Source organism: Canis lupus, chromosome 31, assembly GCF_048164855.1.
Source record: "Canis lupus baileyi chromosome 31, mCanLup2.hap1, whole genome shotgun sequence".
Classification (NCBI taxonomy): Eukaryota; Metazoa; Chordata; class Mammalia; order Carnivora; family Canidae; genus Canis; species Canis lupus.
In genome coordinates, this window is record NC_132868.1 from 35,936,845 (window position 1) to 35,998,391 (window position 61,547).

General features: G+C 42.4%; 1 protein-coding gene, 2 long non-coding RNA genes and 1 other non-coding gene across 4 annotated transcripts; 2 read left to right on the forward strand and 2 right to left on the reverse strand.

The window, feature by feature from the left end:
• Positions 1 to 12,958: 12,958 nt before the first annotated feature.
• Positions 12,959 to 25,436, forward strand: LOC140622276 (uncharacterized). The gene is made up of 3 exons (XR_012022044.1): positions 12,959 to 13,758; positions 22,983 to 23,145; positions 25,110 to 25,436. It is a non-coding gene; the product is annotated as an uncharacterized lncRNA (long non-coding RNA).
• Positions 25,437 to 36,297: 10,861 nt separating this feature from the next.
• On the reverse strand, positions 36,298 to 52,522 carry LOC140622277 (uncharacterized). The gene is made up of 4 exons (XR_012022045.1): positions 52,095 to 52,522; positions 49,686 to 49,795; positions 40,843 to 40,912; positions 36,298 to 37,863 (listed from the first exon to the last, which is right to left on the reverse strand). It is a non-coding gene; the product is annotated as an uncharacterized lncRNA (long non-coding RNA).
• A 3,911-nt stretch (positions 52,523 to 56,433) lies between these two features.
• On the reverse strand, positions 56,434 to 58,856 carry ACTRT3 (actin related protein T3). Its single transcript, XM_072807988.1, has 2 exons — positions 58,587 to 58,856; positions 56,434 to 57,554 (listed from the first exon to the last, which is right to left on the reverse strand). Exons 1-2 carry the CDS (start codon positions 58,784 to 58,786, stop codon positions 56,636 to 56,638), a joined length of 1,119 nt encoding a protein of 372 aa, XP_072664089.1. The 5' UTR covers positions 58,787 to 58,856; the 3' UTR covers positions 56,434 to 56,635.
• Positions 58,857 to 60,655: 1,799 nt separating this feature from the next.
• On the forward strand, positions 60,656 to 60,728 carry TRNAV-AAC (transfer RNA valine (anticodon AAC)). The gene has a single exon. It is a non-coding gene; the product is annotated as a tRNA-Val (tRNA).
• Positions 60,729 to 61,547: the final 819 nt, after the last annotated feature.

A 61,547-nucleotide genomic window follows, 5' to 3' on the forward strand; every position in this document is an offset into this window, starting at 1 on the left:
GTATTAGGAGGTATCTGCCAATCCGAGTCTAGGGTATATCTGAGAAGCTGGAGGGTAGTGTTATAGACTCCCCACCCACCTCCCAACCCCTCAGCACTTCCAAGCAATGTTGATCATATTAAAAACATTTTTAATGAGTTCATTGTGCATGTTGTTTCTGCTTCCTCTTGCCTGTTGGCTTTAGTCGAAAGAATCTGGATTGGAAGCTCTGCCAAACACTGTCAACAGATCCAATCACAGTCACGCTGTCATCCGATAGAAATGTAGCTTCACCGGAACTTCTGGGCTCTTGTTCACACATGTGGATTCTAACCAGCAAAGGACTAAGCTGTAGTGACTACAAGTAAATATCTCTGAACTACACTGAGATTGATGACAATGGTAATAAAAACGGTCTTTTCCATGACGAACACTACCAGTAAGTCAACAGTTAAAAAGGGATAGTTTTAAGAGTAACCAATGCATTAACTCTTGTCAATGAGATTTCTTTTGGCAGTAATATATTCTGTGGATTAAGTTAAACCAAATGTTTGTAACAATGGAAATGTAGTCATGTTAACAGTTAGGATTATCGTCCCAGTGAATATTTACTGTAGTTACGTTCAAACTTACCCTTTAATTTACCCTTTTGGACACTGTTTGATCATTTTCATCTCTTTATGATAAATTCCATTTTAGATTAAAACCAACAGAAAGCATCCTTTAACATTTTTAAAGCCATGCAGTTTATTTTCCTTTAAAAAGTTTATGCTTCCCCCCCACCCCCACCCCCACCCCTACAGCACAGAGCTGCTGCTCACTCTGCCTACACAGTGATGGGAATAAGCAGTGAAAGCTCTGCCTGAGAAAGTCTATAATTCTGTGGCCACATTTGACTTTACTCAGTATTCGTAACCTCCAGACCCTGCCATGGCAAACACTATATGGCATTTTCCCTGATTTCTCTTTGATTTCACATCTGTCTTCTGTCATTTGGATATTTTCGTGGCCATCCAGGTAAGAGGCCCTATGTTGACCTTATAACCTGGAAGCTTATCCTCTGGTTCCTGTGCTTGGCTGGAGCCAGTGCAGAAAGGCCCCACCCATTTGACCTCACGTGAAGCTAGCCTTCTTCTGGCTCCTGGGGTGACCTGACAATTCCCGGGTACATAATTCAGCAAGACTAGGAACTAGTGTTGTATGTCACAAACATTCTTTGTTGTTTATAGGACTTCATCAGGGACTGTTCGGTCATGATATTTTGTTGATTGGTATAAAGAAAATTCTTTTTATCTCTTTGGACCGTAAGTAACACCTTATCATGGTTTGGTTAGGTTTTTATATATTTATATTATTTATTTATTTTAGGGAGAGAGAAGGGGGTGCAGAAGGAGAGAATCTCAAGCAGAGGCTGCGCTGAGCGCTGACCTGGGGCTTGATCTCACGATTCTGAGATCATACCTGAGCCGAAACCGAGAGTTAGATGCTTAATCAACTGAGTCACCCAGCTGCCAATCTTGTCATAAAAAATGAGTGTCTATAAAATGAGTGGAAGATGGTGACAGGGAATTTGCATTTGGGGTTGCTTTTCTGTTGTTTTCTTTTATCACTTTTGACTATATACATACAAGGTAACATTTTTACACTGAGAGGGGCGAGGCCCCATGGCTGACTTCAGAGCACCTATGACTCAAATGTTTTGAGAGGGGCCCTCCCAGAGCCTTGCCATGCTGACGAGATCATCCTTCCTCTCCCCAGCTACCACACCACAGCAAGCTCAGAGGCCCCCCCCCCCACCGCCATAACGAAGGTTGTAACAGTGGAAAGGTACCTCTTTTAACAGCTTGGGATTATCATCCCAGTTAATATTTACCGCAGCTACATTCAAATTTACCCCTTGGGACATTGTTTGATCAGGGGAAGAGAAAACTCTTATTCATTCTCAGGTTGCGCTGTGGCCACCATACAACCACCAGTTGTTCAGTGGCCGCACTCCTTCCAGCTAACCACTAGTCCTCAAGCATGAACTGACTGTCCATCTTCCTGTTACTTGGTGGTTCTTTTTTTTTTTTTTTTTTTTTTATTTATTTATGATAGTCACACAGAGAGAAAGAGAGAGAGGCAGAGACACAGGCAGAGGGAGAAGCAGGCTCCATGCACCGGGAGCCCGACGTGGGACTCGATCCCGGGTCTCCAGGATCACGCCCTGGGCCAAAGGCAGGGCGCCAACCGCTGCACCACCCAGGGATCCCTACTTGGTGGTTCTTAACCAAAGTTGCATCTATAACCACTAACAAAGCTTTTAAAAACACATGATGCTAAGGTTCCAATCCAAACTAACTAAATCAGAATCTTTGGAGGTAGGGCATGAACTATGTGTTAATAGCTCTCCAGATGATTTCCACTCACTTACTCAAGTGCTCCCTCCACAATAAGTCTTTGACCTTATAGAGATCTTTGATCCATTGGTCCAATTGCTTTTGCACCATTCATCACTTTCTCGTGTCCCGGTACCCAGATTCCCGTAGTCCATAATTATAATTATGTGCAAATGCTCACCCTCTCCTCACCCTCATCTCCCTCATGAAGTCCCCTAATGCCATTAAACTCGCTGCCACAACTACTTCATGCCTGAGCCAAAGCTCCCTAGGGAAAAACACATAACAGACCACGTTGCTTATTTTAAATTCAAATCCACGATCACAAATCTCAGTAGGGCACACAGCACAGCTCAAAACCCTATTAAGCTTTCAGATTTTCAGTTTGCCACACTACGTCTTCTATTCTCTACCCCAAATCTCCTAAATCCCCCTTCCCCTCCCCACCCTTTTTGGCTGATGGCATAGCCTCAAAATTCATTAGGGAAATACAGGTATTGGAGGGAATTCCTCGTCTTCTTCCCTCCAAATCTACAAAATCACATACATCTATGCTTACACTCTGCACCCCTCTACTGGCTATGGATAAAGAGTTCCTGCTCCTTTCAAGACCAACCCTCTGGTTTTGCTCCTGATCTCTTCTCTTCTTATCTCCTAAGGGACTTCATTCTTCCCTTCATAGGAATGCATTCCCAGTTTCTTTCCACGGTTTACAGATTATACGTCCTCAATCTTAAACAAAATATCCCTGATCTTAAATGAGTATCCTCGATCCTAAAACAAAACAAATCTTCCTTAACTCCGCATCCATCTGGCTATCATACCATATCTCTGTTTCTCTTCATTTTAAAACTTCTTTAAAAGGGTTGTCATTAGTATCTCTCCCCCTCCCCAATACTCCAGTGAAAACACTCTTATCAAGGTCAGCCTCACATTCTAAGCAACCCTTTGGATATCTAAAAAGAACCTCAGTATGTCCACAATTTCTCTTTTCTAAAACCACAAAATAATCTGCTCGGTCTCTAGTCTTCTCATTTCACTCAGTGGCAACATCATCCACTCAGTTCAATCCTCGATTCTTCTCATTCTCTCTTGTCCTATGTACAATTCATCAAAATATTCTGTTGGCTGTTCTCCAAAATGCCTCGGGAACCTACTCGTCTCTCCCCTTCCCACTACTCGGGTCCAGTCATCATCAGTCCTCACGTGGACTCACCCAACAGCTTCCTGTTATCTCCAATCCCCAGTCTCACCCCACAACATCCATTTTCTACACAGCAGCCTGTGTCTTTGAAAAACATAGATGAGATCAGATGAGATCAGTTCATGTCCAACAGCTTCCCATTCCACTTACACTAAATAGGAACTCTTTCCTAAGGCCCATGTAATCCAGCCCCTGCCTAGCTCCTCACACCTCATCTCAGATGGCTCCTCCCACCAACTCTCACCTTTGTTTGCCCTAGCACGGGGAGCCCCTGCACATTCCCGAACATTCTGTATCGCAGAAAGTCTCCAAGACTCCACTTCACTGGTCTGCCTAAAATGCTTGCCTCCCGGATCTTGTATGGTCCAGCTCCATCTTACCATGGCTCAGAAGTTACCTCCTCCCCTTGACCATTCATTCTAAAACAGCCACCATCCTACCTTCACGTTATACAGTGTTCCTTAGTTTGCTTTTCTTTGTGGTGCTTCTTCAACAAATGGGGTTATTTTATCTGATATCTCAAAAGTAAGTAAGTTAGTCTTAAAGACATTCTCCAGGAGTAGAATTTAATAAGGAAAAGCCTTTGGGTAATCTGAAAACAATATCTGGTCGATCTTTAAGGACAATACTGGGTTGCACAGGTGTTATTGGCTTTCTTGAATGTTCTGTTTTCTTTTTTTAAGATTTTATTTATTTATTTATTCTTGAAAGACACAGAGAGAAAGAGGCAGAGACACAGGCAGAGGGGGAAGCAGGCTCCATGCAGCGAGCATGATGAGGAACTTGATCCCATAACCCTGGGATCACGCCCTGAGCCAAAGGCAGACGCTCGACCCCTGAGCCATCCAGGCATCCCTTGAATGTCCTTTGAAGAGGTTTGATATTTGATGACTATAATCACTATTTTGACTCTAGCTCTAAGATCTAGGTTCTCTACGTCTCATGGCCCGAAGAATCTTGGATCGTATATTCTATGTCCCTCCATCTCAGTAGGAAGCCACCAAACAACTTAGGGGACTTCTTTTCTCTTTTCTTGCAAATGGTTAATCTATCAGCATCTATGACTTGGAGTGACTTTAGTGATGATCTAAGGAATCTAGTCCCTGCTTCTAGTAGAGTAAAAGCCTTTGTGTGGTTAATTTAAGACGGGACTATTTTTCCAGTGAACTTTTTAATGAAAGGACATAACTAATTTTGCCTCCTTCTGGGTGATAACACCACTTGTGCTTTCAGAAGCTAATTAGGGGATGCCCATTTTGAATTCTTTGATACCACTGATGAATGAGAAATATACATGAATAATTTTCCTTTTCTGCTAATGCAAGTTAAACAGCGCATGTCATATGGAATAAAGCTCTCTTCCCTGCTATAATAATAGCTTGGGGTTTTTTTCTTTCTTTCTTCAGAAATTCTGGAATCAGTGTTCAGCCAACAGTAATTACTGCTCATTACAATAATCATCACCATCAGCTTGATCGGTCCCCTGAGGCAAGAGTCAGGGCCTAAGGAAATGCATTTTTACCTAGGATGTTGAAGAATTTTTTTTACCTGAGGCCCAAGGCAGCCTCTCAAGGAGCCAAACTTGATGACCGATACTGGCAGCTGTTAATATATTGAATTCCTAAGTCAGAATTATTGTTTTAAGTGTTTTCTGAGTGAAACCATATTCTAAGGAATCTGAAATTTCAGTCTCATGGTGAAGTTTTCACAAGTCCCATATATGAAATGGAAACAAGAACAAATGTGGATAAATGGTTAGAAGTTTATTAAGCAAGGAAGGTAACATCAACAGTAACCCATGTTACAGAAAAGTGGAAACCAACCTCTGCTTCCTGGTCTGGGGCTGCCTTTTAAAATAACAAAATAAAATAACAGAAAAGGAGAAAAAATGAGTGGGAAATATCAGAAAGGGAGACAGAACATGAGAGACTCCTAACTCTGGGAAACGAACAAGGGGTACTGGAAAGGGAGGTAGGCGGGGGGGGGGGGGGGGGGATGACTGGGTGACGGGCACTGAGGGGGGCACTAGGTGGGATGAGCCCTGGGTGTTACATGTTGGCAAATTGAACTCCAATTAAAAAAATATGTAAAAAATAAATAAATAAATAAATAAATAAATAAATAAATTTAAAAAAACATGGGGGAAAAAGTAAAAATAAAATAAAATAACAGAAAAGGGGGGGGAGCTGAAGGAGGTAGATGCTGGAGTGAGAGCCTGCATTGTAAGTGGTTTACAGAATAAAACCATAAGGTCTCAGGATTGAAATGGATCTGAGGCTTGAACCCCATTTTTAGCATTAGAGTGAAGCTTTACTACATACCAACTTAGACATATTCAGGGTTCAGAAGTAAATGCTCTATTTTTAAGAAGATCATAGACTTAAGCAGAATAGAATACAGAATTGTTAGGATGCAATCCAAATAAAATATCCAAATATAAAAATCCAGTTACAGTGGCTTAACTAAATAGGATATATCCTGCCCAAAGTCAGAATCAGAGATGGGCATTTCAGAGTCATCTAGGCTGTAGCTCCAAATATCTTTCTGCTCCACTGTCACTAACATATGGCTTGTCACTCAGGCTGCCAGGTAGCCCCTCTACCTCCCATCTCCTGCCTCCTGACAGCAGAGACGGAAGGCAAAGACTAGAGGAGGAAAAGAGCACGGCCTGAATCAGGAAAATGAAATCTTTTCCAGAACTCTCTAGCAGGCATTCCTTTATGTCTCCCGGTCAAAACTGTTCAGCAAACCTACCTCTGTGGTACAGGATTCTGGGAAGACAATTACTTAAGGGAGGCATATTGCTACTCCAAACAAAATACGGAGTCTACCATAAGAAAAAGGGGGGAACGGAGATTGATTGGCAGTAAGTTGTGTCTAACAGTAGGCCAACAAGTACATAGACTAACAATCACATTGACTTTATACCATTGGATACTTTGTACATAATACATTTTTGCAGAACACAGGACTGTCTACCCTCCTACTAGGGGGAGATATCATAGAGGGCTTCAAGTGGAAGTAACTCCTGCAATGAGTTTCAAAGAAATAATGAAATTGTTGGAGTAGACAAAAGGCTACTTGAGGAGAAGGACTAAGGGGGAGCTAAGTGGGCATGGAAAAATGATGGTCCAGCAGAACACTTTTCAGAAATCGGCAAAAATGAAATATGAACCAAAAAGCCCTGAGGCAGGGTTCTAGGTGTGGCTAGCTCCAACAGCCCAAACAACGCCACCAAATTCATTATCTTTCTCTCCTCTTTGATTCTATGGTGATGGATAAGCAACTCCAGGCTTATATCTCAACCTATAAGCAGCCCCAGAAGCTCCAATAAAGTTCCAAGTGTGGATCTCATTGGAAGAACTGGAATGTGCGTCCATCACTCTAACCCATCAGTGTGGACAGGCAAATGGGATTTGCTGACTGGGCAAGGCTGGGTTCCATGTCCACCTCTGGAGCCCCACTCAAACCATTTGAACTAAGAGTGAGAAAGAAGCTTCTCCAAAGGAAAACTGGGAATAAATAAAGCAAGCCAAGGTAGCAAATGTCTTTACAGAGACCAAAATATTTTAGTGGTACGTAGAAGGTATAATGCACAAAACATGGGGGTGGGGGAGCAATTGGATGATTTGGGTGAGGGGCAGGGAAGATTCGGAAGTGACACTGGAATTGAGGCTTGAGTATCTGGGTACAATGCTTGCGCTAAGCAAGCCGGTAACTATACACAGAGAACCAGGTTGGGGGTGGGAGGGAGACTGAAGACTGAAGAAGTTGAAGAGAATAACAATAATGATAATTTTAGTATTTATTTATAATAGTATGCATTTAATAATATAGTATTATTTGTGTTCATAATATAATAATAAACAACTATACTCCCCGGCAAGCCAAGGGAAAAGAAACAGCAGGGAGCAGAAAAACATTTAGATTAAACATTTAGAACAGACCACTGCACTGGAGATAACGATATTTAAAATCACCAGGCCTATCTTTGTTTACATTTAAAAATGTATAGATTATAATATGCAAAGGACTCCAGTTTTGAAATTTTTCCAAAAACAGCTGGCTCTATTACACTTTTATTTCTTTAATGTCTTCTTTCCTTTTTCTCTCAGAGAATCAATGTCTTTAAAAGAAGGGGTTAAATTGCAACAGTTTGAGATGAATTGTGGTTGGAACCTGCAGCTATAATGAAAAACAACATCTAAATTTTCGAACCTACATGAAGCCAATAAGCTGTCCCTAAGTCAAGTTTAATTAATGTGCAGCATTTGTCTACTCTAAAAGCCTATGAATAAATCTTCAAGGTCAAATTAGTATTTTAAAATATGAGTTGGCCAATACAATAGGAGTTAACATACAAGCAGATTAAGATGGCATTTCTATTTTAAATCAACATAAAGATTTATAAACTTGAAACAAGATTTCTCAAACACAAATTTGCTCTTTCTCTTTTCTAGGACCATTGTACCTGAGATTTAGTGATTTGGTTTCAAAAGAATGAAAATAATTTTTAAAAATATCTTTTAAATTACATTAGTTCCGTTGCTTGCTTAAACTGGAAGGAACTTTATTTTGAATACATCTCTGAAGGCATATGCGGTTGTCAGCAATTCAGTAATAACCACCATGACATACTGATAAAAATATTACTCAAAATGGATAAGAAATTTGATGTGGGTTTTTTTTAATTGAAATATAGTTGACATAACAATGTTACATTAGTTGAGAGTGTACAACATAGTGATTCAACACTTCTATACATTACCCAATCCTTGCTTACCACCTAAGTGTAACTACCACCTGTCAACACACAGTTATCAAATTTTTTAAGGCATAGATTTAACAACATAGATTATTGTGAAAGCAGACATAACACACATGATCTGTGATAGACATTGTTAGATGTCTAACCAACAACCATTCCTCCTTCTTCTTCTCTCTTCTTAGAGAACCTTAGTTGCTTACAACTATGTGTTTTCTTTCTCAGGCCTTCTGCCTCAGGAAAGGTTGGCCCTGCCTCAGTCCCCGAGGGTGAATCCTGATTGGCCTAACATCCTCATGATGATCCCATCCCCTCCCAATGATGATCCAAGCATAGGATTATATGATTTTAAGGGAAGTGCCGGGAAGCAACTGGAAAGAATTTCCTCACTGTTAAAAAAGAGGCCCAAGAGAGAAACCATCCATTATCTCTTATAATCACCTTGCCACCAAGAGGTGTGCTAGCCTAAAGACAGTTACCATCCTGAGAGGGGCTTCGTAGACACATAGAAAGAACCCCAGTCCTCAATGATGTTAAGCCACTGAATAAATTAACTTTGAAGTCATCATACTAGCAGACTTCCATGTAGGATAATAACATCTCCTTTTTTTCTTCTTTTAATAATTATGAGGTGGGTTTTCTGTTACCATAGGACCCTAATACATACTTTATTGTTGTTTTAACCATTAAAACTATTAAAATATTGAGGGGCTAAGAAAAATAATGTCAAAAAGTGACAAGATAAAAAAGAGCAAAACACAATTTATGTCTAGGAATTTGCATTCTTCACAAACACGTCCCACGCAGAGACATATCTTAAGGGTGTAGGGTTGTTCCCTGCAATCTGGTTTGTACTAGCAAAAGAGTAAAAACATAAATGCCCTTGAATAGGAGGGTGGCTAAATTCCAGTAAAACATACTGTTGATTCCCTGTTCTACTACGACCACCCCTTGATGGGCCCGATCTCCTGTTAGTGTGGACTGCTGTCTAAGCAGTAGCTGCCACAAATGCCGCCATCCTGAGCCAAATTACACATATCACCAGGAGAGCCACCATTTTCCAGCCCAAGGTTCATTCCTGGCAGCAACGTCAGTCATGATGACCAGGTAGACAGGGCACTGTTTGGTTTGTTATCTTCACTGACTTTGAATAGATAAAGCCTGTTGCAAAACACATTCTCAGTACTCCTGAGAAGATCTCAGACATGCTCAGTTTAACCTTTTTAAGATGTTTCAACTTCTTTTCTGTTTTATCCCATCTTCTGTCTCAGCACAAATCCCTCCACACCAAGACACCACCCTAGACCTTTTCTCCAGATAAAGCCAGCTAGAAATGGGATTGTTCTCATTATAATAATATCAGCTGGGCACTCATTATCAACATAACCAGTGAGGATGCGTGTATGGTTGGCTTTTACCAAAACCTTAACTCTCTTTGGTCAAACTCTTGCTTTTGTAAGCAGTCTGAAGTTCCCTTCTCCTTGTGTCTCTGTTTTTGTCACAGGGTTCTGATGACTTTACACATCCCCCTGATTTCACCAACTTCACACGTTATATTTCTCATTAATATATCAGGTAGGGTAGATTGATTAACATGACAAATAGACCAAAGTATGGAACGGCTCCCACAACAAAATGTCCTTGCTCCTGTCTTGGTGGGGAACTTGGGCCAGTGCATGCACTCTCCCCCACATGATTACCCAAGCCTCATTCACATCATGGAATTCTACTGTCATTTTTTAGGGGGTAATCTGCATCCAGCCTGAGGAGAAAGAAAGCACAAAGGCGAGCATGAGTGGACGGTTTTACAGCTCAATGACATCTCTTCTGAAAGATGGCTACACTCTATCGATCAAATTCCTGATCCACTTCTCGTTTGGTAAGAACGCAACTTGATTATTGCAACTCAAGTGTTTGTATCAATATGTGTTCTGTTCCACATCTAATCAGAAGTGATAATCTAGCTAGAATCGCTTCCTAAACTGAGTTTAGTGTAGACTTCTTAATGTGTTTTGTGTGAGCACAAAAGTTCTCAGGGTAGATACTTAGAGCTAATAACATAGCAGAAAACTAATCAATTAGTTAATTAAACTGTGGATGGGTGACATTTTATTTAGACATCCCTCAGCTTGCACAGAAGGAGTGAAGAGAACCATGTATCAATAACCTGAAATAATTATCCAGCTCATTTTCTTTGGGAGGATTAAAAATTGCTTCTCAGGTTTGATATTTACCAATTTAATATCCCTATGGAACCATATAATCACAGAAGGATAATCTTCCACATTAATGTTCTCACCTACATGACACTTATAAAAAAAAAAATCAGAACCCTTCTATCCTTAAATGGAGGATTCAATCATCTTACGTAGGCCGACTTTTTCAATAAAGCCACAGAGTCAGTCTGTGTGAATCACCCGGTTTGCATATTGCCCAAAGATAAATTCTTTTCAACAGTGAAGCCTGTCCAGTCACCAGTCTCAAAAGTGTACAGGTCTAAGGAGCAATTAATGAGAAGATGTTCATCACTTTGTTCCACATGTAACCACCCACAGAAAAGCAGATTACAAAAAATGTCTTTCAGGCAACATCTCTGGATACAGAAGGTGGCATTTAAGCCCTGGCTTCAGAAATCAATAAACCAACAGCAGTTAGTTAGACTTAAATCATTACACCTTAAAAAGAAGGATAACAGAGGGTGTTGCCATAGGAAAACCAGCTGCCTGGTTACCTGACAGATGGGGATTATCTTGGTGACATCACGGAAGTCAAAAATACGTACGGATTTTGGCTTCACGGATTCAAAACTATAATCTTCACAGTGCCCCAGAGTTATTAGACTCAAGGAGACAACTTCATGACAACCAAACGCACAGGGGACTGATATGTAAATCATAATGTAACTTATTCATTTAAATAAGAAATATGACCGTGACACAGAAAGGAATGCTCATTTTGGCATGGCTCATACGTTCCCTGTAGGCAGTTAATATTTAAGTCATATTATAACCAGAAGGTTGCTTGGTGAACAGTGAAGAATTTGAACTAAGAGAGTTATTCGTACGATTCAAATATTTGGTAGTACTGGATTTTGATATTCCCATTCAGTCATTTCTTATTTCTTTTTTTTTTTTTTAGATTTTATTTATTTATTCATGAGAGACACAGAGAGAGAGGCAGAGACACAGGCAGAGGGAGAAGCAGGCCCCATGCAGGGAGCCCGATGTGGGACTCGATCCCAGGACCCCGGGATCACACCCTGAGCTGAAGGCAGATGCTCAACTGCTGAACCACCCAGCTGCCCCTCATTTCTTATTTCTATTTTTATTTTATTAGCAGTAGGACATATTTTCAGGATAGAGTCTTACAAAGAACACGTACTTAGACACCGAGATATGGAGACACCCCTGTTTCTCCCTCACTGCTCCGACTGAAACTCTGGTTGTCTACCCAGAGTCACACATGCTCAGCACCTCTATAGTCTGGGAGGAGCCAGACGGAGGAGCCAGGAAGAATTTTCTGAGGAGGAGCTGGCACATGCAGAGGTACAGAAGAGTGAGAGAATGTGGCATACCCTGAGAACTGCCAATGGTTCAGTAGAAATGGAAGTTGTATTTGCAAAGGGCTAGAGACAGGAGGTAGTAAGAGGTCAGGCTGAAGAAGTAAGCAAGAGACAAATGATGAAGGAAAGGTCTTGTATGCTTGGCTAAATTATTTGGACCTTTTATGAAAAGCTCTGGAAAGCCTCCTAAGAATTTTCAGTGGGGCCATGACATGATCAGATTGCAATTTAAAAAATATCACTGTGGCTTAAAAATAGAAAATTGAGTTAAGGGAGGGGTACAATATCTGCAAGAAAGAAAGTTAGGGGGATCCCTGGGTGGCTCAACAGTTTAGCGCCTGCCTTTGGCCCAGAGCGTGATCCCGGGGTCCAGGGTCAAGTCCCACATGAGGCTCCCTGCATGGATCCTGCTTCTCCCTCTGCCTGTGTCTCTCCCTCTCTCTCTCTACCTCTCATGAATAAATAAAGAAATCTTAAAATAAAAAAGTGGTACAGAAAGGAGCCTTGGGTGCCTGACAATCTCTGATTCAATTCAGGTGATCACTTCTCAGCCAGAAAGAAAGAAAGAAAGAAAGAAAGAAAGAAAGAAAGAAAGAAAGAAAGAAAGTTAGAAGGCCTGTGTCACCTGTCACCAGTGTGTCACCCTCAGGACTTCTCTACAACTCCAGTCCTCCCACTGCCAGCACTTGCGCTGTGGTACCCGGGAGCGGGCTTTGGCTCCTGGCACCCACCTGGTGGCCCGTGGCAGGCTTGAGGTGTCAGAGAACCCGTGCTCCAGCCACAGCCTCCGTGTGGCCCGGGAGGGCTGGCACCTAACTCTGGGGTGTGTGCTATGCCCGGTGAGATTCAGTTCCAGGTGCCTGGTAACAGGCCTCTTGGCCGCTTTCTCTTCCTTGTCTCACTTCCCCATTCCCCTATCCTGCATGCTTCACCTCCCAAACAACTTACTTGTAATCAAATAATTTATTTCAGGATCTGCCTTGGTGGGGGGGAAACTGCGGGGTGGGGGGGGGAGACTCAAACTACAGGCCCCTGGAGGGGAAGGATGATGGGGGCCTGATTCAAGCAGGGAACACATAGCTGGTGACAAAGGAGGCAAGCTGGACACACGTTCTAAAGATGTTAAAACTGAAGAAAGAAAATATCAGGGGATTCCAAGGTGGCCCCCATGTTTCTGATTTGGGCAACTAGAAAATGGCAATGCCATGCGCTAAGAAAAGGAATAAAGGAGAAGGAGGAGAAGGAGGAAGGAGATAGACTCAGAGTTGAATATGCTGAGTCTGAGGGGGTGAGGAACAGCCAATGGAGTTGAGAAGTAGGACGTTGGCTGTTCCAGCTGGCCTGGGATGACCGGCCTGAGCTGGACCATCCATACCAGGTGGAGTGAACTGCTCCTAGTTTTGTGCTCATTGTCTGAATCTCCTTCCTGCTGGGGGAAGTTATAGAATGAATGGAGGCAGGGCCCCTCCACCCCTCAGAGTGATCCCCAGGGGAGCACATTGCCTTTCCAAGCCCTTAGCAGCTTGGCCAGTCAGATGCCCCACCAGGGATTTTTGCACGTGGATGGGATAAAGCACAGAGGCAAGCACGACCTGATCTTTCTTTCTTCTTCTTCTTTTTTTTTTTTTTTTTTTTACTACCTGATCTTTCTGACTGAGTGTGGTAGAGTCAGGATCCAGTGTTTCTGGGAGTGACGGCAGCAGCAGCAGCGAGGTCCCAGCTCCTATCATTTCCACTGGGTCAACTCTAGGGGAGGGAGGCCAAGAACCCATGCGAAGTTCGCCATCGTGGTAGGAGCTGCAACTTCAATTTCATCTTTGGATTTGAAGAAGGATCAAATGTTCTGTTTCTTAAGCTGGGAGGCAGACAGGTGAGCGTTTGCTTTATTTTCTGCTTGTCCTATTTTAAGCAAGCTCGGTGCATTTTAAACACTCTTTCGTATGGATATTTCACAACGAAGCTGTTCAAACACAGAAAAACACATTTTTTTAAACAGAAGTAACAACATAGAAATTATATGCAAGGGTGAAAAGGATATAATGTGTGGATTTGCTTTTTTTTTTTTAAAGGGAGACAAATGAGGAAGATTCGCAGAATGTTGGTAGTTGTTAAAGCTGAGAGAGGAGTGTGATGGTCTTTGGGATGTTCTCTTTATATTTTTTGTATGTTTGAAATCTTCCCTAATTATAAAACTTAGAGGCAGGAAGGGTGTGCAGGGCTCATGGAAACACGAATGGAGAGCAAACTCTTAAGAATAATCCGGAGATGGGGATCCCTGGGTGGCTCAGTGGTTTGGAACTTGCCTTTGGCCCAGGGCGTGATCCTGGAGTCCCGAGATGGAGTCCCATGTCGGGCTCCCTGCATGGAGCCTGCTTCTCCCTCCTCCTGTGTCTCTGCCTCTCTCTCTCTCTCTCTCTCTCTCTGTCTATCATGAATAAATAAATAAATAAATCTTTAAAAAATAATAATAATAATCCGGAGAAAACCCAGTGCCTCACACATTAAATGTCACCAACGCTCATTTGTTGATCGATCTCAATCTAGAAACATGGTCATTGGCTGGAAACAGGACTAAGCTTTATCTAATCAGAAAACTAAAGTTTTAGGAAATCTGAAGCCTTGAGTCACCAACAGCTCCCAGTTTGTTTTCTAGAAATTCAAACTCCTCTGACCTCAGATCCCTCACTCACCTGTGTGCCCCCAGAGGTTCTCTCTGGGCAACTACGGACCTAGTCCTCTCCTTGGTAGCTGTTGTAACTCTTGGTATTATTAATCCTACTTTTCTTCTTCTAAAGTTCAGAAAACTTTTCCCTGAATGGATTTCTGCTCTTCTGGCCCAACTTGGACAGCCGGGATTTTAAGATGCCACTTTACTGCCTTGCTTTTTAAGCTCCGCGGAGCCCGTGGCTCCCCCCACCTCCGGCCTCCACCCCTAAGAATAGAACATGGAACATGTTCCCCAAGGGCTGGCTGGGAAGCATCTGGGTGATACCACCCTGGACCGCCGCAGCTCCTAGGAGTGGAATGAAATCTCTGCTTTTCCAGGATTTCTCCCCTCCTATTCAGGCCCAAACGTCTGGGACATGCAGCAGTATCCAGCTTTATTCGTTGTTCTATCCCAGGGTCCTGGAGGAATGTGATCAAAAGAGAATCCCAGCATATAAACCAGCCACACCTGCACATTTTATTACAAGTGTGTTGTTTGTTTGTCCGATTCGGATGGGGAAGGGATGGCGGAAAATCAAGAGCTATGGGAAGACTGTCCTCACAGCTCAGCTCCTCTGCTGTGGGCTTCATTCCAATTGGTGCAACAGGAGATCTGGGGCCTGTGTTTGCTTTTCTTGGCACTCACAGAGGTGGTGTCTGTAGCTGAAGACACTGGGGCTGTTGCCAGAAGCCCTGCTGGAGCTGGGACTGTGTGATTCCAGGTTCCAAGATCTCATCTGCTCGCAGCGATGGGGAACATTTTGATCTTGGCAAACGCTCCCATGCCGGCACTCCATGTCCCCCCAACTCTTCTCCCCGCTTCCCTGACCCCGGGCAGAGCAACAGGGTGACCTCTGGACACACACAGCTCTGCAGAGCCGCTGTGCACCTCCCCCGGGAACTCGGCGCGGTGGACACAGACCCGGTTACAAACTGCCAGTGACCGGGCAGTGCCTTAACCACGGGCCCCTGGGGGAGAGGAGGAGAGTGAGGCTCCCTTCCTCGGTAGCTGGCCCCACAGCCCCGAAAACTGCGGAGGGGGATGCCCTCTGCAGGGGCCGCCTTCGGACACTGACTGCTGGTGCCCTGCAAACCGCCAGGGCCCGTGACAAGTCAGAAACACAAAATACATCCCCTTGGAATGGGAGACGCGAGCCCCTTTCTGGGCGATTGCTGGTCACTAACATGAGGTGGGTATTCTCCACCAGGGCGTGAGCCCAGGGCCAGGCGGGATCGTCGACGTCTCCAGAACTCTGGACGTGGTCAGGCTGCAGGGCCTTGCAACACTGAGGCCCGGGTGTGTGAGGCCACCACTACCTTCCTTTTGCACGACCATCCAGCTCACTCCCTGCAACTGTGGCCCCATTCCCACATACCCACCCCCCCCCCACCCCCACGGTAGCCCCCCAGCCCAGGCTCTCACACCCTCGCACGGTGATTCCACTCATTCCTGTTCTCAAAGCAGCTCCTCCTGCATCCGGTCCTGCTCTGAGCCCGTGTTTCTCCACCTCCAGTCCGCAGACAGGACAAAATCAAATCCCATAAATTCTTTCTCTTTCCCAGTGCTCCCCTCCTCAGGAGCAGCATCCCTAGTCGTTTTATCCCAACCCCTTAGCCTCCCTCCTAGATGCAAAAGACATTCAGAGTTTTTGCTCCACAGTGTGATTTTAGTTGAGACACAGCCCCCAGTCATCTGATAGAGGTTTTCAAAGTAATTGCTATTGAGTTTTACTAGGTACTAGGTGCCTGATAACTATTATCCTCTCCAATCCTTATAACCATCGTTTTGCGGATGAAGAAATTGTGGTCCAGAGAGATTAATTTGCCAAAAGTGACCCAGCCATTAAATGGTAGAGCCAGAAAATAACATTCAGCCTTCTAAGCCCAGAGCCCAGGCTTTTAATCACTGCTGCATATTGCATCCCAGCCCCTAAGAGCACCCCCCTTTTAAGATTTCCCACCCTCTCGTTACACTCCCCCTTGTCCGGATCACTTATTTACTGACTTCAAGGAGCATTTGCCACCTTACTCCGTGATGTTAACCAAAAGCTGGCTCTTTCTCCTGCCATCCCTCTGGGGCTCCTCCCAGCTTAACTGCTCTGAAAACTCCTCTAATGTCAGTTAGGATACTTTGGGCTGCAAGGATCTAGGCTGACTTAACTGATAAGGGTATCGATCTAGCATCATAAGAATTGTCAAGGGTGGGGCGCCTGGGTGGCTCAGTAGGTTAAGCATCTGCCTTTGGCTCAGGTCATGATCCCCGGCTCCTGGGATGGAGCCCCACATCCATCGGGCTCCCTGCTCAGTCGGGAGTCTGCTTCTCCCTCTGCCTCTGTTGCTCCCCCTCCTTGTGTTCTGTGCGTGTGCGTGTGTGTGTGTCAAATAAATAAAATCTTAGAAAAAGAATTGTCAAAGGTGGATCACATCTCGCAGCTACATGATTGAGCAACTTGACGCTGCCATCAAGGATCCAAAGATCGGGACGCCTGGGTGGCTCAGCAGTTGAGTGTCTGCCTTCAGCCCAGGGCGTGATCCTGGAGTCCCAGGATCGAGTCCCACATCATGCTCCCTGCATGGAGCCTGCTTCTCCCTCTGCCTGGGTCTCTGCCTTTCTCTCTGCCTTTCTCTCTCTCTGGGTCTCTCATGAATAAATAAAATCTTAAAAAAAAAAAAGGACCCAAAAATCAAGGATCTCCCCACTGTGTAAATTTGATCCTCAAGAGGTTAGGGTGGCTGCTGGGAGCACCTGGCGTCACATGCTCACTCACTGAGTGAGTGCAGTCCCAGTGCAGGTGACGGATGGGAGTGGAAAGTCTCCTCCAATCATGTCTGAGTGGACCAGTTTAGGGCCTGGGCCCACCCCAGTAACAAAGAGAGGCTCCAAGTGATTGGTTTGATCCCTGCTTCTAGGTCCGCACTTTGTTCATCATCTGAGGGGCCTAGATGGATACGGGCAGCCTACGCACCCAGCCACGCACCCCAGTCTGCCTCCCCTCGCCTCCAAATACAATCCCTGGCTCCTTAGCTCCCGGGCTGTGCCCCCCACAGGGCTGGAAACTCCTGGTGGAGGTGCTTCTCTCTAATTTGCCCAAAGGTACCTTTGGGGTGGGGCCTGCTCACCTTCAAGAAAGTCCCAGCTGTCCAGCTGTGAGGAGGGCAGTTAGCCCCCAGCCCCCAGCTGTTTGCTCCTTCAGTCTGCCCAGCTTTCAAGGGCTGTGTGCCTTCCTTCCTGCATGGCCTCAGGTCTGCATCATGCCTCCCCCCGCCTCCCCAATCTCACCCTCCTCTGTTCACTGGTGTTAACTTCTCAATAAGCCCTTTGTCCCCCTAACTCCATTTCAGGACCTGCTCCCCCAAAGAACCCAGTCTGCAGAAGTCCCCAGATGGTTAGCTGTGACTCCTTCTATAACCTCTGTTCCCGCCCATGTACCTTGCATCTCCAGAAAACATGTTCCTCATCCTCTAGATTCCACTGCTCCTGCTAAAACTGCTTTTTATCTGCCTCCTGACCTTCAGTCCTTGACCCACCCCCCATCCGAGTCCCCCCCCCAGCCACCAGCAGGCTTCCCTTTCTGTCACACCTCAGCCTGCACACACACACACACACCCCACCCAAGCCGTGACTTTGCTAGCACCTGACTTCTCCGAGACCCTTAGGCCAATCCTCAGCCCTGGGAAAGCTACAGTAAAATGTCCTTTCTTTCCTCCTGCTAGGAGTCTACTGAAAACTGGGTTTAATGACTTAATGACAAATCCACACTATCTAACTTTAATTGGGCCCTCAGGGCCGCTCAGTGATTATTTTACTAATCTCTGTAGACTCCCACTGCATTGATGCCAAATGTTTTCCTCTCTTTGTTTCCTTGTGTCCCTTCCTCTTAATTTCTCCTCACACCCAGAGGATGAATTGTTGACCTTCTTTTTATGTTGATCAAGTTTGTAGCTCCTAAATGAGCCCCTTAGAGCAGACATGGGTTGCTTTTACCTACCCAGATCCATCATACCTCAGTCTTCTTGGAGGAATGGCACCTCTCCCACCTCTAGTCCATGTGGCTCCAGTGGACTGGCTCCCCTCTCCTCCAAAGCTGGGTATGGCTGGCTGGCCAGCGCACAGTAAACAAGTCACGCATGGGCTTGTGGGTCAAGCCAAACCAATGAAGCCCTTCTCAGAATTTCCAGGGCGGGTGGGGGTGAAGGGTACAAACCCTCTTTGGGGATTGCTAATCTGTAAAGAAATAAGCCTGGTGCTCTAACAGTCCATTTTGCCCCTCAAGGGGAGAGCCTGCCTTAAGAAGAAGCCAGAGGAAAACAAATCCTGTCCTGGTGGCGTCCTAGATCCACCGATCTTGCAGTCATCATACCACAGGACTTTTCAATTCCGTGACCCAATAAATTCTCTTTTTTACCTCAGCCAGTTGGAATCACATTTCTTATACTTGCAAACAAGGGTCTTATCTCTAACCTCCTATTAATCCCCCAATTTTTTCCCATCTTTACCTGTTCTGACTGATTCTCGTCTGTTTCTTTCTGAAGTTCCATTCTTATTTGTATAGTTTTCCTGCCATGCCTTATGTTCACTTGAGGCCTTGTTTAATCCATTTCCCTTTCTCCACTGACTTCTTCCCTCACCGCCCATCTTCATAACTGGTGTTGGCTGAATAAATATTACCCAACTATTTCAAAAGTGTAGTGTTTGGTAAGAACGCACAAAAGGCACTTCTAACAGTGCAAGAAAGTGATTTTTTAAAAAGATGTTATTTAAACATTCATTCATTCATTCATTCATTCACGAGAGATACAGAGAGAGAGGCAGAGACACAGGCAGAGGGAGAAGCAGGCCCCCTGTGGGGAAGCCCACTGTGGGACTCGATCCCAGGACCCCAGGATCATAACCTGAGCTGAAGACAGACACTCAACCACTGAGCCACCCAGGTGCCCCCAAGACTGTGAGAGGGACCCTTGTTCTTTAGGGGGCAGGGAGGTCTGTTCCAAACGATGGAGGAGGGAGAAGCATCCAGAATGGCACAATTTATCTTTCTCTGTGTGTCCCCTTGGGCATATGTTCCTCGAAAGGATGGTAGGATCTCAGCTTGACACTCTCTTTCTCTGGCAGCCGGTATGTCCTGTGCCTCGGGAGGAATTGTTTGGTGCCCTACCGGGGTGAGCACAATGTGAGCTGTAGTGTTGTGTGTGATAGTTTTCGCAGCACCCAGAGGACTCACAAGCAGGGGGAGCAGGACTGCGTGCGTCAACAGCCTTCAGAAACTCCTCAGTGGTCAGCTGTTGGGTTGTTTTCTTCTTCATTTAACTTCATCTTAGATAATATATTTACATGGTCTGACATTCAAAACTAGCTAAAAAGATAAATACAGATATAAAATGGTCATTCCCCCATCTGTCCCATTCCCCTTTTCCATCAAGTTTTCTGCAGTTTTTGGACTACGCGTCTGTATTCATCTGCTATTGCTTGATAACAAATGCCACAAACTTAGTGGCTTAAAACAAAACATGCTGATTAACCCCTTGTTTCTGAGGGCCGGAGGCCTGAGCCCGAAGACAAAGTTTTCCATCCCAGGCCTCACAAAGCTGAAATCGAGATGGCAGCCAGGACTGGAGGTCTCATCTCGAGCTCAGTGTAAGTCTTTGAAGCCTGTTCAGTTCCTTAGGGTTGTAGGGCTTAGGTCCCTCCTTTCATGCAGCTGGTTGTCCTGGGGTTGCTCTCAGCAGCTCTAGAAGTCTCCTTCAGGTTCTAGAAATCTGGGTCCCCCCCCCCCCATGTGCTTCATAACATGGCTGTTTCCTTTCTTCCGGGCCAGGGGGAGAGCATCATATTGACCAACCTCACCCACACTTGAGGGGAGGAGTTGATACAAGCCATATATCCTAGGAGGACACTGGGAGCGATCTGAGAATTCTGCTCACCACAGTCTCCATTGCTGTTGAGGTTTGGTTGTTTTTATGTAAACAAAGCAAAAATGTCCACACACACATACGTCCTTTGATGGACAGTGGCGTGTCTTTTATTCTTTTCTCCATCTTGTCTTTCGTACTTAATAGCACATCTGGAGCCCATTTCAGAACATACAGAGAAAGTAGGCATTTGTAGTAGGAGTTTATCCTCTTACATGGCTTAAGGTATTAATCCTGCTTCATCTTTTTCAAATGTCTCCCAATCAGTAATTTTTCAATCCAAAGGAAAAACTGAGGAATAAAAGTCATCAGAAACCAAGATCAAAAGGAAAAAACAACTATAATAAAATGCTTAATTGAAGGCTTTCTCAAGGCTGATAATGGGAAGTAACACCACTTAATTATCTGGCCAGGTATACGATGCCAACTGTCAAACACTTTTATTGATCTGAACTTGAAAAACATTGAAACTGCATAGTCTGTGGTGAAAACATGAGGATGAATCATTGATTTCAGTGTAAGAACCTGCGCACTTCTTATGCTTGCGTTGACCCACCTTCCTCTTCCCAAGAAATGCTATGAAACTGCAAAATCTCAGCCCTAATTTTTTCCTTCCAAGTTCAATTATGTACAAAAGTCCTTAAAATACCCTGGGTTTCAAATTTATATACAGTCAAATTCACTCTTTGCGTGTATAGCCTATAGGGAGTACAATACGCCTGCGTAAACGTTAGCCTTCTATTTAGAGTTACTATTAGCACATCAAAGAAAATGAAAATGTAGAAGAAGCCTAACAATAACCTAAGTCTCTCTTTACCCTTCCCCCTTTCATGCTGTAGTTGCCACTTACATTACATCTACATGCATGATGAAATCCCCACCAATCTTACATTTTTTACTATTAACAGTCATAGAGTTGTATTTTTTTTTTATTTTGGTTTTTTATTCATGAGAAACAGAGAAAGAGGCAGAGAGAGAAGCAGGCTCCCCACAGAGAGCCTGATGCGGGACTCGATCCCAGGACCCCGGGATTATGACCTGAGCCAAAGGCAGACGCTCAACCACCGGGCCACCCAGGTGCCCCATTATATAGCTTTTACATAACTTATGAGGAGGGGTGGCTCAGTGAGTTGAGCGTCTGACTCTTGATTCTGGCTCAGGCTGTGATCTCAGGGTCATGGGATCATTCCGAGTTGGACTCCATGCTGGGTGTGGAACCTGTTTCTCCCTCCCCTCTGCCCCTCGGTCCGATAAATCAATTAATTAATTAATTAATTAATTAACTTAAGAGAAAAAAATTCCATTACATTTATACAAGCATGCATTTTTTCCTCCTTCATTCCTACTCTTGCAACTTTCCCTCTGGAATCATTTCCCTTTAGCTTGAAGAAGTCCCTTCATCAGTTCTTTTCGAGCAGGTCTGCCGGCAGTGAATATTGTTAGTTTTCTTACTGTAAGGATATCTTTACGTCGCTGTCATTCCTGAAGGGTATTTTCAGTAGATCTAGAATTCTCAGCTGAGGGACACCTGGGTGGCTCAGTGGTTGAGCGGCTGCCTTTGGCTCAGGGCATGGTCCTGGGGTCCTGGGATCGAGTCCCACAGCAGGCTCCCTGCATGGGGCCTGCTTCTCCCTCTGCCAGTGTGTCTGCCTCTCTCTGTGTCTCTCATTAAGAAATAAATAAAAATCTTAAAAAAAGAATTCTCAGTTCTCGATTATTTTCTTTAAGCAATGTAAAGACCTTGTACCACTGTCTTCTCGGCTCTGAATAATGTGTTATTCTTCTCTGGCTGCTTTCAAGATTCTTTTTTTCTTTACCTCTGGTTTTCAGCAGTTTGATTATAATGTGTCTGGTGTGGTTTTCGTTTAGTTTATTTTGTAACGTTATATGTTTCACCATATTGGAAAGTTTTCAGCAATTATTTCTTCAAATATTTTTTCTGAACCAATCTCTTTCTCTTTTGGGGACTGCAATGACACATATGTTATACCTTAAAATATTATCCCATAGGTAACTGATGATCTGTTCATTTTTTTAAAAATATTTTCTCTTCAGTTCTTTACTTTGGATGATTTCTAATGATCAGTCTTTAAATTCCGCCATCCAGTGGGCTCCCTTTTACTTCACACATTGTATTTTTTTAGTTCTAAAATCTCCATTTGGCTTTGCTGTTTGTAATTTCAATTTCTTCCCTCAGAATTACTGTCTTTCATTCATTTCAAATGTGTTTCATTTCACTTCAGGAAGGGTGATTAGAATAGCAGTTTTAAAGCCTATGAACCTCAACACCTGGATTATCTCAGAGTTGGCATTCTATTGATGGTATTTTCACTTGAGAATTGGTCATATTTTCCTGCTCCTTTGTATGTTGAGTAATTCTGGATTGTATTCTGGACATTTTGAGTATATGTTGTATTAGGAAACTCCAGGTCCTATTAAAATCCTCTGAAGAATGTTGACTTTTTAAAATTTTAATAGGCCAGACACCCAGGACTCTAAGATGGCATCATTCATACCAGTGAAGGTGAAAAAGCTCATGGATGTTAAACTAGGAGAGTCGCCAAACTGGATACTGATGTGGGATTTCACCCCAAAGGCATTGCTGGAGTGGTTCAAAGAGGAGGTTACTACCGGCCTTACAGTAAGTATGTCAATGTGAAGAAAAGGGGCGTCGCTGGGATTTCTACGGTGCTGGCGGCCTGTGTGCTTTTCAGCTACTGTCATTCTTAACAAGGAACTCAAACATGAGCAGCTACACAAGTACCACTGAGGGCCCAACGTGGAGGCACATTCCACGTTCCTGACCGTGACCTTTGCTGGGCACCCTTGAATCTTTTCATATCCTAATTAAGAATTAACACCCAATAAAAGATGAATGGCTCATGGAAATAAATAAATACTTCAATAAGATTTTAACAAGCCAGTAACATAGTTATTTTCACACTATAAGTTCTGCTTTTCCTTTGGTCAATTAGTTTCAGTGTCAGTACTGTTTTCAAATCTTCTGTTGTGCTGCTTTGTTCTATACCACACCTCTGCTTCTTAGGGATTAGTCTTTGAATTGTGCAAAAAATTATGGCATAGATTGCTTTTCAATATCTTTGTTAGGCAGCCGTGGATCTTTTTTGTGCATACAAAGCGCAGGTTTGACATTTAAGAGTCCAATATGATGTTTTCTTTCATCAAGTCTAAGCATGATATGGATGTTATAATGTGAAGTATTTTTTTATTATTTGTTTCTTATGCCATTGTTGCTATTCTCCTACCATGTCTACTTAGTAGTGTTTTTTTTTTAAGATTTTATCTATTGATTTATTTATTTATTTGCGAGAGAAAGCACAAAGTGGGATGCTCGGGGGGAGGGAGAAGCAGGCTTCCTGCTGAGCAGAGAGCCAGAGACAGGGCTAGATGCCATGACCCTTAGACCAAGACCTGAGCCAAAAGTAGACACTTAACCAACTGAGCCACCCAAGTACCCCCTTAATAGTGATTTTTATTTGGATCACAAAACTACTAAAATTTATTTTCTTCTATTGTTGAAAGAATTTTGTTTTAAAATTTTGTTTTTTTAATATCAAAAAGTCCATACAGGTGAAGGGCACTTTTTACCACTTTATGTTGACTTTAATCCAATTTTCCCTTGGTCTCAAATTATCTCACTTTTGCAAGGAGTCATTCTATATCCTCTGAGGAGATAGAAATTTCATTAAAAAAAAAAAAAAAAAACCTATCTAAAAATAAAAAAAATAGCTACCTGACGCTAGAATGCATGGATTACCAGAGAAATTGAAGAACGTATTTCTCTGTAGTTTTTAAGATAATTATTTGTCTAGTCAGTATAATTAACTTAGGATAGCTTAGGGCAAGAGGAATGGAATCCTTTCAAAGATCCGAATTCAGTGAACTCTGAACACGGCAATTTCAAGGAGGTATCATCAAACAACCCAAAGCATCTCTAAGAGAAATCAAATTGTTCATAAGCTCTTGTCTGTCAAATTTTAGCCCTCCCACACCATTGCCAATTATGCATGTTCCACTTTTCATGCCTCTCTCCAGAGCGTTGGGAAAGGAAAATAAAAGCCATGACCTCTGAAAAGTACTGTCAACTAATGGCCACGGTCCACATATCCCATCTTGTTGTCTGTGGAGAAATGTTTCATATTCAAATTGTTTCCATTTCTTTTACATTGGTAAAGTCAATAGAAAAATATATGGTAGACTAACCGGGAGAAGAAAATAGCTTATTGGAGCACCTGGGTGGCCCAGTCAGTGAAACATCAGACTCTTGATTTTGGCTCAGGTCATGATCTCAGGATCATGAGATATAGCCCCACATCAGGCTTCGTGCTCAGCATGGAGCCTGCTTAGGGTTCTCCCTCTCCCTCTCCCTCTGCCCCTCCCATCCCCCCACTTGTGCTCTCTCTCTCTCTAAAAAAATTTATAACATCTATTTTAAAGAAAGAAAATAGTTTTATTATTCCATTAACAAATTCCTAGTGAGTGTGATTAGCATGAGGATTTTCGCATCAAATAAAATATGGCTTAAGTAATGAGATAAGGATAATACACACCTGACATAATACCAGCTGCTTTTTTTTTAAGTAGGCTCCACCCCCAGCACGGAGCCCAATGCAGACTTGAACCTACGACCCTGAGATCGAGAGATCGAGACCAGAGCTGAGATCAAGAATTGGTCACTCGAACGACTGAGCCACCCAGGTGTCCCTCAACTGCTTTTCAAGAATATACAATAAAAATAATGTAAGAAGGGAATGTAATTAGCTTGCATAATTCAACCTGGGTTTATTCCCATTTACCAGCTGTGTGGTCTGACATAAATTGTGTAACCTCTCTGAGTCCCCCTCTCCTCAATTATAAAATTGAGAGAACAATAGCTACACAGTAGACTTTGTTAGAATTCAATGCTTAACAGAGTAGATAATTAACGTTAGGTAAATATGAATCCAAAGGTCAGTAGAACTTCTAGAAGAGAGTCTATACATGTGTCTGAGAAGTGTCCTTGGGAAGAATTTATCCCAGCCTCTTAGATATTTTACAAATTGGATAAAGCAGAAGAATCTCTCAGAACAGTGCCACATAAGGCAGAAGAACACATCTTCCCTTCTAATAAAGGTTTCCTTGCTGCAATATCCAATTCAATTAGATTAGCCTGGATGTTTTTGGAAGGACCTGACTGTAATAATGCATAAAAGTTTTTCTAATAGCTGGCCAGGAGCTTTTGCTGACACTTAATGAAATCTGTTTAATTACTCCAGCAGCCCCTATATCGGCTGCTCTGCTGGGGTCATTGGAAAACTCGACCCTGTGGTACTTGGGCTACAAGAACACCTTCTGCTGATTGAAGCCTGGACCCTGTGGAAATGTTTTAATGTGATCCCTGAAGCATGTCCTAAGAAATGCTGTCAACGCATATTCTTCTTTGTCAGGCCTTTATTTGGTCAGGAATACTCCAGAGTTCTGTCTTTCTGCCTGCGGTTTGCCACACTGTCTCCCATTTGCTCTCGAATCTGGTTTAGTCACGTTCAATGAAGCAGAGGTAGCTGAATTAGAGGGACATCATCAACATTACTCCCCCAGAGAAAATTCCCCATCAGATAAATCACTAAACCAGCTCCCACGTTCCGAGGCACAGAAGCCACATCCTTGCCACCTGATTGTTCCCTTGCAGAAAAGCAAGTTCTCAACGTTGTGCGCAAAGGGGCATGCCCAACAGACCACATGAAAAGCTGGGGTTGATCGCAAGTCCCCAGCATAAAATAATTTTGAAGGAAAAGGCAACAACAAATGGGCGACTCGGTCAGAATTCGTACAGTCACAGGTGGATTTTTTTTAATGACAAATGAAAGTTTTTTGGACACAACTAATGCACATAAACTAACAGGTATGGCATGATCCTTAAGAATCCATAGCCTCTGGGGCGCCGGGTTGGCTCAGTGGGTTAAGAGTCTGGCTTTGGCTCAAGTGATGATCCTGGTGTCCTGGGATCGAGCCCTGAGCTCAGCCGGGAGTCTGCTTGTCCCTCTCCCTCTGACCATCTCCCACTGCTCATGCTCTCTCTGTCTCTCACTCAAAATAAATAAATAAAATCTTTTTTAAAAAATCCATAGCTGCTTATATAAACATAAATGCTGTACATTATGAATTGGTAAAGCAGAGTGACTCAGTATTGACGAACATATTTGCCATAGCTAAAAGTGTGGGAACATTTCCCCCAAGGTGTGTTGCTGCTGTTGTTATGTGTTTGTAATGCATTGGAATGCCCACAGAATAAGAAATTGCCTTAACTGTGATCATCTGACCAATTAAAAGTCTTAATGTCATGAGTTTTTCACTAGTTCCAAGAGCGGAGAATGTCCAGTGCACAGAACTAACTCAATAAGGATTTTTATTGTCCGACATACCTGGTATTTAGAATAAAATGAAGGCTCACATTGCTTGAATAAGTTGTAGACATTTTAGGAATGGGATCATTGAAAAAAACCCGATTTCATGACAATAATTCTATTTTACAAACTGTATTAATCCAAGGAAAAATTTTCAAAGCCACTATCTACATTTTAACCCATTCAAAGCAAACCCGAATACTTGTACTGCATTTTCAGTTTAGACATTTAGATGTCTCATACACAAGAAGGATACTCCTAGAATTGGAATCTTTCCTTCCTAACCCAGCATGCTAAAGGGAATGAAGGAAAAAGAAGGACAAATAAACAATAAAGGGAATGAAGATTTTTCAACTTGACAGTAATAAGTAAGAACCTGGCCTTTCTTTCTGTTCTTCAACTACCAACAGCTCTTCAACTCCCCTCAGAAGGTTCAGAACAGTTATGGACCGACAGACCTACATACCAGGACACCAAGGCATTGACCTGGAGAAAAATGAGAGGATATTTCTGGGTCAAAAAGAAAATCATCACAATAAAAATCCACAGAATATCTAGAAATAAATATCAAACAAATGTTCAAGACGACTGTAATCACAGCAATAAAACAAACAAAAACAATAAATGAGGTTACAAAACTTTGAAACAGACCTTATTCCTGGATAGGAAAATAGCAATTCTGAAAAAATTTTTTTTCTTTTTTAAGATTAATTTATTTATTTAAGAGAGAGAGCACGCACACGTGCACAAGGGGCAGAGAGAGGGAGACAAAGGGGCTGAGCAGGGAGCCAAAAATGGGGCTCCAACCAAGGACCCTGAGATCATGACCTGAGCCAAAATCAAGAGTCAGATGCTTAGCTGACTGAGCCACCCAGGTGCCTCCTGAAAAAAATTTAATAATACCAAACTAATCTATATGTTTATTCGCATCCCAAACTGTCAGTAGTGGTTACCTCTGAGCAGTGGGACTGGGGGAAATGTTTGCTATACATACGTTGACAGACAAATCTTCCAAACAGCAGCTGCTAAGAAAAAAAACAATAATTTTATAGAAAATCTTCACTTACAATTGAATTTGAGATATTTCTGTTCTCATAAGCCCTTGGCTATTCCTGACACTGGCAGTTGCTCTCTTCGGGACTGGGAGAAGGACCCAGAGTTCCTCTGGGTAAGGACAAAAGATAGGACCGAACAGGTTACAGAAGAATAAATACAAGTTCTTAAATACGTGAAGAGAAGCTTGGCCTTATTTGTAATAGGAGAAATGATGTAAAATAATACACATCTAAGATAGAATTTTTCACTCACCAGGTTGGCAAAAAACAAAGTTTGATAACACTCTATTAACATGGCTATGGATAAATAAGAACTCTTATACATTGGTTGAATATTATTATACTGCATGTATGTTATGAATTAGTTGCATTTCCATGATGAGCAATTGCATGTTACTTATTGAAATGAGAAGGGCATGTATTCTTTGATCCAACAATTCCAGTTCCCACAGATGGACTCACATACATGCAAAATGACACAAAATTAATTGCTGAGACACTATTTAAAATAGTAAAAGATTGTAAAAAGCTGAATATCCTTTGGTTGGGGACTGCTTAAATAAAGTACGGTATACCCATATAAAAATATCATTCAGCTGACAAGAAAAGGAAAAAATTCTTTGTGTACCAATATGGGAAAAGTTCCATGATACATTATTAAGAAAGCAAAGTGTTTAAATATGCTAGTATTTATGTATCAGAGGGGGAAATAAAAATGTATTTTCAAAAACATAAGAATATAACCATGGTGACTTGGAAAAGGGGACCAGGCTTCAGGAAATACAAGGAAAGGCCAGAGGTGGGAAGGGGAATTTTCATGATTTACCTTTTCATAGCTTTTGGGTTTTTGAATAGTATGAATGTACTACCTACTGGAAAAATTTTAACTAAATTTTAGCTGGACTTTTTTTATGAATTATTTGAAAATCATCTTCTTTACACCATGAAATGACTGGAAATGTGTTCATGAAAAATACCATGATAAACAAAGGCAATCATATTAATATTAGAAATTTTCATTGCTTTTTCATATTTAACTTTAACACAAAATATATCACATTACGATAGTTGAACAAAAAATTTCAAATTTTTTGATATTGAGACAGGTGCAGGAAAATAAAGGGCAAAATAGATTTTATATTGTATTGTGTATTATACACAATGCATATTTTCAAAGGAACTGAAGTTAAGTTTTAGACAATGTTGCTCTATCTCAAAGCTTTATCATTGGTTTAAACTTGTCACACAACCAACATTTCCCACAACAAATTGATTCTTGTTCACATATAAAGAAAGAATGTGTGTTTAAACAATGCATTATTTACTGACTAGGAAAAAAAAAACACATTGAAGTCAGTGGACTTCTGCCCTTGAAGGAATGTAATTATCTATGGATAAAAGTTCCAGAGTGCCTAGTGGTGAAGGGCACTGGATTGAATTCCTTGCCTATGTGACCTTGGGTGAGTTACTTCATAGGGAACTGTTTTCCATCACACAATAGATTCCTCATAAAATTGTTCATTAAATAAAATAATGCACATAAATGGTTAGCACTAGCACCAACTTAGACTCTATTTTCATTATGAATCCTGACTCTCCTAGTCAGACACTCCTCACCAAAGGGCCACAAGTAATCCAGAAACTGGAAGTCTCCTGATTCCTCAGGCAAATCTTCTACAAACATGCAAATATCTCTAGAAGGATACTAATCCAGTAACTATTAATATTTAGCATAGCACATTAAATAAATAAGGTTAATAATTTACTAAATAAATTAAATAAACATTAGTTTAATAACTAATAGCAGAATTCATCTCAGAGAACAGTCTCTGTTTGGTGAGACACTGAATCCTGATGTGCCCTTTCAAGCTGTGGAGAGTCCTTGGGGCAGGTTTGAGTGAGGCAGGAATAAGACAAAGTCTAATCTGCATAAGAAGAAAACAGGGTTTTGTGAGGTTTAGGAGCACAAGCTAGTCAGAAAAAGGGCGGACTTTGGAGGAAGAAAAGGAGCTCTGGGTCCTCCTCCCAGAGAGGACAGCAACTGCCCAGTGGCGGGAATGGCCAAGGGTTTCTGAGAACAGAAATATCTGAAATTCATAAAATCTCACATATAACCCTGAGTTGTCAGGACTTGGGGTAGTGAAAGGACTTGAGTGATGTCTAGGAAGAAGACACATGCAAAAGCAGGCAGGCAATACACACAGTAAGAAAAACACACAGTAGAGACTTCCAGAAACAGAAAAGCAGAATCCAAGGGCCTTGGTTTGGAACATAGGCTCCTCCAAAAGCCTTCAGACATAGGGGCGATAGGGTGGGAGGAGGGGATACCTCCTTTCCCACCACATACAACGGGAAGGGCTAAGTCTATTTGATTAAGTCTCAAAGGATGGCTGCGTGTTAGCTGCTCCTTCACCCCAGCTCTCCAACAGTAGGGAAAAGCTAAAAGCAGGACTCAGAGCATCAACCCACAGTTGACAGGAAAAGGTAACACGAGGTGGGGCTAGAAGAGAAAGCTTAGAGAAGATGATACATAAGGGGCACCAAATGGGGACACCTTAGCAGGAGATCATTGTTCTGAATAGGGAGAAGCACCCATGGTTTGAGCAAGCCCTACACAGATTACATTTTAAATATTATTCACCTGAAGTTAAATTTGGTATATGCTATGGGGGTAAGTGATCAGATACCATATATTACATGGGATACGTTACTGAGAGGAAATATTAAATCTGTAACATAACCAAAAAAAGGAAAAAAAGCTTAGAATTAAAAAAAAAAAAAAAACCAACATGAAAATGGTATTTTCTTCCCAGCAGTCTATTTAAAAGAGTTAAATTAAGACATGAAATGATCATATCGGCCTTAATTCTTCTCTGTTATTAATTGAACTCCTTCTTGGAAACATGCAGATAAAAGTTCCACCTTGGAGAATTTGAGATAAGAGTGAATGGAAAGGAAGAGAAATTAGCAGCCTTTACCAGTTCACACTCAGAACCATCACGCTCTGCTTGTTCAAAGCTGCCCACAGATGCATAATATTAAATTGAACCTTTAATGTATTCTGATGTGGGGAGCTTACAATCATAAGGCCTGTTCTTAGGTTCACACTTTTCTTTGTACATAGTAGGGGCCATAAAACCAGGTGAACAGCAAAAGGCTATTGTGAAATAAGATAAATGAGAGTTCCATGGGTTATAAAGAAATTCAAGCTGCTTCCTATGATGAAGTATACATAGATGTACATACACACTGCAGATAGTCCTCAGTTAAGTATAATAGATCCTATAATGCATTCATTTACAGGCATATTAATATGGCAAAAGAAATGAAATTTGGTTCTTTGCCCAAGGAAGATTCATTATAAATAGCAAAACTGGCCAGATGTCCAGTGATCCTAAAAATAGTTAAGTTTCTACTGTGAAACCCATCACTCCACAGGAAATAATGAGAGAAACATAGCCGTACTCTATGGAAAAGATCCACCATGAAATAGCCAAGATAATTTCCTTCATTTGACCATAAACCCATCAAAACTTCATGGAATGTGGTTACTTTATTTATGCAGTAGCTGTGTTCAGTTAACCACACATGCCGTAGACTTCTTAAATAATGAGAGAGACAGACGGATTGCCATCAGACCTGTTCTTTAATAGGAATTCAAGTATCGATGCAAATCTCCAGAATCCTAAGGAATTTTCTATCAACATCTACCGTCTACCAACACAGACTGACCTAGAAATACATTGTATCTCATTCCTCCTTGGCTCCTCAAAACATTATTTTACAAATCTAACTACTTAAAGTGAATCACTTTTTAAAAAAATCCAAAAGGACTCCTTTTATAGACTACAATCAGATATTTTGATTTTGAGAGGCTGATCATCACTATAAAAACAAGGAAATAGTCATTTTTTTAGTGAAAATTGACCCAATATCACTGTGGTCCATGAAAACGTGTGAAGTCTTGATCAGTGTGATGTCAAGGAAACTAGACCTATTTGATACCATCAGGTATGCCCCATTTTTTTCTTTTTCTTTTTCCTTTGTACTTTGAATATGGCTTGCTGCTTGGCGATGCAGGGGCAGACTCTTGCCATGTTTCCCTCCAGTTCTGTCCAAAATCACGTTTTCTTTTCTTTTTTTTTTTTAAAGATTTTATTTATTTACTCATAAAAGACACAGAGAGAGAGAGGCAGAGACACAGGCAGAGGGAGAAGCAGGCTCCCTGCAGGGAACCTGATGCAGGACTCGATCCCAGGACCCCGGGATCCCAACCTGAGCCAAAAGCAGACGCTCCACTGCTGAGCCACCCAGGTGGCCCCAAAATAGCTGTTTTCCCATCCACAGTCCTCCAGAGAGCAAATTCTCAATGGAACTGTTTTTCTTTTTTTTAATTCCAGTATAATTAGCATACAGTGTTATATTAATTTCAGTTGCACAATCAATGGAACTATTTTGGCAAAAGGCTGCCTTGTGTTAAAATAAATAAATAAAACAGAGTTGTAGAAAAGTTATAGTGAAAATACGTTTTATCCAAAAGCAATCAAATTAGTACTAACTGTCCCATATTAAAGATAGATTCTTATGAAGATAATACTCATTATGGAAATCCTAAAGTAGAAACTAGAGAGATGTGGCCTGCCGATCTATTTCTCCCATCACGGCACACATTACCATACATCAGAGTTCTCAAAGGCACAGGTGATGTTAGATGTTAAGGAGGACACAACTACATATTACCCCTTTAAAAAAAAAAAAGGTTTGTTTCTTGTTCTGTCCCAGAAGGAAAGATGTAGAACCTGTAGAGTAGCTATTTTTATAGACCATTAACTGTGATTTTTGAAATTTTTGGAACTGTGGAGCCATTTCTTCAAACACGCATTAGAAATCCACTTTATAAAGAAATGCAACTGCTCTGGTTGAGATCAGAAGGAGGATCAGACATAAAGGAAACTTCTCCCAAATCCTCGTCTTGACCAACCCCCTGCCTACTTACTTCCTTAAACATGGGCATTGGGTACAAAACTGGCATTGTTTTATTTCTTTATTTCTTGTTTTATTTCTCAAAAATCAAAATGTGTGAAGCCTAAAAATTTCCAGGCAAAACCACACATTGGAATTTTTTAAAATAAGCAAAAAAATCTCTATGGGTATGTAACAAGATCTGAGCATAAATTTTAACAGAACTAGCTAAAAACTGTTAGCTTAACCTCTTGTTCTTGCCTCAGACTGTCTACCTCTAGGCTGTCTTTGTTCACTGGATCCAGCAGCCTTTTGTAGAATGCCAGCCTCCCTACCCCGGAGTGAAAGAAGGCATAGTTTTCATCTACTCATATACTTTTGTGCCCCTTAAACCAAAATTTTAAAAGACTGGACTGACATGCAAAAGGCTTCTGTCTTCAATTTTACTATTCTAAATAAACTTGATTCCACTCTACAGGATAGAGGGGGGAAAATCGACGTCTATGGTCATTACTGTGATCGAGGTTTTTGCTACAGGTGAACAGATATTGCCATCTACTGTTGAGAAAAAATAAAATGGCTAAGCCAAAACTTTTCAGCCTTACTCTGGTTTTGACAGATCATAAATTTAAAATGGGAAAAAATGGCTTTATGAAAATACTTTCTCCTTGCTTATGCAACTGCTTAGTATTCATGAGGTTGTTTGAAAACTAAAGAGAATAGAAAATAATACAGCACACGAGGAAAATTTCTTCCGTAAAATCAGAAAAATTGCTGTGTATTCTCAGTTTAGATTAGAAGTTGAGAGTGAATCACTGTTTTATCAGTTTCCATTTGATGTACGATTTTAGATACTACCATAAAGATGAGGTATAAGTAAATTGTCCCTTTTTAATTACCTTAACTTCCATTTCAAAATTTAAGATATAATTTATTTTCTTTGTTTTTTTTTTCATAAAGCCACTAGAAATGCATAAGAGAGAATCAGTTTTGGAGATGCCTGGGTGCCTCAGTCAGTTAAGCATCTGCCTTCAGCTCAGGTCATGATCCTGGGGTCCTGGGATCGAGCCCCACACCAGGCCCCCTGCTCAGTGAGGAGTCTGTTGCTCCTTCTCCCTTCCCCCCCACCTCCTGGTTTGTGTTCTCTCTGTCTTTTTCATAAATAAAATCTTTTTAAAAAAGAAAATAATTTTTTAACTTTAGATTTAGCTCTAAATAAATGTTCTTTAGAAAAATAAGGTAGCTAACAGCCTTCTTTAGGCTTCGAATAGTACATACTTAAGTTCAAATTTAGAGAAAGCCCCTTAAGAGCAAAAAGCTACTACAAAAGCGATGCATCTGAGTCAGAGAATCCAGCATATTAAAACTCACTTCTAGTAAAGGGAGACAGTGCTCACTTCGGCAGCACATATACTAGTAAAGGGAGACAGAGCTCTGTGACTCCAGATCCATCATCGTGAAGAATGACCTGTCTTTATTCTGATGGCTGGTGTTGAGCTAGATGACATGATTTGGTGGCCGAAATTCAGTTGGTTTTGCACATAAAAAAGTATTTTCCCCTTTAAGGAATATTTATTTAACTCTGTCAACAGCCAAGCACCACACCACGTCCTGTGTCAGCTATCTCACCATCTAGGGAAGCAGATGTGAGGCGTGACGTGTGGGTGGTGCAGAGCAAGCCCCCAGTGTGAACATCCATGAAAAGAAGACCCCCCAGTCTTGCAGTGTGTTAGTTCAAGTATGAAAACCGATTGGACGCTATGCACCATGTATGGTGTAGACATGTGTGTGTAGATATGTGGCTGTGTGTGTGTGTGTGTGTGTGTGTGTGTGTAGAGAGGAGTTAATGTGTTGGTAACTGACTTTGCTACATCAACAATTCTGGTTCACGTGGCTTATTTTGCTGGCTTCGTTAAGGTGTTTTCATCATAATTAGCATTACTACAGCATTTACTATTTAAAGGGCCCTCACACACATGTCACAAGTTATTGGCTCATTTAACAAAGGTGGACTGAACACCAGCTACATGCAAGGCTCCCAACAGCATCAGAAATACAGAGCTAAGAATGAAGCCATCTCATCCTTCAAAGAGCTTCACAGCCGAGGTGAGGGGAGAAGGAAGCAACCTCATGGCCGGGCTTATAAAACAATGTTAGAAGCTCCCTGACCGAGGAATGAAGGGGCACTATGTAAAAATGAAAGAGCAGATCTGTTTCTGTTCTGGGGTTGGGAGGGGAGGCAACCTGGCAGGAATCAGGAAAGTGTAGGGGATAGAAAACCAAACAGCACATGAGCCAGCAGAGTGTGCACTTCCTGAGGATTATAGGTCATTGTCAGATGCCACGTGCTTAGCGGGCATCAGCAGGTGAGTCTGGTGAGGGAGCATGATGCACAGTAGTTCCAGGCATATACGCCTAATGTCGTATATGCAGGAAAGATGTAAAATACAGGTTATAGGAGAACAGCTTACCAGCAGAGAAGTAGTAGTGGAGTGTTCACAGTCCCCCCAACTCTTATCCCACAGCTCAGGCCTTTCCCGGATGGTCCACATGCCCCAGGGCCAACATCCCAGTTAGAAGGGAGCTCCACCCCTGTAATACTCCAGGGAGCAGGGAACATCAATGCCCCATGGACGCTCACTGGTCAGAGAAGTGGTTTTGATAGGAAAGGAGAACCTTTGAAGCCCACAGACTGGTATCAGCTTATCCTTCTGGGGCGTTAACTCTGATTTGCCGAGACAGCTATCTACTAATCTACCAAAAATGGGGAGGAGGCGCCTCTAGGACACGCAGATTTATTGCTCCTAAGAAGAGGGGGAGAACAGGAACTGAAGACTTGTTACCAAGCTGAGTTGATTTGAAGCTGTGGGCATCAGGGAGCCACCAACTGTTCTTGGGCAGGGAAGTAAAAGGATCTGACTCATATTTTAAAGAAGTCACCAGCATTGTAATATACAGGCGATGGATATAGGAAGCCAACCAGGGAACTCCCGCAGAAGGTGAGGCTTGGGGTGGGGGTGACACAGGGCAGAGATAGAAAGCTACACGCTGGGGGCCGAATGGCCACCTTCTACGCCGCAGTCACAACTCCAAGACTGGCTACGCCTAGGGGCAAGGGAAAGGACAGAGTGTTGTGTGGAGGAGGAAGACATTTCCTTTTTTCTTCCCAGATTCTTCTAACTGGTTTAGGAATTGGTGTGAGCCAGATGGACAGGAGGAAAAAAAAAAAAAAAACAACCCAACAACAAAGTTTTATTACGTACACGTGGAGGTGCAATAGTGAAACTGAGAACCAAAGGAATGACCAGGGCAGGCAGTGTTCACACATTTTTAGATGAAGAGACAATAAATTTGTGAGAAGTTGACAATAAATGGGGGATTTCATTAGTAAGAATATTCTAAGCAGAATTTAGGTGAAGGGAGTAGGTCTTTAAAAAAATAATCAGGTTTGTTTCTACAGCCTTTTCAGCTTTAAAGTCCCTAACTCTGGTGATGAGGGTTATCTTTTTACTTCTCAGTGCAGGGAGGGAATTATTTCTCATATGGGGGATTTATTCCTTCCTTTGAGGGGGGGACAGAAGAGGGTCTGAGTGTCCTTGCATCAGCCCTTCCCCAAGGAGTTCCACTCAAAATAATCAGTATGCCATCAAGGTACATTTTGAGGCAGCCTGTCCTGGGCCCCTACACTAATAGTGCCTGGTCTCTGGCTGAGTGATCAGCTAGATTGGGGAAGAGGAGTAGGGAGGAAGATGAGAGACAATAAGGCTATTTTTTAAAGTTCTTATCTTGAAATAATTATCAATTCACAAGAAGTTGCAAATACAGTACAGAGGAGTCCCAAATACCGCTCACCCACCTTCCCCTAATGGGACCGTCTTACGAAGCTAGAGCACAATATCACAACCAGGAGAAGGACGCTGGTACAATGTATGTGTAGAGTTTTGTCATTTTATCCAACGTGACTTAGGTAGCCCACAATACAATTAAGACAAGAAACTATGTCACGAAAATCTCCTCCATGCTACCCCTTTATAAATACAAATACACCGGCCTCCTCTTTCTCCACCATCCCTATTCCAGGCAGCCACTAATCTGTTGTCCACCTCTAAACTTCTGTCAGAGCGTGTCATGCAAATGGAATCATCCAGATCATGTCCTTGGGTGACTGGCTTGTTCCACTCAGCATAATGCCTAGGGTTCATCCTCAGAGTTGTTGGATGTACCATTAGTCTGTTCCTTTTATTGAGTAACATTCCGTGGTACAGATGTACCCTGGTTTGTTTGACCATTCACCCACTAAAGGGCATTTCAGCTATTTCCAGCTTGGGGCTGAAAATAAAGCTGCTCTGCACACTAATGTACAGGTTGTTGTAAACCCAGAAGCTTTCCTTTCTCTGGGATGGATGTCCAGGAGTGTGATTGCTGGGCCACATGGTAAGTGAATGTTTAGTATTTTTAAAGAAATTAAATAAGGCTTATCTTCCAAGGTAATTATGATTTTATTCCTGTTTTGAAAGTAAGAAATGAAAATCATGATGACTGGCAGCCAAATAGAGTCGGAGACAAATGTACTTGGGCTTGAATCTGGCACCGCCATCCTCCACCGTGATTTTCAGTAAATCAGATAATCTTGCTACACTTCTATGCCATTTTGTCTCAGGTGTAAATTTCTGTAATTTTTTAAAAGATTTTTATTTATTTATTCATGAGAGACACAGAGAGAGAAGCAGAGACACAGGCAGAGCGAGAAGCAGGCTCCCTGCGGGGAGCCCAATGCCGAGGAGCCTGATGCAGGACTCGATCCCCAGACCTGAGCTGAAGGCAGACACTCAACCGCTGAGCCACTCAGGCGTCCCAATGTCTGTAATCCTTGAACAGTTTCAGAAAAGCACCAGAATGATAATTTCCTGCTTTGCTTGAATACGGAAAGGTAGGATCCTAGGGATGAGATAAAATTATGCAGTTATCAATTAAGGAAAAGAGGAGCTGGGCTAAATAAAAGTGAGAATGTAGATGAGATTAAAACAAGCAGAGACTGTGCTGGTTTAGACAATATTTGTCCAAATTCAAATCACCAGCAGAGGCAACAAAAGGCAGAGATATACCCAAGTCCAGGTGACCAGAGTTAACCACCAGGAGTTCAACAGAATAGATGAAGCAAGTGGGGGAGATACATTTCTGATTCTAGAATGAACTTTTGCTTTTTATCAGTTTTCTGCTGTGTGCTGCTTCTATGAAGCCCTGTGGCTTTGGTGTTAGTTCTAGTCAGGAAGAGATCAAAGACTCATAAAAGCCAATCTTCGATGAGAATGAAGATTACCTCATGTAAAATTAGTAGAGGCAAATGTATTGAGATGCTTTGGGTTGCAAATCACAGGTAAACCCAGCTGAAGGAGTCTCACACAATAAAGAAATTTATGATCTCATGTAACAAAAAGTCCAGGGGCAGAGGATTCCAGAGCAAGTCAAAAGAGCAATGAGTGCATCAGTGTCACGGAGGACCCCATCCATCCCACATCTCCCTCCACCATCATCCTCACGCTTACCTGGTGTGAGGCAATGTGGATGGGGGGACATGGGGTAAATCACAGGATAAACTCAAGAAATTTCTTTTGGAGTTTAGAATCAGAAAATTTAAAAACTAATACTGATTGGGGCGCCTGGGTGGCTCAATTGGTTAAGGGTCTACCTTCAGCTCAGGTCATGATCCCAGGGTCCTGGGATGAAGCCCCACACCCAGGTTCCTGCTCAGAGAGGAGCCTACTTCTCCCTCCCATCTGCTCTTCCTCCTGCTTGTGCTCTTTCTCTCTCACTCGCTCTCTCTCAAATAAATAGATAAAATATTAATAAAAATAAATAAAAACTAATCCTGGATAATTAAAGGTTTTGATTAGTTGAATTCTAAGTAATTGAAATTCTTTATATCATTCTTTGTATTTTGTACTTTGCCCCAGATTCCTAACATTAGGATCAGGCCACTTTCATGGGTATAGATGAATTTCCTTTATTCTCATTTTCAGGACAGGAAGGGATGACTTAAAATATTTCTTTTAAAGAAAGAAGTTGTATAACTTAAATTTGCATAGTAGTGTATTTTCACATGGCTTGCCTAATCTAATCTTTATAAATCTCTGTGAGTTAGAAGGAGCAGATATTAATAAGTTCATTTTAGACATTTTAGAGATGAGGAAACAGGCTCAAATTTAAATGAATTGCACAGCATCAGTGAGAAACTACATGGCAAAACTGAGATTTAAGCCCAGATAGCCTCTCTCTCAATTCAGTATTCTTTCTACTTTCGGGGACAATTAAGTCTGATTTTCTGGGCCAGATTTCATATGTGAAGCCATAGTCTCCCCATTACCACACTCATAATTGTTGGAACATAACAGTTGGTTTATACGTTAAGAATACACAAGCACCAGGAGTGCCTGGCTGGTTCAGTCAGTAAGCAGAGCATGCAACTCTTGATCTCAGGCATGTGAGTTTGAGCCCCATGTTGGGTGTAGAAATTACTTAAAAATGAAATCTTTACAAATACTACTACTAATAAAAATAGATGAACATGTTTAAAAAAAATACTCAAGCACTAAGATCAAACTGTGGAAGAGCACCCACAGGAGGAATCCCATCAGACACTCAAGCTAAGGCTAAATTTCAATGCGATGAAAGCATGGCTATCTCTCATCTCCTCCCACCCCACCCACTCAAGATGGCAAAGAAGAACAAGTATCATGGGACATAGTGAGGTTGCAAGTACAGAAGCAGCATTACTTAAGGAAGTATCATAGATCTTGTTCACCCTCAATTTTATTCGATATAAAATTCAGGTAATAGTAGCTATAGTACAATGTTTTTGCACTACTGTACTAAGGTAATTGTTTTCAAATATTCAACAAAGAGTTATTTGAGTGTTAGAAGAATGAAGCATCCTTGCCCATGACCTAGGCTCTAACTTCACATGGAGAGGGGATTGAGAGCTCCCACCCCCTAACCACCTGGTGACTCCCCTAGCAACCAGACCAATCCTTAGGTGCTTTCCAAAAGCTACCTTATCAACCTAAACTCAGGTATGCCTAAAAGGGGTTGGCTCTAGAATATCAAGACATCTTTATCACTCTTACCACTTAGGAAATTCCAAAAGTTTTTAGGAGCTCTGTGCCAGAAAAGGAGAGGAAGACCAGTATGTATTTCTTATTATAAACAACAATATCACACTTCCCCAGCTTACAAAACCAGTCTGACCAGTACACAGGATCACCCTGTGGTCTATTGCACAAACTAGGATTTTTTGAGAATAAAAAGGAACATTATTAATAATTACACTGGAATAGGGGCACCCAGGTATCTCAGTTGGTTAAGTGTCTGACTCTTGATTTTGGTCATGATCTCAGGATAGGGAGATTGAGCTCCGAGTCTGGCTCTGCTCAGTGCAGAGTCCGCTTGAGATTCTCTCTCTGCCCCTCCATCCCACTCTCTCTCTCTCTCACTCTGTCACAAATAAAGAAAAATCTTTTTAAAAAATAATTATACTGGAATAATCAGCACAAGCCAGCCCTGTCCTACATACAAACTGGGAACTTATGGCGACTCTATAAATACTCCCACTTAGACTTCTCACTTAACATGAAAACATTGAATCATTGATTTTTCTAAAAACCCTTCATATTATTGAATCCCATCTATATTTATCCCATTTACTCAAGTCAGAAACCTGGGAATCAGGCCCAATTCTCTCATCCACTCTCTCACAACCATTTCACAAAATTTCTCTCATAGATCTACAAAGTATAATCCAAATATATATACTTCTCTCCTCCACCTGCTTCATAGGTCCTCCTCCTCCATCCATTGTACCTTAGCCCGTTACCCTGTGTGTTCCCTTTATTCTCTGTAATTACGTATTTGCTAGCTTACTTGTCATTATGTGTCTTCTCTGCTTTACTTCCAGGGATCCTGAGGTTTGATCACCCAGTGCCTGGCATTCCTAGCACATAACATAACAGGTATTCAATAAATGTTTATTGGATGAATGAGTACATGAATAAACAAATAGAAAAAATAATCAAACATCCTGCAGAACACCTTTGGGAAATACCGGTATAAATAGTGTGAAATTGAGAATATAGCTGGGTCTTTGTGCTCTATTAAAAAATCAGCATCTGAATGTCTGAGATACAGTCCAAACAACCAAATAAGCTCAGAGTTAGTCCTGGGAAGAGGTAAAATGAAGACAGCAGTGGAGAAAATGAGAGAGACCTGGTGAATTCCAACCATTCCCTCTGTTGCTCTCCTTTGCTCTCTATCAGACACTCAAGCTAAAGCTAAGTTTCTCTATGTAACTGTTTTAATCCCATATCTCGCACTGGCAGAGGAAATTCCATCAATAAACAGGTCAAAATAATCTTTCTGATTAAGGAACACTGTTCCATCTGGTAGCAAAGGGAGGGCCTGTTAATATGGAAGTCAACTACTCGGAACCATTATCATCAGCGGTGCTATTTTTTGCTAGAGTCAGTTGGTCTCAATAAATACCAAAGGAAGGGGATCCCTGGGTGGCTCAGCGGTTTAGCACCTGCCTTTGGCCCAGGACGTGATCCTGGAGTCCCGAGATCGAGTCCGATGTCGGGGTCCCTGCAAGGAGCCTGCTTCTCCCTCCCGTGTGTCCCTGCCTCTCTCTCTCTCTCTATCATGAATAAATAAATAAAATCTTAATAAATAAATAAATACCAAAGGAAGACTTACTCCATAACAGGAACACCACCTTGGACAGTCATCTAATAACATGCACTAACTCTTTTAAAACATTAACTTTAAGACAAAATGAGACAGATATTCTCACTTCAGTTACAACATCATTCATGTGAATCTCTCTGCCATCAACAACCAGCTGAATAAGATGAGAGCTAGTACTGCGGGAAGGATGGACTGGGAGTTGGAGATGGAGAAAGGCAGGAGAACTGCAAGTTTTCACGGCTGTGTACCGCACACACACACCATTTTTTTCACCTCTAAGAATAAGCATTCTAAGCAAGCCGTGTGCTTCCAAGTTCCTAGCCTTCAGACCTACATCCCAGAATAGCCTAGGGCTGTTGTCCAGATTGCTTCTGCCTCAGAATTACAGCCCCTGTGCCTCTGCTATTGGATCTATTATGTTATTTATATACTTATGAATTATACCATTTTAAAATAAAATTTGTATAAGTTAAATTATCTAAATATTAGATATCATCCATAATCACAAACCACATCCATGGCATTTGGTAGTTATAAAACACTTCCATAGGAGAACATTTACTTGCAGATACAGTATCTGAAGGTTGCAAGTCCTGTCTTTAGAAATGGCAATGCCACCTATCCTTGTGTCCAGGGTCTGAGAGTACAAAGTGGGAGAAGCGCAGGGCTAGAAGTCTCTGAGGCAGGCCTCCTGTGCTGGAGAGAACATTTCATTCTAGGACATAAGCCTCCATAACCCCTCTTCTGGGACAGGGCCACAGTAAGATTACTTGGCAAGATAGCAATCATATTGCAGTCATGCCAATCCTTCTGCATCAGTTAAGGATTTTTGAGTGAAAGCAATAAAAACCTCAACTCCAAATGGCTTAAACAATCAAGGCAAGTTATCAGCTCATGTATTTGGAAATTCCAGAAGTAGAGCAAACTTTTAAGTACAGTCCATCAAGGGCTCCACCCCCAATCCTCTGTGTTCTGCCTTTATGTGTTGACTGTGTCCTCAGACTGGCTTCCCCTCTAATTGCTAATAGCAGCAACACTGACTTACTTCTTCACTCCCATCCAAGGAGAGAGACCCTAATTTCACTCAATTATTAAAGTGAAGTGCTAGATTTGTTCCAATTGGACCATCCCAGAACTGATCACCATGGCAAGGAAGATGGGATTAGAACCATCCAGATATAGACCAGGGTCAATCTATTCCACCTACAATGCATAGCTGCAGCTGAATGCAGGAGGGAACTATCACATAGAAGAGGCACCACCATGTCCATATCCAGGCTCTATATTGATTTCCTTGGTCCCTATGACTTAGAACCACAAACAAAGCTGTCTGAGAAATAGACTCAGCATTTTATTATATTTATTTTTTAAGATTTTATTTATTCATTCATGAGAGACACACAGAGAGAGAGACAGGCAGAGACACAGGCAGAGGGAGAAGCAGGCCCCATGCAGGGGCCTTAGCCCCTATTAGCCCAACGTGGGACTCAATCCTGAGTCCCCAGGATCACACCCTGGGCCGAAGGCAGCACTAAACTGCTGAGCCACCCGGGCTGCCCCTAGACTCAGCATTTCAAACCCTTCTCTCACTTTTCCCCCCTCGCTCTATGTTCCCCCTCCCTCTCTCTGCCTCCATCCCTCCCTCTCCCTCCACCCCATCTTGTTCTCCCTGTCATCGGTACCTCCTGCTTTGTTAAAACTGATTGACCATGAAAACAAGGTAGGAAATAGAAGACAGGGAATATAGAATGTGTCCTTCATTTTAGTAGAAAGACTCAGAAAGAGTCAATGGCTCGATCTGCACAGCTACCCAAGGCCTGCAGCTATGGCCAGATTCAATGCTCTCTATAAGTAAATGTATATGGTGATCAAGAAAAATTCTATTTGGGGAAATTTTGGAAGACAAAGCAAAATAGATAGATTTCCAAAGACACTATACAAGCCCAGGTGATTCTCCTTGAAACCAAATAGTACCCCTCATGTTAGTCATGCACTCTTAGAAATTAAGTCAAAGAATAATCTAAAAACATGGCAAGCATTGTACATAACAATTATTCACAACATCAGGGGAAAAATTGAAAACAACTTAAATATCCACCCATAGGCAAAGTGTTATGTAGATTTGGGACATCCATTCAATGGGACATTAGGGAACAATATTAACTAATGGATCTGATGTCTCTGTAATATCACACAAAAAAAAATGTTTATGGTTTACCACTAAGTGAAAAAAGTAGAATTTGGAAAATAATTATGTAAAATGTACATATCATAAAATGTACATATGATCATGTAAAATATACATGTAAAAAAGATAGGAAAGAACTATACCTAATAATACTTTTTTTTTTTTTTTTTTTTTTATACCTAATAATACTTGAGTTTTACTGAAATGTGATCATCTTCTACTTCTCAACTTTTTTGTGATACTGTTACACGAATTTTATAACTGAAAAAAAAGCAAGCATTATTACTTGGCAGATATCTACTTAGCTGCTTGCCTCTATGCTGGCAAAACAGCAATTACAGGGGCGCCTGGCTGGCTCAGTGGGAGGAGCATGTGACTTGATCTGGGGCTGGTGGTGGGGGGATTGTGAGTTTGAGTCCCACTTGGGTGTTGAGATTAACTTAAAAAAAGAAAAACAGCAATGACATTTTAGTGGTCTGTCTTCTGTCCCAACAGCATTCATGCACTTATTCAAGAAATAATTATTGAGTATTACCTACTAGGCAGCAGGGATGTATCAATGAGTAAATGATGTGCACATATTCTCATAGCCTAGTGAAGAAGACAGACTATAAACAAATAATTTGTGACAAATGAGGGAAACATGGTATGAAGGTAATGAAATGATGTCATAACAGGAGGGAGAACCTGCTTGAAAAGGTCGGGAGGCTCCCGAGGGAGTAATATCTAAGCTGAGAAGAGAACGAGAAGGTAGACACGAGCTGCAAGTGCCAGGGCAGGCAATTTAAGCAGAGGACCCAAGGTGAGAAAGAGCTTGACAAGTCCTGGGAACTGAAAGCAGGAGGCCTGTGTGGCTAGAGCACAGGGCAAGAGGAGAAGAGGGGTTAAAATGAGGTTGGGGAGGTAAGCAGGGACTAGTTCCTGCAAAACCTTGATAAGAATTCTGGATTTTATTCTGAAGGCAACGTGAAACCATTGATGGCTGGCATAGAGGAGAAACATGGTTCAGTTTGCACTTTAATAAGATCACCCCTTGCATTCTGGAAAACGATTTGGTGGTGAGTAGGGGAAGAGGTAGGAAGCAGAGAAGCTTGTCAGGAGTGTTTGGAACCACCTGCAAAGAGATGAATTAGGCTAAAAGGCTCCAGGGTATGTTCTCAAGATAGACCAGAAGTTATAGTGGGGTGCAGGGAGAATGAGTCAAGGATGGTGCCCAGATTAACTGTTTGAGCAATTGGGTGAACGGTAGTGATACTTATAGAAATGGGGAAATAGAGGAAGAAACAGATTAGGGTGATAAAGTGAAGAATTTCATTAAATTTAAATACTACTGAACTTCCATATACAATCTGCTTATATAATCTTTCTCTTCAGGAAGACCTTTAAAAATGGGGAATATGGGGATCCCTAGGTGGCGCAGCGGTTTAGCGCCTGCCTTTGGCCCAGGGCGCGATCCTGGAGACCGAGGATCGAATCCCACATCGGGCTCCCGGTGCATGGAGCCTGCTTCTCCCTCTGCCTGTGTCTCTGCCTCTCTCTCTCACTGTGTGCCTATCATAAATAAATAATAAAAAAAAAAATTAAAAAAAAAAAGGGGAATATGTTTTCACCTTTGAAATCTTAATATCCTGAACAACGCAACATGTTACAGAGTACCTAAATACTTAATACCGTTAAGTATTTGTTAAGCGAACGTCACAGCTTTGCAAATATGTCATTAATTCCAACATAATAGGATTCTAGTTATTGTGAAAAGTCTCATCTTAGACCATTTTCCTTACCAAGGCTGACAAGGAAAAATTGATTGACCATTAATTATCCCTTAACTTAAAAAGAGAAAGAAAAAGTATGAGATTCGTTTTTTTTTTTTTTTTTTTTTACTTCTTTGTTTAGTTTTCTGTAGTTAAACTAAAATGGGAATTAAAAGCTTTAATGTGTGTGCTTAAATTCTTGGGCTGGCTACTGACCTACTTTAAGTGATTTTACCTCCCAGTGTTTCAGTTTCTCCATTTGCAAACGGGAGATAATGGTAGTTGCCTTATCTCACAAGGATGTCATGAAAATAAGTCAGATAAATTGCTTTGCCCTCCTTGGAAAGGGGCTCTAGAAAGTAAGCATTATTAGATATGATGATGAATACTCACAACTTCAAAGATATTTTTAAATTGCCCCCCAAGTCTTTGAACACGCTAAGCCTATGAATAGCACCGTGTTAGGTGTTTATACATTTCTGGCAAGCTTTCACCTCTTGTTAAAGCAGTAACTGGTCTTTGAACAAATGTATTTCTCATTCTTTGATAACTATGCTTCCTTGTTTGTACACTTGAAAGATGATTATCATCTGGCATGTGAGGTCAAGTTGAACTCCTTGGTGCCATTACAGTTCAATTGCAGCTTTAATTGAGTTTTTCCTCCAAGGTTGAAAAATAAGTCCTTTGCTTCACTTTAGTAAGCTACTTGCACTCTCAAAAGTGATTGTGAGGTGAATATAACTATAAAATATAACTATTTTCTGCAAATGGTATATAAATGATGTTTTCCATTTTAGCTATATCTTCATTCAAAAATTGATATGAAAAATTCAGTATTTTTATTTCTTCATTGTATTTTTTTCTGATGTATTTTCCTCAAATTGCTTTTAATAGCTATAATTATGCATTTTAACATCTCGAATACAGCTGGTTCCTGACTTAACAATGGTTTGATTTGCCTTTTTTTTTTTTTTTTTTTTTTTGAACTTTAGGAAGGTGCAAAAGCGATATGGATGCTTTCGGTAGAAATCATAGTTGAAAGTATGAATTTTGATCTTTTTCCCAGACTGGCTATATGCAGGGGGATGCTCCCTTGAGATGCTGGGCAGGGACAGCAAGATGCAGGTCCCAATCGGCCATGCAGTCCCAAGGGTAAACAACCAATACATTTACAACCATTCTGCACCCACGCATAACAGCCATTCTGTGTTTTCACTTTTAGTACTGTATTCAATAAGTTACATGAGCTATTCAACACTTTATTTTTACATAGGCTTCATGTTAGAGATTTTGCCCAAGTGTAGGTGAGGCAAAGATGATGTTCAGTAGGTTAGGTGTATTAAATGCATTTTTGACTTATAATATCTTCAGTTTACAATGGCTTTATAAGGACATAACCCCATCATAAGTCAAGGAAGATCTCTAGACACAGCCATGGTACACACATAAATATCACCACAGTAAAAACCTACAGGCCTCAAGACAAAATACAGGAGAGTAAACATCATCTAGAACAACATTTCTCATCACAGATGAGCATCAAGTTCAAAATTAGTATCATGTTAAAAAACTCACAAGTCATTAGCACTTCCATCCTTATCCACACATCTCTTACCTATGCACCTAACACAAATCTAAACAATTCTTGCTGGAATAGTCAAAACACTCCCAGTAGAGTGCTGTAAAATCATTCCTTGCAAAGTAAGAGAATACAGCCTACCTCTCCTCTCTTAAATAACATCTTTTCAGGTAAGTCTTAATATACCCACTCAACAGAGGTGGAATCTGAAACTAGGTGACTTATACTAGATCCCTCAGCTAGGTCAGAACACAAGGTCAAAATGCTTGACCACAGGGACACCTTCATTCCCATTTCTTCCTGTTTCCTTTTTCTCTCAAGGAAGAAATGAGAATTTGAGGCAACTCAAATGAAGACACTGTACACTCTGATTACTTTCTAGCAGGAGAGATCTAAACTAGGATGGAGGAAAAGTAGGGAGAAAATGGCCCCAATTCCTCCTGGTGATGTTAGAAGCCTACTCACGGTCCCACCAGGATTTGACAGAAGAGACACCAAGGGACAATGGGCCCATCCCGGAGGCAGAACCCCAGAGAAAATTTCCTAGGCCCTATATATGAAGAAGGAGTAGCACTACTATTTCAGAATATTATTAAAGTTTCATTTTGAAATTTCTGTCACCAGTGATATGTACTCCGTGGCCTGTAAGAGATGCCAACAGCATAACTTCTTGAATTCAATTACCCTGGGTAGGCCTTGAACTGGTAGGATGGCCCAAACTCCCAGACTTCTAGGGGAGGCATAACTGACATCTGGTATTGTTCAGTTTCCCTAGGCCAAAGGTCATATATCAGTACCCTATTATGGGCCAGAGTTTACCCCAAAAGGCTTTTTGATTGGCCCACTGTAATGACTTCTGACACCAATAACCCAAGATAGGCCAAGCTTCCCCAGTTAAGAGCACACAGTCCTCAAGACTACCCCTTACTTCAGATACCAGCCACAAGTTTGAGGGTCCCAGGCCACCCTCCCTTCTAAGGTGCTGGCGATAAATTTAGGGGTTCCTACTGCCTCCTCAAGTTTGATAATTTGCTAAGATGACTTCCAGAACCCAAGAAAATGCAATATTTATAATTACAGTTTTATTATATAGCAAAAGGATTCAAATCAGGACCAGCAAGAAGGAGACATGATGCATAGAGTGAGGTCTGGCAGGGTCCCAGATGTGAAGCTTCCATTGTTCTCTGCTGTCTTCAGGGACTTATCCTCCCAACACATTGCTATGTGACAAGACAGATTATTACCAACCAGGAAAGTTCATCCAAGTGTCAGTGTGTCCCATGTTTCTTTTTTTTTTTTTTTTTTTTTAATTTTTTTTTTTTTATTTATTTATGATAGGCACACAGTGAGAGAGAGAGAGGCAGAGACACAGGCAGAGGGAGAAGCAGGCTCCATGCACCGGGAGCCCGATGTGGGATTCGATCCCGGGTCTCCAGGATCGCGCCCTGGGCCAAAGGCAGGCGCCAAACCGCTGCGCCACCCAGGGATCCCGTGTCCCATGTTTCTACTAGGGCTTCATTCTATCAGTATGATGCACTAAAGCATGTATCAGTCTCTGCCCACCCACGCCCCCTTCCCAGAAGGCAGGGCTGATAATCCCATGTGCGCTCTTCCTGGCATGACCAACCCCAAACTGAGTCACCTCATGGTATTAGCCACCTCACAAACTGTGAAAGGCCCGCTATGAATAAGAAAGGCACTCTACCACTTGGGGAAATTCCAAGGGTATAGAAGCTACGTCCCACAGCTCAGAAACAAAGACCAGCTAAATTATTTAGAAACCCACATGATCTTTAAATTTTATCTCACGTGCACTACCAACATTTAAAAATCTGGGGTCACACAAATCTAAATGTTTTGTCCTCCCCTAACATATTGGCAGCTTTAGGCCTCCATTCCCGTAAAGCTGATGCCCTCTTTAAAAGTGAGGCTCCCCGTTTCTTATTCTTGGTGTGATTCCTTTGTTTCCTTCATGTCCACTGCAAACATTTTTTTTTTTAAGATTTTATTTATTTATTCATGAGAGACACAGAGAGAGAGAGAGGCAGAGACACAGGCTGAGGGAGAAGCAGGCTCCATGCAGGGAGCCCGAAATGGGACTCGATCCCAGCACCCAGGGCCCCAGGATCACTCCTTGGGCTGAAAGCTAAACCGCTGAGCCACCCAGGCTGCCCCGCTGCAAACATTTAAATTTGCAAACCCTGGCCTAGGCCTTAGGTATTTGGGGCTGTTTTTACTGCATCTCATATTATTAGCTGCAAGGAATAAATGGGGAAGGAATGACAGTGACTTCATTTCATTCTGTTTCAAACTACTCTTCCTCAACACTTTATATGAGTCTGGGTGCACATGTGCACATATGCCTGCCTGTGCCATGTGTGTGTCTCTTAAGTCTTGAGCCAGACTAATATGAAATTTTTGACCACAGAACCAGGACAAACTGAAAACTTGTGTCATCTTCAGAGTCAACAACCATAGCCAACTCAGGACCTTAGAAGCCTCTCACCTTAAAGACAAAGCAAAACCTAGGTTTCTCAATATTTTCAAAGTACAGCTTCTTTCAGGAGCATAAAATTCTCACATCCTCTTTTATTCTTTGAAATTCAACATAATTAACTGAAAATAAATAAGCAGGGCAAATACTGTTATTTTCAAACTTTACATACCCCTTCTTCCATTACACCCCTTTGTAAATCACTTGCTTAAAGAATATAAAAGGCATGAAACAAGCCCCAAATACAACAGCCATGTGGACACCTGTAGTCTCTCCAAAGCATAGGTGTCACATACCCCTTGAGTTGACCCTCATTATTTCTGGATTTCATATTTGGAATTCATCTCCTCACTAAAATCTGTAACCCCAAAATCAGTACCTGCAATGTTTTTATGGGGTTATCACAGACACATTCAGTGAAAAATTTGAGTCATTTGATTATAAAGATTCCCAGCTGAGGCCCCAAAGGGTGCTGTTTTACATTCTTGTTCCAAAAGAAGACTGTAAATAACTGCCCTTCTTGTGTTCTATTCAGTGGCACTTTTTTTTTTTTGCACTTTTGTGTTTTTAGTTAATGATTTTGCTATTTATACCAACCCCCAAGCACGGTGTTGAAGTACTATCTGGTGTTCCTAAGTACAAGAAGACTGTGATATGACCTACAGAGAAAATATATGTGCTAGATAAGCTTCGTACCGGCATGAGTTATAGTGATGTTCAACAGGAGTTCAGTGTTAATGAATCAGTGATATACATTTAAAAATATATATTAAAAATATTGTATTAAAAATAGTAAGTCAACAATATATTGAATATATTAATACAGTTCTTTAAACAGAAACACACAAAAAAACCAAGATTATGCATTAATGAATAGATGAAGATGGTGTGACCAGAGGCTCACAGAAACCTGATTTTGCATTTCCTGAAATAAACGGCTCAGTGTTCACTAATTCAGTGTTTATGATGACTTTATAGAACATAACTACCACAAATGAAAAAGATAAACTGTACTTGTGAAACAGTGAAGCACACATGGGGCTTTCCAGCACAGAATCACATTAAAAGGCACTGTGGGGGGGGGGGGGGATGGAAACTAAGCTATTTTATTTTAAACCAGAAAATGATGGTGGAATTAATGCTTAGTCATCTTTCCCAGCCAAAACAACGCAGCAAGAAGATGCCACATAGTAAACAGAAAACTGAAGTTGGGAAGCCTTGTTGCTAGTCCTAACTCTGCAAATAATTAACCCAGGCAAGTCATCTAAACCCATTCAAGCATCAGTTTCTTTATCTGCTAGAAGGATTTAAATCTTGCAGCAGTAAGTCACATTTGCCATAATTATTTATTATCTACGAAAGGCTTCCATGTAAATTTTTTTTTTTTTGCTTCCATGTAAATTATCTTATTGGGTGACCTTGATGGTCCCTTCTTACTCCAAAATTATATAACTTAAGGAAGAGAATCATTTTGCCAAAACAGAAAAAAAAATGTCAAGGGCTTTATAATACGAAGAACTTTCCTGTGGAATGTTTACAAGATATTAGCGAGGCAGGACTTCAAATAGAACTAAAAAATAGTCGTGAGTTAATTTTTAAAATTGTATTTATTCAGTTACTATTTAAAAAAAAAAAAAAAAAAAAAGACGAGAGACAAATACTCCCAGTAGGTGGCCATCCTTGCCTCAGGCCCCCTCACCGCCACAAATTTTGTGAATGTGGAGAAGCAAAAGTACCACTAGATGGAGCAGGAACAAAAGACTTTTTGTTCAAGGAACCCAGGCCATCTTTTCCAAGAGATCTCAAAAAGTTCAACTTCTGAGTAAGGGGAAGAAGCTTAGGGAAACGGAGTTACTTCAAGAATCCAGAAAAATTGGGATGCCCGGGTGGCTCAGCGGTTTAGCGCTTGCCTTGGCCCAGGGCATGGTCCTGGGTTCCTGGGATGGAGACCTGCATCGGGCTCCCTGCATGGGGCCTGCTTCTCCCTCTGCCTGTGTCTCTCTCATGAATAAATAAAATCTAAAAAAAAAAAAAAAAAAAAAAAAAAAAAAAAACCAGAAAAATCAGAACTATAACTCCATTTGGTGACCCAACCTGCGTTCTTTCCGCAAAAACCACGGTGACTGGGGAAAATTCCTTTCCTTCTTAGAGAACATTACCAGCGACAGCGAATTCCAGAACTCACCCCCCCCCCACCCCTTAACTGTAATGTAATGAATTGTGTGAACGACACTGAGGGGCCTGTTTTAGGTAATGGGCTTGAGTTGGTGCAGATCCACGCATTTACAGACCCGCCCACGATCCTCGGGACCCTTTCCACTGCCAGGTCAGGTCAGGTCAGGTCTCACCCTGATAATTACCCTTTATCCCGCAAGCCGCTGCCTACTAATCTCTTCCAGCAACTGCCCCCCTCCCCCATACCCGTTTTTAAGGAGGTGAAGACACTGATTTGGGTTGAACTCAATGCATAAACCTGCGGACTAGGTTTTGGGGATGAGAGAAGGGTCTGTAGGTCGTTTCCTTTAACCTAGTGGGCCATCAGCTTTCCCGGTCTTTCCTGCAAGAAAACCAGATCCAAAGGGGGGGGGGGTTGGAGGGGAGGGGAATACATTTCTTTGTAGACCTCCTTTGGGCGTTGTCACCACTTCGACCTTTTTGCATCCGAAGGCAGAGAGGCCAAGCACATTAAAAACAAAAAAAAAAAAGGCAACCACCCTGAAAGGAACACAACTTTTCACTGTTTTGAGAACACACACCCGTTCTAGTGAACAAATACGAGCTAACGACCTGGCACCCGGCTGAGAAATGGAAATTCTACCTTGGCAAAGGCAAAAAAAAAAAAAAAAAAAAAAAAAAAAACCGAAAAACCTCAACGAAATCTGCAAGATAAAAGGGGAGGGAGGAGGGAGGCCTGGGCCTGCAGGGCTCCCCCGCGCCCTCCCCCCTCCCCCCGGGTGCAGACCCGCAGGCGCCCCCCGCCCCGGGGAGGGGCCGCCCCGCCGCCCCCCAGCGCCCCCGCAGCGCCCCCCGCGCGGCGCGTGTGCGAGCCCGGTCCCGGGTGCGAGTCCCACAGCTCAGGGAGACGCACCGCGCGCGGGGACCCGCTCCGTTGCTCTCCCTGCGGCCCGAGCCCCGCCCTGCGGCCCCCAGGCGGCCCGCGGCTGACAGAGCCCAACTCTTCGCGACGGCAGTGGGCGCCTCCGGAGAAGCCCCGGGCCGGCCGCGGCCTCCGGGCGGGACGCGGGGGGCCGAGCGGGCGAGCGGCCGCAGGCTCCCGGGAGGGGCGAGCGAGCCAGCGGCTGACATTTTTTGTTGTTGGCTGCAGACCCGGACGGTGGACGGCGGTAGGCCGAGGCTTTTCCGCCCGCTGAAAGTCAGCGAGAAAAACAGCGCGCGGGGAACAAAAGCGCGGCGCCCACGCCCTGCTCAGTTAGGGTTAGACGGAGGCCGGCCGCCGCCTCTCCCGGGCCCACCCTCCGCGACCTCGGCCGCCGCCGCCCGCCGCCGCCGCTTATAAAGGGCGCGCCCGCCGCCGGCGCTGATTGGCCGAAGCCGTCATCTCGCCTCTCGCGAGAGCCGGCTTCCGCCCCTTTCTCCACCCCCCTCCCTCTCCATCCCTACGGTTCTACTTCCGGCCGTGAGGACCCTGCGCCGCCTCCTCCTCCACGTTCCTTAAGTAAAATGTTAGGTCTTTTCTTTTTTCTTTTCTTTTTTCTTTTTTCTTTTTTCTTTTTTCTTTTTTCTTTTTTCTTTTTCTTTTTCTTTTTTCTTTTCCTTTTCTCTTTCTTTTTCTTTTCCTTTTTTCTTTTTTTTCTTTTTCTTTTTTTCCTTTTCCTTTATTCTTTTTTTTCTTTTCCTTTTCCTTTTTTCTTTCTTCTTCTTTTTTCTTTTCCTTTTCCTTCTTTTTCTTTTTGTCTTTCTTTTCCTTTTTCTTTTATTCTTTTTATTTTCTTTATTTTATTTTTATTTTCTTTATTTTATTATTTTATTTTATTTATTTTATTTATTTTATTTTATTTATTTTATTTTATTTTATTTTATTTATTTTGAGGGGAAGGAGCTAAGGTCACTCCGAAAGTACAAACTAACTTGCACAGCTGCGCGGCTCTGTTTTCCACAAACGCCATCGCAGTTGGTAGCGACCTTTAAGGAAACTCGACGGCAGCCCGGGGGGGCCCAGCGGTTCGGCGCCTGCCTTCGGCCCAGGACGTGACCCGGGGTCGTGGGATCGAGTTCCGCGTCGGGCTCCCTGCGTGGGGCCTGCTTCTCCCTCTGCCTGGGTCTCTGTGTCTCTCATGAATAAGTAAAATCTTTTTAAAAAAATAAAGAAAATCAGTTCCTCAACAGCCTCGACTAAACCAGAGTATTGGTTCTGCTGGTTGGCCTCCCTTGGGAGTTTCCACCCCTGCTCCCTGCTCCTTAGGATATGGCTCTTCCACTTCCCTTTGAACGGAGGATAGGTTTTATTAAGCATAACTACTTCATTCTGATTTTTTTAAAAACATTTTTAACATTTATTGAGGATTCTTGCCCAAATCTGCCCATATCCTAATGGTTACAAACTTTCTAACTCTACTACTCCTTCCAGTACATTAGAGAGGGGAAAAATCTCATCATCTCCAAATCCACAACAATAAAACGTTGGAAACTGCCCTAAGAACACAAGTAAAACAAAACAAAAAAAAACTTTTCTAAGAACCACAGGACTATAAATTTAGGAAGGACACAAAAAATTCTCAATTCATTCTGAATTTTAACATTCAGGATTGAATCTAACTTTTATGGGGAATGAAAGCCTTTCAGTCGTTGACTTTACTTTCATACTGTGGGATTAGGTTGAAAAAAAAAAAAAAAGAACTAGCCACCATGAATTGTAGCGGCTTTCCGTAAGGGCCGGTATAGTAACACTGTTCACATACAACTGGCAGGTCCTAATTGTTGGATCCATGTTCCATGGGGTGAATTCTGTGGGGTTGTGGCTGTTGACCCCTCAACTGAGAGAAAAGCACAATGTTAAGGGGGTTGGTTTCCGACGACTGTTGAGGGCGTGGAAAACAGAAATGTGATTTTCAAATTTTATTTCCTATCCCTAGATGACCTGAAAAGGATCGTCTATGACCCCACGGAGTCAGTACAGAATACTCGAGGTTGGTTCTTGGGTTAACTACCTGAGACCAAGGTTAGGGATCCTTCACCAGCCTGACCTAGCAAGCAACTTTGGGATCGCTTTAAACTTAAAGCCCTTAATCTGTTTAAATCTCAATTTCTTAATTTGTAAAATGGGAATAATACTTGACTTGCCCAGCTCTTTGGGATGGTTGAAGTTTAAACTAGATACACGTCTAAGTAGTCCTGTTTTCTTTTAGAAAATAATTCTGAAATGAAGAGGGAGTTCATGATCTCTACGGTCCTTGCGGATGTAGTGAGCACAGCACCAATTGCTCACACTGCCCTCAGATAATCATTTTCTACACCTCATCCATCTAGTTTTGCTTATAATTACTAAAGTGGGAGAGTAGTACCAAGGAATGAAATGCAGCTCTTCACAAATGCTTGACTCCAGTCTACTTACTGCTGCTTGTACAATGTACCCATGATTTTTACACCATGGAGCCTATTATCTAATGTTCCCTCTGCCCGGAATGTGCTTCTGGTCAGTTCTCCATATTTACATACCTACTGGGAGTGCGCCAGAGAGAGCCATCAGGGACAGGGATGGAGATGAAAAGGGAAATCCCACAATCCCTATTTCTTAGAACGTATGTAGTGTGGGAGAAAGACAAGCACATCAAAAGATAAGGCTGGATAAATCAAGTGGTCAATAGAAGTACCAGTAATACACTGTACTAGAGGACAGAATGAATTTTGGTTTTTTTGTTTTGTGTTTTTTTTTTTTTTTTTTTTTTGACAGAATGAATTTTGGCTGGGTGGTGGAAGTAGCATCTGAGCTGGATCTATAAATTATCCAATTCTGTAACGAAAAAATAACTGTTATTTTCTCGTATTTTGAAAGTATCTTTAGGGACATTATCCCACAGTGCTTTGCATAGAGCAGATATGAAATACTTTGAGTTGTGTTAATACCACCATCATCATTAGGAACCCAGGTCATTTTACACACTTCTTCCCCCTTTCATATCTACTTAGACATCAAGATTTGTCCGTTTTTTGTAATTTCCTCTTTTAATTCCTATCACCATTTTGGGTATAAGATTTGACTACTTTATATCTAAACTAATAACTTGTTAACTGATCACCAAATCTCCAAGGACTTCCCAGTCCAATTCACAGTCCAAACTGTGATCACATTCATCTTAAGTTAATTTCCTGTGTCTTCTGTGTTTTGTTCTTTAATTGTTCCCCCTTGCCCACAGGACATTTAACACAAAGCCTTCCAGTCCAGTCCCTGGCCTTCATTCGCCTTCCTCGTCATTGCTCTTGGTCTGCTCCCTCTGAGATCCTCATTTCAATAAAACCAGTGTATTAAGCGTGCCTTGAATATGCTTTGTTCACTCTCATCCCTAGGCTCTTGCTCATCTCCATTATGCTTTTCTGGATATCTGCCCTCTTCCTCCTCCTCTACCACACACCTAACCTAATGCCACCCCATTCATGATGGCATAATTTGCTATGCAATCTTTTCTCACAGCAACCTTCTTTCCATAAAACAGACTTAAATCTATACCACTCATTTGGGACACATGTTGTACTACAAATTGCTCTTCTAACAAGGGAATTATAAAATCACCAAGGTCAAGAATAATGTTTCTTCTAGCATTTAATTTGGCTCTACTCAATATACATGTTATTTGCTTCAGCATTATTTCTCCCCCATCATAGAAATGAAAGTGACGTGGACATTCCAGTAACTGAAATACTTTGTTCTCCCAGATACGTATATAATATCCAGCTTTCTGTCACAAATACTCAAAACACTTTTTTTCTAACCATTTTATCTGTATTCAGAAGCATCTTTGGTGTACTATGTTAGGTCCAACTTCTTTAAATTCTGCCTCAGTGATCCACATGTCCTGGAAGGCAGACAGGGATGCAAGAATCGAGCCTCCCATCCACACTGATAGTTTCTTTTCTGGGGGAGCTGTAACCTGCACGGGCGTATTGGCAGGCACCATATTTGCTATATCTTTAACTAGCCGCTTGTCTAAACCAGGGAAAGAGGTTGATCCCCCAGTAAGGATAATATTGGAGAAAAACGAATTCCTGAGATCTGTATCGCATTTCATTATGCTGCTGAAACACAACTTATCGATGCCAGGAGTCTCAAGGTTCAGAAGATGTGGAGAGAAGAGGGCCTCTGGACAATGAAAGAGCTGGTTATGGAGCTTGATCATCTTCCCATCAGGTAGCTGGTAAACTTTCTCCACAGATTCAGGATTCTTGGCCATTTCTTCTTCATAGTTCATTACCACATAACAAGAGGTTTCCTTAATATCTGCGACAATCTTTCTGTCTGCAGCACTAAGCAGCATGATGCCATGGTCCTTCAACAGCATCATGAGGTAGTTGGTGAGGTCAAGGCCTGCCAGATTTAGCTGCTGGACACCATGAGGCAGACAGTAACCCTCGAAGATGGGTACACCCTGGGTAACCCCAGCACCTGAATTCAGCACATAACCAGTTGTGAAGCCAGTGGCAAAGAGAGCCAGCACCCCCTGGATGGACATATAGAAGGCAGGAACCTGTAGATGCTCGAAAAACACTTCAGTGATCTGTTGCCGTTTCGCCAGTGGGTTCAGTGCTGGCTCAGTAATCAAGACTGGGCCATCGCAGGCCTTTAGCTTCAGGTTATGATCATAGATATGCTTCCACATGATCTCCATGTCCCCCCAGGAAGTAATCAGACCGCGCTCCACTGGGTAGCTGTAGGAAAAGCAATAAGATAAATGGCAGCTTTTTATTTTATTATTTTTTTTAATTTTTATTTATTTATGATAGTCACACAGAGAGAGAGAGAGGCAGAGACACAGGCAGAGGGAGAAGCAGGCTCCATGCACCGGGAGCCCGACATGGGATTCGATCCCGGGTCTCCAGGATCGCGCCCTGGGCCAAAGGCAGGCGCTAAACTGCTGCGCCACCCAGGGATCCCTATTATTTAATTAAATTTAATTTAATTAATTAATTAATTAATTTATTTATTTATTTATTTTACAGTGGTAGCTTTCAATTTCTCCGGCATCTATCCCCTTCAAGCTTGGGTTAATCCCCATATTTATTACCAGTATCCCTTTATGGGTAGTGACCACTGATCAGAAAAGGTAACTGCCAGCAAATGTTAACATAGCTACTCTCTGCAATTTTTGTTGCTTTCCATTTGTCCCTCCTTTAGAAGACAATCCTTTAAATTAAAAAAAAAAAAAATTGGGGGATTCCTGGGTGGCTCAGTGGTTTAGCGCTACCTTTGGCCTAGAGTGTGATCATGGAGTCCCAGGGGTTGAGTCCCACATAGGGCTCCCTGCATGGAGCCTGCTTCTCCCTCTGCCTGTCTCTGCCTCTCTCTCTCTCTCTCTCTCTCCCCCTGTGTGTGTGTGTGTTTCTCATGAATAAATAAATAAAATCTTTTTAAAAAAATTGGGAGATCTTTACATAAGAGTACAGCTTTACTATCAATTGGAGAAAATAACCTACATGAGAGGGTACTATGAATTAACTGACATTCTTAATGGACTTGTATCTTATGAACGGTAACTTTATACATTTGAGGACATGTCTCTAGGTGCAGAGAGCAAGTAATGCTCACTCTTTAGGTGTTTCGCACCCTTGGAGATTCGTGGGCTGCACCAGCCGGCTGAGGCTTTCCTGTCCCCCCACTGCCTTAGGCTCGCACCCTTGGGCGCCTTCACCTGGGCTCCCCCCCGCCCCCCGGGGGTCCTGCCTGCCGGGAGAAGGCCATACCTAATGGACAGCGCGTTTCTCCTTTCCTGCGCCTGGTCACCCACACACACCTCCACCGCGCCCTTGGCCCCGCCGCCCTGGCCCTTGGGTCGGCCGATAATGTTGGGGTAGACGAACTGGGGCTCCCGCGACCCCGCCAGGCCGGCCTTGATCACGCCGGAGCCGTTGTCGATCACCACCGGGAGCTGGTAGTGGCTCATGCCGCCGCCGCCGCCTCCCGACGGCCGCCCTGGCTGCGCCTGCCCCGGAGAGTGCGGGCCGGGCAGCCTGGGCCGGGTGAGCAGGCCGCGGGGCCTAGAACGCCGCGTCAACAGGCCGCGGGGCCTAGAACGCCGCGTCACAGAGGCCCAGGCCTGACCCCACGAGGCCCGCGCGGCAGGTGCAGGTGCGGCCCCCTGCTTCTCCCGAGCGCTGCCCGCCTGATCGCTGGGCCACGCGCCACCCCCTGGAATCCGGGGATACCAGTATCAGGAAAACCCAACTTTCTTCTCTGAAGACACACATCTAACCCTTTACAAGGAGCTTTGCCTCATGCCTCGATGGGGCGTGCCAAGCAGTTTTCTTTTCCAAATCCTTTGCATCCTGGCTAATAGGTACCTGTCCAGGGGCCTGCCCAGAGGCTCTGGAATGTGCCCTTGAAGCTAGGAAAAGCTGGGCAGATTTGAAGGAGGAAAGCTGTAGCAGCCGCTTGCTGCATGCTTCTGAAATCCTCTTCAACCTCCTAAAAGGACAAGGAAAGAAGGCTAGGATTTATTTATTTTTTGATTTTCTTTTTGTTTTTGTTTTGAAGGCTAGGATTTAAAGTGGATTTTACACATAGACCCACTAGGGGAAGGGAAGGAAAAATAAGGTAAAGACAGAGAGAGGGAAACCTGGAGAAATCTTAAATCATAGGAAACAACCTGAAGGTAGCTGGAGGGGAGGAGGGTGGGGGTGGGGGTGGGGGTGGGGGTGAGGCAACTGGGTGATGGACTTTAAGGAGACCACCTGATGTAATGAGTTGCCTGGGTGTTACATGCAACTGATGAATCACTAAATTCTATCTATCTCTGAAACTAACACGACACTGTATGTGAACTAACTTGAATTTAAATAAAATCTTGAAAGGAAAAAAAAAGGTGTGTTTTATATATCTTTATTATCCTTTCTATAAACTGGACTAACACTTTGTTGTGTTCCTTCCCTGCGGCTTCCATGCAAAATGTACTCAAATCCAAAATGGTAGACTCTTGCTTTGTCGGATTGGCTGATTAATTGATTTTTTTTTTTTTTTTTTTTTTAACAATCTTACCAGGTTATCTCCTGGTGTGATACGGAAAAGTCCTTCTCATTTCCTAAAAAATAAGACTTGATTTTTAGGCATAAGGAGGTGTCTGCTTCTTTGCAAGAAAAGTAATATCCCCTAGGTCATACGAAGTTCAGGTTTAGAATAATTTAAGTACATGGAGTGCCAAAACGTGCACCGTGGTGTCTGATTTATTTTTATTTTTATTTTTATTTTTATTTTTATTTTTATTTTTTTACCCCTTTAATTCTACACACTGTGTAGAGGATTTTAAAACAAGTAGGTAGTTTCAAACCTCTGGTTGGTTGATCTCTGGAAGCAGGGGAGGAAATTCAAGTTATTTACACGTCTCCCCACCAGAGGCTGAAAAGGATCACTTGACTAAGGGCCAGCGGAGGCAGCTGGTGCAGCAGGCCGCTGCGGGAGGGGGGGCCAACGATGCCCCCCATGTGCCCCAGCTGCTCAGCAGGGCGCCTCCGGGAAAGGACACTAAGTAAAGCATCTGTTCCCTGCACAAGAAGGTGTACCCCAAGGAAGTGCAGGGAGCCAATGCCTGGTTTCTACAGCGGCTCCTAGGAGTCTTTGGGGGAAAAAAAAAAAAAAAAGAATGCACGCAAATTCCAACTTTCAAATAGTTTCAGCGCTCCACAGTTAGAAGTCAGGTCATTTTCCCTTTCTTGTTTGTTTTGTTTTTCGGTTACAAACTAATGTTTCTTTAACTGCCCAGGAACCTCTCGCTCCTGCGTCCATATGGAGGCTTTTCCGAGCCCCAGGAAGCAGCGAGGTTTCCGTAGTGTAGTGGTTATCACGTTCGCCTAACACGCGAAAGGTCCCCGGTTCGAAACCGGGCGGAAACAAAAGTTTTTGTGTTTTCTGTTTCTTCCTCCTTCAAAACTCAAATTCTTTCAAACAGGGCCGTGAGACTTCCACTAATGGTTCTAGTTTTTAAAATGACGGTCTAAATACAGCAACTTGCGCAACAGTGGGAACTTGAACTTTCACCTTGGTTATGTTACTCAGCAAATGTCTGTAGGGACGGATTTCCACGTGGAAATGCTTCAAAGGTAAAAATTCAACCGCGACCTCCTCCTGAAAAAGAAGGCGACTTCCAGCCTAGAAGATGAGCTCAAACATGCTGTAAAAATGTTAGCCCTAGTTGCCTGCCCAGCACTCTTTGTGTTGTTACAGGTGATTTAGTGGTCCCTTAGGTTTCTCCTTCAGATTGCAAATTCCCGTCTTAGCACCCATTCAAGTTATGATGCTTCCAGCCTTGTATGGTTGGCAGACTTGCCCAGAAATAAGGCCGACTGCTGAACTACCACAAAGTATAAATGAATCTTTTAATGCCACCAACTTTTCTGTTGCCTGTGGAGTCTCTGCTGAAATGAATCAGGATTCCAGCCCTAGGACGAGATGGAAAATGAAAGCATATGTGGTTTGCCAGGACACTGTGGGTTTATATTGATGTGTAACAAGTTGATTTGGAACACTGGAATTCATTCTATTCTGTTTTTTTTTTTTTTTTTTCTTGTAAAGACAACTGTGTTTTTTGTGGTTGTTGTTACTGTTTTTTGTAAAGGCAATTCACTCGTCCCGGGAAGGATCCTTCAGTTATATAAAAGTTTGTTTTATGAAATGTCATGGCTCCATTCATAATTTTGTCTTGTTCTTCCAAT

What these genes read in the sequence shown, in the direction of transcription:
- ACTRT3 (XM_072807988.1), bottom strand. Translation starts at nt 58,786, where the DNA reads ATGAGCCACTACCAGCTCCCGGTGGTGATCGACAACGGCTCCGGCGTG. An exon ending in AGAAACGCGCTGTCCATTAG is followed by an intron (nt 57,555 to 58,586) that starts GTATGGCCTTCT and finishes CTTTTCCTACAG; the next exon opens with CTACCCAGTGGAGCGCGGTC.